The sequence below is a fragment of the Rhipicephalus microplus genome, chromosome X, assembly GCF_043290135.1.
Source record: "Rhipicephalus microplus isolate Deutch F79 chromosome X, USDA_Rmic, whole genome shotgun sequence".
NCBI lineage: Eukaryota > Metazoa > Arthropoda > Arachnida > Ixodida > Ixodidae > Rhipicephalus > Rhipicephalus microplus.
Genome location: NC_134710.1, coordinates 398,861,074 through 398,933,162, shown reverse-complemented (window position 1 = coordinate 398,933,162; position 72,089 = coordinate 398,861,074). Strand labels below are relative to the sequence as shown.

General features: G+C 46.4%; 1 protein-coding gene across 2 annotated transcripts; it reads right to left on the bottom strand.

Annotated features, from left to right (window-relative positions):
- Positions 1–22,331: 22,331 nt before the first annotated feature.
- Positions 22,332–60,867, bottom strand: LOC142777359 (aurora kinase A-B-like). Of its 2 annotated transcripts, none has more exons than XM_075881684.1 (7): positions 60,623–60,867; positions 49,268–49,385; positions 41,195–41,274; positions 35,395–35,533; positions 34,939–35,087; positions 34,333–34,564; positions 22,332–22,982 (listed from the first exon to the last, which is right to left on the bottom strand). In XM_075881684.1, exons 1-7 carry the CDS (start codon positions 60,697–60,699, stop codon positions 22,878–22,880), a joined length of 900 nt encoding a protein of 299 aa, XP_075737799.1. In that variant the 5' UTR covers positions 60,700–60,867; the 3' UTR covers positions 22,332–22,877. The 2 variants fall into 2 exon arrangements, with proteins under 2 accessions (XP_075737799.1, XP_075737800.1); XM_075881685.1 differs by lacking the exon at positions 60,623–60,867 and adding an exon at positions 50,181–50,358.
- Positions 60,868–72,089: the final 11,222 nt, after the last annotated feature.

Sequence of the window (72,089 nt, the reverse complement as noted above, 5' to 3'; positions counted from 1 at the left end):
ACCCTACTGGCCGTCTCGCTCATTGGGCTTTATGCCATCAGGAATACGAGATCCATGTTCTTTATCGCTCAGGACGCAGACATTCAGACGCCGATGCCCTATCCCGTTCTCCGCTGCCTCCTGATGCCTGCTTACCATCTGCCATCTGCAACTCTTCATCGCTGAGCATCACCGACATGCCAGCCGAGCAGCGCAGGGATCCCTGTATCAATTCTCTGCTCAAATTCCTCTCTCACAGTTCGATAGAATCGACTTCATGGTCCCCCTCTCGTCAAGCAAGACACCTTGCTGTCCGTGAAGGCTTGTTGTATTGTCGCAATTACGAGACTGATGGCCGTAGGTGGCTCCTTGTCATCCCCGTCATTTGCGCTCGGGCATCGCTGCCTTTCACGATCACCCCCAGTATGGCCACGCTGAAGTATTCAAGACCTACTCTAGCCTTCGTCTAAGATACTACTGGCGCGGCATGTATCGGCACGTTCGCCAGTAAGTTCGGTCATGTGCCACGTGTCAACGCCGCAACACGCCTTCTCGCAGCACTAATGCCCTTTGCAACCCTTAACCTGTCCAGCGAGACCATTCGACCGCGTCGGAATTGATATTTATGGTCCTCTACCCAACACTCCTCGAGACAACCGGTGTATTATCGTCGCCGTCGATCATTTGACACGCTACGCTGAAACATCTGCGCTCCCTGCTACCACTACGAAATACGTTGCGTCCTTTATTCTTCACCATCTGATTTCGCGGCTCGGTGCACCTCGTGAATTACTGAGTGACCGTGGATGCGTGTTTCTCTCGAACGCCATCGACGAGCTGCTCAAGGAATGTCGCACTGTCCATCGGAAAACCTCGGCATACCATCCTCAAACCAATGGCATGACAGAACGCTTTAATTGCACCCTTGGAGATATGCTTGCCATGTACGCGTCTGACGACCACACTAATTGGGACTAAGTGCTCCCTTTTGTAACGTACGCGTACACCTCTGCGCCACAAACAACCACCGGCTTCTCTCCTTTTTTCTTCCTGTACGGACGTGAACCATCATGCTCCATGGACACCCTTCTCCCGTACAGACCTAACGTTTCCAAAGCGACGCCTGTTTCCAAAGCAGCTGCTTAAGCCGAAGAGTGTCGTCAACTCGCTCGCTCGTTTCCCGCGCAAGACCAGTGGCGCCCGAAAACTGACCACGATGCATCTGCTTTTAGTGCCCACTATAACCCAGGAATGTTGGTTTGGCTCTGGGTCTCGTCTACCCCTCCCGGTCTTTCCCCAAAGCTTTCGTCGAAATACCATAGCCCCTACCGTGTGGTGTGACAAACATCTCCCGTCAACTATGAAGTTGAGCCCATTGATCCACCTTCGGACCAACGCTGCCGTGGGCGTGAAACGGTTCACGTATCACGCCTCAAACCATGCTATGACCCCCCTGTCGTGTCATTTCCTTAGATCGCCAGGTTGGCTCTTTTCTGCGCGGGGAGTAATTGTACCACCGGAGCATAGTGGCGCCAGCTCTGTGCCAGCGTGAAAGAAGACGTTGACGTCCGTGTGTGGCTCGTGCTTGCCGGGTTCTTGCCTTTACCAGCTTCTTGCGGCTAACGCTTCTTGTTTAAAAACAAGTGTTTATTTGCGTGAACTCGCTTGTTGCAATATATATATATATATATATATATATATATATATATATATATATATATATATATATATATATATATATATATATATATATATATATATATATTGTCACGCAGCAAAGGACGACGTGGTTGTCTATAAGGAAAACAAGTTTATTGGAGCGAACTTGTGCTCTCCTAACAACTGAACGAATACACAGGCGGCGAAGCAGTGGTCGGCAAAACGATGTGCACGCTAGTAGTGAGCGTCGGCGATCGAATGTCGTGGCATCGGCTGTGCGGGAATTCATATCCCTCGGCGCGAGGGTTTCTCGAATAGTCGAATTGTATCGAGAACGCTGTGATAGCGTTTGTTCAAAACGCTGTTTGTTCGGAACGCTCGAAACGCTGTTCGATAGCGTTTGTTCGAAACGCTGTGATAGCGTTTGTTCGAAACGCTGTGAAAACAGTGATAGCACAGGCCGGCGCATCCAGGCCAAAAAACAAAACACAAATAAACAAACCCAATGCATGGTTCGCGGCATTAACCCCCCTCTAAGAGTGCAGCGGCCCGATGCTAACATAAGAGACAGTCCAAACAAATTAAAATAAAAGTTCGTCATCGTCCGTAGAAAGGTTTTAAGCGAACCACATGGACGACTTCGGGCTGCGTGCGTCGTCGTGATGTACGGGAGTCACCATCGGGGATCACTTCATACCTTAGTTCGCCAACACGTCGTAGAATCCGGTAGGGTCCGAAATAGCGTCGTAGAAGTTTCTCACTGAGTCCACGTCGTCGAATGGGAGTCCAAACCCACACACGATCTCCAGGATGGTACTCGGCGTCTCGGCGTCGGAGATTGTAGCGTCCGGCATCCACCAGTTGCTGGTCCATTATACGAACTCGAGCGAGCTGGCGGGCCTCCTCCGCACGTTGGAGGTATCCTTGGACGTCGGCGTTAAGGTCGTCGTCTTCTACGTGCGGAAGCATGGCGTCGAGCATCGTAGTCGGCCGTCTTCCGTAGACGAGCTCGAACGGTGTCATCTGCGTGGTTTCTTGGATAGCCGTGTTGTACGCAAACGTGACGTACGGGAGGACTTCGTCCCACGTCTTATGTTCAACGTCGACGTACATAGACAGCATATCCGCGATTGTCTTATTCAGCCGTTCCGTCAGTCCATTCGTTTGGGGGTGGTACGCCGTCGTTCTTCGGTGATCCGTGTTGCTGTAGCGTAAGATTCCTTGCATGAGCTCCGCAGTGAAGGTCGTTCCGCGGTCCGTGATTAGGACCTCAGGGGCTCCATGTCGCAGCAGAACTTGGTTAATAAAGAACTTTGCAACTTCTTGTGCAGTTCCCCTCGGAAGAGCGGTGGTCTCTGCGTAGCGCGTCATGTAGTCTGTCGCTACGACAATTCATTTGTTCGCTGATCGGGATGTAGGAAACGGGCCCAGAAAGTCCATTCCGATCTGTTGGAAGGGCCTCGTTTGGACGGCGATCGGCTGCATAAGTCCGGCGGGTCTCGTCGGTGATGTTTTTCGTCGCTAGCAGTCACGGCAGCTCCGGACGTAGTGGGTGACATCGGATGTAAGGCGGGGCCAGAAGTATTTCGCCTTGATTTTTGTAATCGTGCGAGCTGTTTCGAGATGTCCAGAAGACGGGTCATCGTGGCACGCTTCCAAAATTTCGTCACGAACGTCTGCGGGGATGACAAGTACATAATTCGTTCTCGTTTCGGGGTTGAAATTCTTCTTCACTAGGATGGAGTTTTTGAGGCTGAATGCTGGAAAGTTGCACTTGAACGCCCTAGGCACGGCGACGTTGCGTCCTTCGAGGTAGTCGATCATGGCGCGGAGGTAAGGGTCGGCACGCTGCTGGGAGCTAGGTCGCTCTCTGTCACGACTCCGAAGAACGCGCTGTCTTCATCGGAGTCCTGTGGTGGTGGGTTGATGGGGCGCGGGACAGGCAGTCCACGTGGGAGTGTTTCCTGCCGGATTTGTAGAATATTGTGACGTCGAACTCTTGCAGGCGCAAGCTTCACCGCCCAAGACGGCCAGAGGGGTCCTTCAAATTGGCAAGCCAACACAGCGCATGATGGTCTGTCACAACCTTAAACGGTCTACCATAGACGTATGGGCGAAATTTTGAAATGGCCCATATGATACCCAGGCACTCTTTCTCGGAGGCAGAGTAGTTACTCTCCTCCTTCGACAGACCATGGCTTGCATAGGCAATTACCTTTTCGTAACCGCTTTGCTTTTGGACGAGGACGGCACCCAAACCGATATCACTGGCGTCCGTGTGCATTTCCGTTTCGGCGTTTTTGTCGAAATGAGCGAGCACGGGCGGGTTTTGCAGGCGTTGTTGCAGCTCGCAGAATGCCTTTTCTTGGTCGTTTTCCCAGCTGAAAGGGGTGCTTTCTTTCGTCAGGCGCATGAGTGGCTCTGAAATGCGTGCGAAGTTTGCGACGAAGCGCCGATAGCATGCGCACAGTCCGAGAAACCTTCGCACACCCTTCTTTTCTTTCGGCCTTGGGAGGTTCCCAAGGACTGATGTTTTGCCGGGTCAGCTAGGACTCCCGTGGCGTTTGCGACGTGACCCAAGAGCTTGAGTTCCTCGTACGCGAAACGGCACTTCTCAGGCTTCAGCGTTAACCCCGCCGTACGAATGGCCTCGAGTACAGATTCCAACCTTGTGAGGTGTTCGTCGAAAGTCCGGGCGAATACGACAACGTCGTCGAGGCATACGAGGCAAGTGTGCCACTTCAGCCTTGCTAGCACAGTGTCCATGACTCTCTGAAACGTTGCGGGCGCCGTGCACAGCCCAAACGGCATCATCTTGAACTCGTATAGACCGTCCGGGGTTATAAATGCAGTCTTCTCTCGGTCTCTCTCGTCCACTTCAATTTGCCAGTAGCCGGCCTTCAGATCCATGCATGAGAAGTACTTGGCGTGGCAGAGGTGGTCGAGGGCGTCGTCGATTCGCGGCAGAGGTACACGTCCTTTTTGGTGATTTTGTTTAGTCTCCGGTAGTCAACGCAGAATCTTAAAGTGCCATATTTTTTCTTCACGAGTAGAACCGGCGCAGCCCACAGACTTTTCGATGGCTGTATTATGTCGTCGCTGAGCATGTCATCTACTTGAGTCCGGATGGCTTCGCGCTCGTGTGAAGAAACGTGGTACGGTGACTGTCTGGTAGGTCGGGCTCCATCTTCGGTTATTATCCGGTGCTTTGCCAAAGGTGTCTGACATAACTTCGAGTTCGAGGAAAAACACTCGCTGTAGCGACGGAGCAACTCCAGTAATCTATCCCGATTTTCTTGCGACAGCGCCGGGTTCACGTCGGAAGGATGTGGCAGCCTGGAAGCATCTGCGCGTGCGCGATCAAAGGTGGCGACCGCGATCACTTGACTCGCTTCTTGCGTTTCTTCGAGGAACGCAATTGCAGCGCCCTTGTTTAGATGCTGGTACTCCTCGGTGAAACTGGTTACCAAAACGTGGGATCTGCGTTGCTTAAACCGCGCAATGCCTCTTGCGACAGACACAACGCGGTCTAGAAGCAATCTTTGGTCAGTCTCCACAATAGCGTCGACGTCAGGAGCAGCACCTTCACAATAGACGGTGATCATCAAGCTTGCACGGGGTGGCAGGGTGACGTGATCGTCGGCGCTCCTTACAGCAGCACGGTGTCCGAGGTTCGGCTGCGGCGTCGTGGAGTGATCGGATGTAAACGTTATTGACCTGGTCTGCAGATGAATTATTGCGCCATTGTCCGTCAAAAAGTCCATTCCGAGAATTACGTCGTGGGAGCAGTTAGGCAAAATGACGAACTCCGCAGGGTATGAGTGCCGTCTATGGTGACGCGTGATGTGCACATTCCACTTGGGGTCACGAGGTGGCTTCCTGCTGTGCGTATGTGCGGACCGTCCCATCTAGTCGTAACTTTCTTTAGCTTGGACGCGAATGACCCGCTCATGACCGAGTAGTCGGCTCCCGTGTCGATAAGGGTGACTACGTCAAGGCCGTCGATGGACAACTGGACGTCGGAGGCCGCTTTCCTCGAATTTCGGGTGTGTCGGAGCGTCGCATCGCGGCTTGCGCGTGTTGATGGTCGGGCACTATGCGTCGTCATCGTCATCTTCTCAGCGGCAGGCTTCGTCATTTCGGGTATGCGTCGCGCAGCGTAGCTGTTGTCGTTTTCGGGGGTCTCGTCAGGGTGTCGTCGGGTCGTCGGGATGAGGGCATGTCTTGAATCACGGTCTTGCGTCGTTGGAGGGTTTTCACTTTTTCGTGGTTGTGCAACTTCACCTCCAGAAGTTGCTGCTTTTAGTTTCCCCCTCGTGGGCTGGGGGACCTTCCACGGGCGAAGTCAGCATTGCTGCGATGGTTGGGGAATTGGTACGGGTAGGGCGATGGCGTACGGTTGAAACGGGATGGTCCACGGCTGGCGTTTGACAGGTATTCTTCGATCTCAAATGGGCGCTGTCCGGCTCGCGGGCGGGGTGCGTCGACGGAGAACCCACGCAAACGCAGCCTCTTGTACGGGCAGCGGCGGTAGACGTGGTCGGCCTCTCCGCAGTGGTAGCACAGCGGACGATTATCTGGCGTTCGCCACACATCGGTCTTCCTGGGCGCCTGGTTACGGGTTACAGGGGGTCGGGCGGGCGACATTGGGCGGCGGCGGTACGGCGGGACCTCTTGATAACGGGTTGGGACGGGTCGGGGTCGACGAGCAGCAGTGGAGTAGGTCATCGCTTGTGGTTCGTAAGATGCTTCCGACGGCGTAGAATTCCCCAGTGCTTGCTGAACCTCCTCGCGGACGACGTCAGTGAGGGAGGCGACTTGGGGCTGCGGCGTTGCTGGGAACACTTTTCTCAGTTCCTCGCGAACGACGGTGCGGATGGTCTCCCGCAAGTCTTCCGTCGCCAATCCAGGGGCGTTTACCGGGTTCACCGAAAGGGTGTTGAGTGGTCTATCGTATTGCCGCGAACGCATATCCAAGGTCTTCTCGATCATCGAAGCCTCGGTGACGAACTCAGCGATGGTCTTAGGGTGGTTGCGGATGAGTCCAGTGAAGAGCTCTTGTTTAACTCCCCGCATCAGAAAGCGCACCTTCTTCTCTTCTGCCATTTCGGGGTCAGCTCTCCGGAACAGCATCTTCATCTCCTCAGCGAACAGTACAACACCTTCGTTAGGGTGTTGCATTCGCGTCTCCAACATAAGGGCGGCTCGTTTTTTCCGCACAACCGTAGCGAATGTTTTGAGGAATTCGCTCTTAAAGACAGTCCAGTCGGTTAGGGAGCCTTCATGGTTCTCAAACCACGTTCGAGCTGCATCCTCCAAATAGAAGAAGACATATGACGAAACGTTTCTTTGTCATCCCACCTGTTAAAGATGCGGATGCGCTCCAACTTCTTTAGCCACTCTTCCGGGTCTTCACCAGGAGATCCTCGGAATGATGGGGGCTCACGAGGTTGTTTCAGAACGACGGGAGGGTTGGTAGCGCTGGTCATGGTGCCTGGGTTGATCATCCTGGTTTTTACGTCATCTTTCCTCCTTTTATCCGGGATCAGTACAAACTCTGGCTGAAGGCCTTGCTGTCGGCGGCTGACACGAGTTGGGCGTGCTTGTCGTGTTGGGATTGCTTGTCGGCTTGCAAATGGCTTAGGGTTCATGTACCCAGCACCTCCACCAGATGTCACGCAGCAAAGGACGACGCAGTTGTCTATAAGGAAAACAAGTTTATTGGAGTGAACTTGTGCTCCCCTAACAACTGAAAGAATACACAGGCGGCGAAACAGTGGGCGGCAAAACGATGTGCACGCTAGTGAGCGTCGGCGATCAATTGTCGCGGCATCGGCTGTGCGGGAATTTATATCCCTCGGCGCGAGGGTTTCTTGAATAGTCGAATTGTATCGAGAACGCTGTGATAGCATTTGTTCGAAACGCTGTTTGTTCGGAACGCTCAAAACGCTGTTCGATAGCGTTTGCTCTAAACGCTGTGATAGCGTTTGTTCAAAACGCTGTGATAACAGTGATAGCACAGGCCGGCGCAGCCAGGACGAAAAACAAAACACAAATAAACAAACCCAATGCATGGTTCGCGGCAATATATATATATATATATATATATATATATATATATATATATATATATATATATATATATATATATATATATATATGTGTGTGTGTGTGTTTGTGTGTATGTGTGTGTGTAAGTATACATTTATCGTACCTAGCGTGCGCGGTTAAAAACTACTATGAAGTTGGTTGGATGACGGATGAAAACTTTTATTGGTGTCCTGAAGGATTCCACCCCCATTTTATAGGGGCAGGATCGTGGGCCGCTCCCACGCAGGGACGGGGAGGCCCAGCCTCATCGTCGCATTGTGGGCATTCTGGACAGCCTAGAAATGTTGTATGAGAACTGGACTCGTGAGAATTAAAGGAAAGGAGTTTTGGGGAAATTCTTCATTTTCTCTTTGTAATGAGGGGCACCTCTAGAGCATGTGGTTAAAATCACTGCGATTGCGGCAGTCCTGACAAAGTTCTGAAATATCGGAGTAATGGCTCTAGGTTACGAGGCTAGGGTATGTTCCCGTCTGAAGCATGCGAAGAGAGATTGCCTGTGGCCTAGACAATTTTCCGACTGGCAACGGAAAGGACCTACGGCCTCATTGATAGTGCTTCGTGATCTCGTTGAAGGTAGTCAAAATGTCCCTATAATGAAGGTTGGGGGCTGATTACTCTGTCTGAGAAGCAAAAGTCCCGGCGCGGTAAGTGAAGCCTCGTGCCTTAGAGTGGGCTAGCTCGTTGACATTGGGAAAGCGCCCGACCTTCAAGCGAAGGTGAGAAGGGTCTAAATAATAGTGTGGTAGGTGAGTTCCTTGTGACAGAAAGTTCTAAAAACTTCTTTGCACACGGAACCAGGAGCGAAGGCCCTAGCAGCACTATGAAGTGAACGAAACAAACACAAACAGCGTTCTCGGCTCGACGTTGCCGTTTCACAGCACCGTCTCGGGCACACATTTCCGAATGCTCTTGAGAGGCGGCCAGCCAGCGAACGGTGAGGCGCGAGTGGACGAGAAAGTGGGGCACAGGGAGGAGAAAGAGCGAATGGCGAGAGAAGGAGCAGCGAAGACTGCACCTGTCATTCTTGACGGCCATGCTGTCAGTGTGTTAACAAAACAAACGCTACACAAACGCTGGCAGCACGAACGCTACAAACGCGTTTTAAAAGCACTGCATTGAGGCTGTGGCAAGTAACGTTCAAGTCAAAGAGGTGGGGACTCCGATTGGGCGAGGACAAGCGAGCGCGGCCGCAGCTGCTGCTGAAAGCTGTCGACGCCGAAGCGTGACATGGTGGTGGCTCGGGTTTCTTGGGGCGGGCGCGCCCAGAGCTATTGCTATGCGAGAGGGCGGAGGACGGATCCAGACAGATCCAGACGGATCCAGATGGGCATAGCCCCACTAAGAAATGCATTCCCATTTAGTGCGAGGAGCCCCTTTAAGGCGTGCAGTATCGCGTGGCAGAAGCGTGGAATCACACGAGGCGTCAAAACGTGCAATGCGCAACGAGTTGTTGGTCCACCCGTACAAAGCGCACAGGCACAATTAATCAAGATTATCAGCAGCAACATCTACACAGTGTGCAGCCGCACATGGGCGCGTATAGCCTTACGGATGGCTAGTGGGTACTCTGGCACTTGACAAAAGGAAAAGCTGCGTCCTAATGGGCACATGGTGAAGTACTTGTGTTAGGCAATGTAGGATTGTTTTAAAAAGCCCATGTTGCGCACACGGACGTTCTTTTTTTAGCAGTCCGTTTAAACTGTCCGCCGAGAAGCGAAAGCTGGCTAGTGTATACCTCGATGCGAACGTAGCCCGATAGTACACTGTAACGTTCTACTGTTGAAAGATAAGTTGAAGCATCCTCCGTGTGTGTGTGTGTGTGTGTGTGTGTGTGTGTGTGTGTGTGTGTGTGTGTGTGTGTATGTGTGTGTGTGTGTGTGTGTGTGTGTGTGTGTGTGTGTGTGTTTAGCTGAGTCCTCCAGAGTGGGTTTTTGGGTATGAGTGGGTTTTTAACTTAGCCCTCCAGAGCGGGTATTTGCCATTTTTTAGTAAGAAAACATTCAAACGACAAACGCGCATTCTCTTGATCCCCAAGCCACTGTACCGCGATATTCAAGGTGAATTGTTTTTCTTTTCATCATAAACTTCCATTTTCTGTTGCGGGTATAAGCGCCATGACGCAGCAGATATTGCCATCATCAGGCTCGACTATTGGTCAATGCCCTTGACATTCCAGGAGCAGAGGCACTGCAGAGGCATCATCGTCATCAGATGCAAGCCGATCCCCCAAAGTGGGCTGTGCCAGGTGCCCACCTTGGAGCAGGGCAAATCGATCAGGACAGTGCCAATGCACAAACCTTTATCCACCTAAGTGCGGACGCTTGTCGAACGCGACCTCACCCAGCAGCACTTGCGTGTTTGGGATGCACCTCGGGTGGACGATTCGGAAGACCCGCCGCCAGCCCTGCTAGACTCCGGGTGCAAGCAGGGCCTAGAGCAAGCCGACGCATCCTACGCTCCAACGGGGACTGCAAACATCCCAACGCTGGTGCCATACACGGTAAGCTATATCGCTTGCCATGTTTTGCCCGAATGCACGCTGCGCAAACAATGCCGCTGGTGATCCTTCAATCACTAATATTTCACCTCGCTGTCCGCATCCTCTACATGCCAGGCGTTCCTGGCAGACCTATTCGACTGTTTCTGGAACTTTTCCGGTACTCTGGCAATAGATGTCGTTAAGTACATTTCTCTGCATTCGTAAAATGCCACTCTTTTGGTCATTGCCTTAAATATTCAGCTGCGTAGACTGCGTCAACTCAGAGATGTCACCAAGCGGTGTATCTCGGACGCTGAAAATGCCACATTTACCCGATTACGCCTGTTCTATTGGACAGCTGGTCTCTCCTCCATCGTTTTCTTCTGTCCTTACGCTCATGCGTGCGAGCTTCCGAAACCCAGTGCCCCTCTTTTTCCTCCGCTCGGCCATACTTCTTGAGTAATAAGGATTTGCTGACAGATGTCCCGCGGTAGTCGAACTACTCACTGACAGTTGTTCCGTTCTAGCCTTAAAATTGACGCAAGAGGTATTTCATGTTGGAAAGCTATTTGAAGCACCCAAATTGCTACGGTACCCTACTGAAACGTTCCGTATGCGAGTCTAATAATTCCATATGTTTCCATAAAGAATGCATATGTTTCCTATATATTTTCCATATATTTCCGTAAGATTCTTACGCAACCATACGGAATTATTGGACATCGCATACGGAACGTTTCAGTAGGGTAGGCGGCGAGACTGTGTCGTGATGGTCGTCGTGGGCCATGCATAAAAGCAGCGTAGGCAGAAAGTTTTTTTGGAGTGGGGGGAGGGGCCCCTCCTTGGTCTGAAGTGGGGCTCAGCAGGAAAATGGTAATTTTGCAATCTGTATGCCAGGGCGAAACCAATTTGGGGGGAGAGGCAACGGGCCTGGTGTGCCACGTCCTATAGCTACGTCACTGATACGCGCGACTTGATATGGTGAGCTGCCAGAAATGCCTTTGGCAGACAGTGACAAATGTATTGTCACGGAAGCAATTTCGGCAGCTGGTAATACCAGTCGCAGTTTGGTGATCCTGCTTGAATTACTCTTACTCGCACAGCCTTGCTGAGTAGGCCTAAGTAGGCCCGGTCTAAGTAGTCTAAGTAGACTGTCGTGCTGAGTAGACCTTTTCTTTCCGAGTCGGACTAAGAATGCGTGGGAACTCGACAGGCTGTGATACGCAGTCAGCGTGACGTGACACATTAGCTACGATCAACTTTCTCGCGTATGCTGTTTATTCTGAGTTTCGTTGGGTGAACGGTGTTCTGTGGTGCATCAGTAGCGCATCGCTACCTGTCTCACCGTTATGAGTTACACGCCTAACAGGGGAACTCTCAACAGTGGAAATCAGGCAGCGAGCCATGGAGGGGAAAATGGTACGCACAGCGTTGAGGGAAAAGACGAGAACCACGTGGGTGAAAGAACAAATGCTTGTAAGGAATGAAGTAAAATGGGCACATACACAGGCTTGCAGCGGAAAACAAAGCACACTGCTGGTTAATAAAAAGTCACAGTTTCGCCGCAGGGGCGAAGCAATGAATGCGATAGCAGCTTAGAATTTAATGCTAAGAACGGCTAGCAGATTGAAACGTTCAACGCGCTGCTCACGCACAAATGAAGCACAAAAAGAACACACACAGGACTAGAGCTAACTAACAACGCTTACAGCTCAACGCTTAACGCGCTATTTAAACAAAAACGACGCACGAAACGTAATCACAGGTACTGATCTGAGTGCGAACTAACGAGTGCCCCACTTGTTACTTCACTGTGTTTGAAAGCGCGCTCTTTTCGCAAACCGGGCCTGCCCAGCGAGCGAAGTGACCTTTGTGGCTCAGACAACTAACGCAATCGTTCCGGTGAAAGGCCAAGGTACATGATTCTGCCCACCGAAGGATAAGCGCACGCACACAAGTGCCTACCCCCCCCCCCGACATCTGTGGGCAAAGTACGCGTTGGGAGATAAGCGCGCGTTGGCGCATTGCGACGAGCTGGGTGCCGAGTGCGGGCGGCTTTTTTTCTTTCTTAAGTTTTCATATATATAGATACGTATACACATACGGTTCAGGACGGTGGCGGCGACAGTTCATATCATTGCTATCGCATTAATACTGAGATTGTATTCCAAAAGAAGGCAAGCAAGACAGGAGAACCTGATTGTTAAGTGGGTATGTACAATTAGAAAGTTTGTGGGCATAACGTAGCCATAGCAAGGGTAGGTTTCGGGTTAATTGAGAAACAGTGGAAACGCCTTCGCATTGCGTTGGGCCCAGTCAGGCTAATGATGATGACGAAAACTATGAAAAGCGGCTCAATCACGTATACACCCCCTTTGACTATCTTAATGAGAATCAGTAAGCGTAACAAACCATACTCTCTTGGTGTGCTTCAAATCGGCTGCACCTTGAGTAAGAGTAAACAGAACACAGAACATGCCACGAGAGAAGCAAGTTTCGCTGAGTGTAGGTTTCTCAGACCGTAAGCCTTAGAAATGAGAGCTTGTACATTTTCAGAGCTTGTACAATTTTTATGGGTATGCAACAGCTACAGCATCATTTCGCATGAAATGATGCTGTAGCTGTTGATACAGACAGACAGACAGACAGACAGACCAAAGTTTTTGCGCCAATGGTCCCCAAGAAAGACTATAGTCTTTAAAAACAAATCGATATCTGCTACGTCCGCATTTCTGATATGGCGTGTTAACAGCGCATGGCTGTGATGCGAGCAAAGGGCGGATAAAATAGCGACGCTCCTACGCACATTCATGGAATTTACGCCCGGCAGTGTCGCAATCTATCCGTCTGAGTACACGAAAACGAGCCCTCTTTACACCGGAACGCGCCGGACTGCGCTTGCTTGCTTGCTTTATAATTCTTTCTGCGGTAATGGCCGCTCCCGTGACCAAATCATTTCAAAATTGGGGTCCTCAGTGGAGTCGACAGCCATTACAGTGCTGCTTTCCTTTTGAGAAACTGAAGTATAGTTCTGCATTCTACGATTTCCTATCTTTGCATAAAGGCATCATTTGACGTGGCGTAACTGCATGTGAAACCATGTATTATGCAGCATGTGTTTATTGATTGTGAAAGCTGACGTGTTATATAATAAGGGGGGAACGTTTTAAAAATATCAATGTTTTTTATCATCATTGGAAATTTATTTTGCATGATGTTTTCTTGAAGTTGGCGTAATTGTATCTGTTTATTGAAAAGTCTTATAATATAAACTTTCGCCGTTTCACAAATAAGCATCTCAGAAAAGAAAAAGAAACTTTAACCACTCTGTCAAAGCCCCTTTTTGAAATAAAGGTCTGCAAAGTAGGCAAAGGAATGTTTGCTGGCTCAATTTTGATATTTTTAATAAAGATATCTACACTGTATACCCATAGAAGCGAAATATAATTGAACATAAGCGCAAATCTACCGAAATTCAGCTAAACGAATTTAAGGTATGTCGCTTTATATATTTTGTGTAATTATTCGCCACGGTCGAAAAACAGCAGAGCAGGTAAGCGTGGCACCCCACATCTTTGAAATCATTGATTGCTTGTGCCTCAACATTTTTTTCGGTAAAACCAATTGCGGATCTCTTCTTTCCACTCATCAAGCAACAATGCTTTGTTGGACCCTACGTGGAATCACACTTATGACAAAACGTTGAATCCTGCAACTACCCGTTTTAAAGAGTTCTGAGATTTCCATCTGTTGTGTTTGCGCTTCTTTTACTATGCTATATCAATTCCGTAATGTCCCATTTTTATATATGTATATATATATATATATATATATATATATATATATATATATATCATGAACAAAATATTTCAAAATAAGAATTTGGGAAGCGCGCCTAGAAACTCTTGCTCCGCAGACAGAGCCCCGCGTTAGACAATTCGACCACGCAGCGTACAGCCTTTAGCGTACTAACGACGAGCTAATCATATGTACGATTTACCGCAGGTGATACGAAAAGCCTGGAAGGGCCTCAGTATCGCCTTCGAGATAACTATAAGGGCATGTTTTAAAGGTCGTCACTCCGCGCTTAGAGGGTTCTGGAATTAGGAGCTCAGAACACTGGTCTCTCAAGCCACTTTGAGTATGCGTGTTCGAAAGACCAACAGCATTTCGCAGTAGTCAAAAATTCACAATACGTCACACGTGGCAAAATTAGGATTGGGCTACACGCAGGCCAGGTTAATAGCCACGCTGCGTATGTGCTGTGGGGCTAACGACCCACGGTAGATTGCTACTTTTGGTTATTTGGTCGAAAAATTTCTTGAAACATTGGCTTCAGCCTCAGGGTTCCCTTGTTATTTTAATGCGAGCAACTTACCCAACGCCTTCCGAAAATCAGCTTTATTTATTCATTTCAATCCTCCAAAGGACCTGCCGACTTGACATTGCAAACGGGTGATATAAGTAAATAGATGCATAGCTCGGGTTATTCGCTATATACACGCTCTGATGGCACTTCACGCTTTTGCTGTGGAATTTATCTATGCCCAGGTTTTGGGGTCTAATCTACCATTTCTTTATGGGTCAGCAACCTGGTCCCGAGTACGAGATTGTCATCAAAGAAAGCGCCGAATCCCAAGGCGACGCGGTCGCCATACTCATACCGATGGCCATGCTGAGGTCTTACACGAATGCCTCACTGATCCGCAAAACCAACGCGTCCTCCCACGGAAGCGTCGACATGTGGTTAGATGCGCTCAGAGAAAATGACCAGTCGGTGGCCTCCGGCGACGACGTGCTAGTCGCCAATTCGGCGGCCCTGTTCGTCCCCTAAGGCTACGTCGAGCGCCTCGGTGACGTCGCAGCCCTCATGCTCTTGTCCTGGGAATCCGTTCAGATGTACGTGCTTGCCCTCGACAAGAAGCTGCTCAAAGACGTCCTGAGAAACGGCACGTACGCGGCGAGCTACTTCGCTCTGCTGTGCGCGGCGCAGGTCGAGGCCGTCTACAACCCGGTATAAGCAAAGCTCTACATGTCTTCTCGGATCACGCAGAAGGGAGAGGCGCAAGCGGCCTCCCTGTTAGGGACTCTCAAACAGAAGGCCATCGACGGTGTGAGCAGGATGTCTTGGCTGGACGACGCCGCCAGGCAGTTCTTCAAGCGGCAGCTCGCGTCAACCGTCGTCCGCCTCTGGCCGCCAATGACTGTCAATAACTCGCTCGATTTCAAGGGACTCTACCCCGGCTGCCCTCAGAGCGAGCGGTCCTTCGTGAGTTTTTGGATAAGCGCTCGTCGATGCCTTAGCGATCTTCTGCACGGAAATCGCCGGAAAGACGCGTTCTCGATGCAGCCCAACTTCATCCCTTACCTCGCCAGCTACGACTCGTTCGAAGACACCGTCGGAATCGCCATGGCGGCCCTCACCAGACCCTTTTACTGGATGAGTGGCACTCCCAGCATGCTCTACGGCGGTCTCGACTGGTTCTTCATGGCGTTCCTGCTGAATTCGCTGGACGAACATAAGCAATACGTGCATCCCAACGGAAGCTTCGACGTAGCCGGATCTTGGCTGTCTGAGCAGTCGGCAGAGGCCCTCAAACAAAAGAAATACTGCGCCGCCCCTAGTCACGTGTCAGCCGTGGTGGGTCTACACATCATCCACTTGGTCTTCGTGGAGCACTTCCGAAACACTTTCCAATGTAATCTGACTAGCGAACTCACCGAAAAGAAGGTATTCATCACGCTTTGTCGCGTGCTGTGCGCAAAAAAGGCAGTCTTTGGTCTTTGGAAAGTTGCAACAGACTCCTGCAACACTCCCGAGAGTTTTCACGAGCCTTCAAGTGTGATAGAAGTTGACTTTTAATAGTGCACAAGGAATGCCACTTCTTGCCGCTTTACTCGTAGTTGCCTCTTACACGAGGCATAAATGGCGACTGTTCTTGTTATGGTTAATACGTTTTTGGTAAGTCTACGTGTGTTAATCGTATTCCTGTGCAATGAGTTTGGTGCATTTTAGGCGCAAGACGTCTTTCTTTGTTAGCGCAAGCATAGTTTTTTTTCTGATCGACGTAGAAGCAAAGGTTGTACTCTGTAAATGTAATTCTTTTCTTGTACCGAAGCCTTATAAAGCGATATCTGATATGAGTTATCCACAGGAGCAGATTATGATGGCTTAGATGCAGCCACTGCTAGCATCTATCGCAGCTCTCACGCACAATGATGAAAAACAAAAAATCAAAAGCCATTCCGCGCTTGTGCAATTTGCGTAAGCCACGGAGCTGGCACGCAAGCGACATTGCCAGGCGAAAGCAGATTCAGTTCACCTTTCTCCAGTTTCTTTACTTCTGTTCTGCCCTCTCTCCACCTTTTTCGTTTTACTTTTCTTACCACCACTTTTTATGTCCACTCGATGAAAACTCGTGGTGAGGCTTTCTGCATGAAATGGACATGGCGTAACGAGCATAGTGCACCAGGAGGCCGCCGCGCCGCCACCGGTAGGGGTGACCCAGAGCCATGGCTATTCTTCGGTAGAGTTTGGCGACTCTTTCATCACGCCGCTCTCCACACGCCGCCCCAGCGCCACCCTCTTTTCGTAAGGTAAAACCTCTCTCCTTGCCGGCCTGCTTGCTGGCGTGCTGGTAACCATGGTCAAAAATACTCCAGGTCTCAGCGGAATGCACAACATTGTCACAGCGAAATCTCGAAGAGCAGCTTTTCAGAGCCTTTTCTCAACTTTCTGAGTAACTGCTACAAGCACACTTGCTGGGTACCCAATATGTCATAAATAATTGTGTAGTATTCTGGCAATCACTATGCCAGAGAAGCGTGGTATCCACAACACACCTTCTAGGAATATTGTGCAAAAATTTTCTTCAGTGGCTGACGACGAATTATGCCTGAAGTGGGTATGCGCCGAAGTTAATAGGTGAACAAGCTTTTGTAATGGGTTGGATCACTGGATGACCCACTCTTTACGCAATTCGCATTCTGTGACACCTGGTTGTACCTCTGATGTTCTAAAACATTAGGCGTGTCTACGGCTTGTTTTAAAATCAGATCCCAGCGCCGGCATGTCTCAGTGGTAGGATACTTGACTGGCACGCAGTGAACTCGGGTTCGAGTCCTATTGTGTACCTAAACATTTTTTCTACCGAGTTTTTTTAGGGACGAAGCTCCTAATGGCGTCGGTCTGTCCATCCCTTGTAGGTATGCACGTGACCACCTATAGTTCCACCTTTTCCGACTGCCCACTACTTCGTCCTTTAAAACATCCCATATGCCTCATTACCGATCCACCACTTCACAGACCATAAAGCAAATACTATTGAGAAGTTGCCAATATGGAATGCATTATGGTCATTTACTTGTATCCAGGTGCGCGTTAAAGAACCATCGTTTGTTCCACAGAGTGTCTATCCCTTGTTAGCACGTGACCATCTATAGTTCCACCTTTGAAAACTGCCCACTACTTCATTCTTGCAAACATCCCACTATGCCTCATGACTGATCCACCGCTTCGCTAACCATAAAGCTGTTATAATTAAAGGGAAACGGAAGCAACATATAGCTACCACTTACGAAAAATAAAATTTATTGAATAAATATATACAGTGTTTGTGACGTCTTTCATGATTTAGTGGGCGATATTGGTGAATTGTTCACGGTTTAGCGATGAAACCCTCCAGCGCTTTGCCCCACTCATCATCATCATTCAGTCTGTAGATATTTTGAGACTTTTTCTCTTGTTTCCGGCGATATAGGTTACAGACACTGGCGGTGGTGTCTGAACACGGCACCGCACGTGACCTGTGTTCTGATGTAATAACAGCTTTCGCTGCAAAAACAAGATGGCCGCGCTTAACAGGGAAACGTGACACTTTCGCTTGGCGCTGTGCTGAAGTTTCTTCATTTAACCTCCCCCGTCCCAATTCTTCGCACCGCCCCCGTGTGTCGGCTTCATGCAGCTCGGCCTTCTATTTTAAACGGTTGGCAACTACCAAATCTAGGCTATTTTATGTGCTGGAATTTCGTAGATAATACGTGTGCACATACAAGTATATCCCATAAGTTATCTCATGATGATGATGAAAATGACGTTTGGTGTTTTGTGGCGCAAGGGCCATTTCATTGGGGCAAAGAGCACCAGTTCATGGGACTAGAAATGTGCACAATGATTGTGATAAGCGGCTGCATAAGGGCCTTAAAGTTCCTCACACTAAGGCCGGTAAAAACATAAAAGTAATAAAATCAAGACTATGTTTGAAATATCTGTGGTGTCAATGGATGGCGAAAGTTTATGTTAATGAAAACCATGGTGGGCATGTATGGCATTAGCACAAGTGCCTTGATCGTTGATAAGACAGATGCTTGGGCTGGTTGGTGATTGGGAACCAACATATTTGCACAGCGCAAGAATACGAGTAGTTACGACGTAACTACAGACGAAGAGACAAGGACAGAAAGAGCGAAGAGACAAGGACAGAAAGAGCGCTCTTTTTGTCCTTGTCTCTTCTTCTGCAGTTACGTTTTAACTACTCGTAGTCTTGCGCTGTGCAAATACCTTGATCATTCACACCCTTGCGTCCAAGGGCCGCGAGGCAAGTGCGTTGTTCAGTGTAGTCATCGCAGCGGAAACCTCTCTGTAGAGGTCGTTCTACGGAATGCCCGGGTATATGACGTGAAAGGTACGTACGTCTCTCAAAAAAGGTAACGTTTTATGTGTGAAAAATGCTTCCCTACCGTTGAACATTGCAAGGTGAAATAGTATCTGTTGTCAGTAGGGTTATGGAAAGTGTTGTCTTCTCATCTTGTCTAATTCTTTACACTGGATTATGTGAAGTACGGTGAGTACGTCTCCACATCTGTCACACAAAGGTGGATCACCACCATACCAAAGAAATGAATGTGTAGTGTATGTATGTCCTGTTTTTAACCTTGCAAGTATTACTTCTGTGTGGCGTGATTTTGATACTGGTGGCCTGTGTCCAAGTTGCGGCTCGATAACATGCAGTTTATTACCTGTGTGTGTGTCCCATGTGCTCTGCCAATAACCCCTCAGCTTTCGTTTTAGAAAAAGTTTCAAGTCAAGTGCAGGAATTGGTATCGATGTATTGGTAGCGGCTTCGTTGGCAGATCCAGCTAGCTGGTATACCAAAACGTTACCTTGTATTTTGTGGTACCCTGGCACCCAGCAGACTGCAACATGCTGTTTGGATGAGTAGACTTGGCATAAAAGTGAGTAAAGTGAGACAAGGACGGGATTTCGGTGCTTTTTAAGAGTTTCCAGAGTTTTTACTACGCTTAGGGAATCTGTATATATAATTGCCTTCTGTAGTTTTATTTGTTTAATGTGTTTAACAGCCGCAAGTATCGCATAAGCTTCCCCGGTGAAAATGCTTGTATCAGGGTGCAGAACGCCGGCTCTCGAAAAGGATGAGCCAACGGCTGCATACGAGAGAAAAGTGTTGGTCTTTGAGGCATCCGTAAAGAACTAAGAACATGAGTATTTCTGTTGTAGTTCTTGGAAGTATGTCTGAATATGTGCAATTGTTGTGTGCTTCGTACCCTTCAAGAAAGACACGTCGCAATCTATCGCCTGCCTCTGCCACGATGGTAGGCATGCTGTGGGAGCCATCAAACGGTGTTGAAGTGGCACAATGGTTTCCTTCGCTAGGCCCCTTGCAAGGAGTGAATAGGGCTGTCTCATTGAAGACCGTTTTTCAGACAACAAAACTTCACGTGTCATTAATTGTCGAATGTGATGTGCGATCCTTGTCTGCATTCACAAGATAATATTTAAAAGACATGTAACATCTCTGTAGGTGAAGCGACCATTCGTTCAATTCCACGTACAGGCTTTCCACAGGGCTAGTGGGAAAAGCACCCGTCGGGAGGTGGATGTCTATATGATGAACAGCATCAAGCATTTTAAGGGCAGTAGGTGTCACAGACTGATATGCTCTTGCGCCATAGTGTAGGTGGGTACGGAGGCTTTTATATAAATTTATTAGACACTTCTTGTCAATTCCCCACGTAGTGCTTGACAACACCTTTAGAATGTTCATGGCTTTAATGCACTTGTTTTTTAAATACTGGATGTGTAGTATGAAGGTTAGCTTGATTTAGTTAGCGTATTCAGTCAGAACGCGTTTTCTTCTGCTGATACGGAGACTTTGTTCAAACCAAGCTGATCCTGCCACTCACACATGGCCAGATTGCAAGATCTAAAGCCAAGCTGGACGCCGTCGACATATGTACAATAAAACATAATGCAAGAGATATACAAGCGCAAATTGTTCATTTTGATAAGAAATTGTGTGCAAATCAGTACACCACCTGGTGGCACGCCTGTTTCTTGGACAAATGTTTGGGCAAAAGCGCTGCCCACTCGAGCACGGGATGTCTGGTTTGACAAGTAACTTTCGATTATAGTAAACGATCTGCCAAGCGTGTCAAGATAGGGCAGGTCTCCTAATATTCCAAAGCGTCATGTTCTATCATATGCCTTTTCGATATCAAGGAACACGGTGAGAAAGTATGATTTATGAGCGAAAGTGTTTCTGATCTGTGCCTCAATACGAACAAGGTGGTCGGTGGTGGATCTACTCTCTTGAAACCCGCTTTGGAATCGGTCGAGCAAATGGTTTGTTTCAAGGAAATGTACAAGTTGGCATTTTATTATTTCTGTCTAAAAGTTTGCTCAGGCAGCTTGCAAATGCAAAAGGCCTATAACTCGAAGCTGAAGAAGGGTACTTGCCCTGTTTCAAAATTGGAACAACAATAGCCTCTTTCCAGGAAGTAGGGATAGCACCAGAGAACCAGATAGCATAGTACAAACCAAGTAAGGTTTTTGTGTTTCTATTGGTAGGTTTTTTAACATTTTATGCACTACATGATCAGAACCGGAGCAAAATTACTGCAGAAGTTTAGTGATGTTTGGAGCTCAGCTAAGCTGAAAGCTTGATTGATTGATTGATATTTGGCGTTTAACGTCCCAAAACCACCATATGATTACGAGAGACGCCGTAGTGGAGGGCTTTGGAAATTTTGACCACCTGGGGTTCTTTAACGTAGACCCAAATCTGAGCTCACGGGCCTACAGCATTTTCACCTCCATCGAAAATGCAGCCGCCGAGCGAGTACCTTAGCCACTAGATAACCTCGGCGGGGCATCACTAAACGTGTAGTTTCAACTCTTCCATGTTAGTGATTTCCGATTTACCTCATAAACAAATATGTGCCACAGAAGTTGGCTAAGTCCCACAACTCGCCAGTGGTTTACTAAAATTGAACTATCGTCATCAAACGATTATGTCCTATTGTGTAGTCTAACAGAAAACCATCATCTTAATGGGGTATATGCCATAGAAATTAAATTATTTCTGCACCTGACCGATGGTCCACAAAGAATGAACTATAGTCATCAAACGTGGATGTGCCAGACAGTGACCCATCAAAAAAGTATATTCACCACTAACAGGTATGAGTCACAGGTATCTTGCAAGTTCTAACACTCTCAACTGAAGGGAATAATTATTCTCACAAATGGCTGCGAAGCAGTGAGATTGAGCTAAAGACCCCCAGTACATACAATAGAATTCTGGGAGGCTGAGAAAGGCAACGGTGGCTGCGACGAGACCCCGACGCAATAGACGGTCTACAGCAATGATGATGTGCCCATAAAATGCAAGAGATTTGCTAATCCTTGGTTTCATCGCAAGCTTCTATTTCTGCAGTTCGACATCAGTGTTGAATTCAACTGTCTGCTCTTTCACTCAAACCTCTTTGTGCTGAAAATCAACACAAAAACAACCTAACATCACCTAGCTGAAGGCTAGCAACAATCTAATAACAACCTAAAGAAAACTTTCGCCACTAATAATTGATGTGCATCACTTAGTTTGCCAAAGCCTTGCACCGTGCCTCTTCCCCATGTCACTCTGAATACAAAGAGGATGCCTCGTTCGGCTCTTGAGGGCGCACCCACGACATTGTTGACATCGCGCAGCCAAAAAAAGAGTTGTCACAACAACAGCCTAAACCTACCTTCTTTCGCAAATTAGAAAGGTGAGAAGGCAGAGTGAGAAATCTAAATCAGCCGATATAGGTTCTATAGCCTGCAACTTCCTTGCCGCAGCATTTATTTGTAAAATTCAAGCGGCAGCTTTCTTACATTACACAATATGCAATTATTTCGACACAAATATTCTACCCTTGGTTGTTTACTGCAGCTACGTTCGTAATATTACTTCCACTACCGAAGTGTGACTCAATATCAGTGTATTAGTTATATTTCACATTCATACCTGTTGTATCATGCACGTGTCAATGAAGAAACAAAGTTAAAAACTTTCAAAACATTTATACATGCAGAACCATTGTATATCAAATAAAAGCTTGCAAAGTTTGAATGGTCAAATTGTGTAGAATAAATGTGGCTAAAAAAGTGAGACACACACTTGAATGTGCAGTGCATCTAGTTCTTGAAGTGTTACTATGCCTTGAAGTTAGCTCCACATTGATGAGGTGCAAGTCAGACATGGTGAAATGTACCTGATGTCTGAAGCACTTTTACAAAAGTAGAGTGACAAGAGGCCCCGGGTGTGCCCGTACATGTTTATATAGATGCATTTGCCACAGTCGTCTGTTTCTACAAGGTCTTGCACACGACTGTAGTGTCTGCGTTGTTCACAACCCACGGGTGGACCTTTACTTCGTCCAGGGATATGCGCTCAGACGGGCATCTTCTCAGAAGCTGTTGTGATCAAAAACAAGCACAGTTCACAGACAGTTCAATGATAGAGCTAAGATTATACTTATATATTACTGGCACATGTAAGAAATCAAAGATTCTTAAATATTGAGTGATCTCTACATCTACAGAGAGGGCGCATCAACTTTTTTTTCAGAAGGCGTACCTACTAATGATACCCTTTTTCTCTCCGTTTACTGAGTTACATGGTAGTTTAGCACATCTAAAATCATAGAGCACCCTAAACATTATGTTAAAACCTTGCCACAGTCACTTTTTTATTTTATTTCTGAGGCATGCTCTAACTGCTCTACCAGTTTTGCTGCAACATCACTTGTTACAACAAAGAGCATCATAAGGGACAATCGAAAAAACAAGGGCATGGTGGTACAACTTCATATCGTGCTCCCACATAACAGTACTTTTTTAGGCACTGCCCAACTGCCGCAACTGCCCAATTTCGAACACCATAGGTTCTTTATCATGCACCTAAATTTAAGTACATGGACCTCACACATTTTAGACTCCATCGAAAATGCAACCGCTAGGGCACTTTGAGACTTAGCAGTATGTTTCTAGAGTTTAGAGGGGAAGTGTTTTCACTTTACCCACACAAAAAAAAGCTTGAACCATCTCCTCGAAGGAAACTCTGATGGTATACAAAGCAGCAGCGTTGCACACGGGTGACGTAACGGCTTAAACTGCGCGAATGCGCGTGCTCCGGTGGGCACTGGAAGATTCGTTTGAAGCGATGGCTAGCGTACGTCTTGTAGGTGACACGTACAGAAATGTTTCAACGCGTACGGTAGGCGTATGTCAGCTTTATTGAGCTTGAACCGATGAGTTCGCGGCGTATCAAGCGGCAGTCACAAACAAACGAACGAGATGGCAGCTCCGGGCGCGGGGTGAGCGCACAGCAGGCGAGAAAGAAAGAGTGTTCAGTGCACACTGTGAGGGGAGCGTGACATCAACGCGCAGCAGCGGCGGGACCTACTTGGCACCGTGCCAGCACCTGGGACGTGCAGCGCGTTCGTACGGAGGGACAGCGTTACACAGGCTAGTCGAAGAGCTGCTTCGACTCTAGAAAATAATACGTACATAAAAAGGTATCCAGCCATTATGTCCGGCTAAAGTGCATTTTGCGGTATCTACATACACTAACAAACTAATGTGATAGCGTTAGAGAGCTCGTTTCGCAGAAATTCCAGTGTCGGCGTTATTGGTTGTGAGCGAAAAACCATCATCTTATGCATGACCAGAAAATAAAAAACGACAGAAATAAAGTAAATATAATAAATATGCCTGGAGCCGAGTGGGGCCCAAACCAGAGCCATTTGGGTCCGAGTTGGAATTGAACTCGGGTCGTTTGTGTGGCAAGCAGATTTTCTACCACACAGCCAAACTTCTGCTTCTGAAAACAGTGAGAACTTCCTCTGCTTGGAAATGAAGTGAAAGTAGTTTACATGCTCCACAAACACACGCGTCCTCGTTACATGCTTCACAATACAACATGAAAGATTGCAGTAATAAGGCGTGGTATAAGCCACGAGCATCAGGGCATCAGAATATGCGGTTACCAAAATGGCTCCGTGGTTGAAAGACGGTACCCCACTACAAAAGGCACACATGCTACTGCACCTATTCCCTTAAGGCCATGTATAGTGGGTGCATAGCAAATTCAAAAAAGGTTTCATGAACTAAGTGTTTGAAATGCACACTAGGAACAGGTTGTTACTATCGTCCAACTACTAAAGGTGAAGCTTTAGGGTCCGCTAATTTTATTTATCCTCAAACAAGGAAACAATCGGGAAAACATGTAGTGCTAACAACAAAGACTGATAAGTGATGTGTTTTTAGCTTGGCGCAACTTTTAAGACTGCTTGCCATTGCCTAGGTGCATTGCTAAGCACTATCTTGCCAACTATATGCTCCTTCTGATATGCTCAAGCACATCAGAATGCAGCTGCAACACCCGGTATTGAACCCACAAGTGAGCTCCGTAGCGCAGTGCCATAGCCAAAGAGCTACGGCGGCTGGTAGTCCAATTGTCAAGTTTATTGTACCCTGGCGAGTTCACCCCTTAAGACAGCCATTAAAATTGTACTATACTACTCTTGAACTCTACAGCCTGCCTTCCCCCATCTCCAGCATCTGGTAAGACAAAGCAACGAGGTTCCTTAAAAGGCCATTACATGGTCATCCAAGAATTTGTGTTTTTCAGAAAAACTATTGGTAGAGAGCCTATTATACATACACAGGTCTAAAAAGTGGGCTGTAAAAGAATATTTCAGGGCAAAACAAGCCCGAGAGGAGGCAAGCCCTAAACCCCGCCCACCGCCAGTGACTGCTGTTTTGCTATGGCACCTGTGACGTCACAAGTTGGAAGGATCAGAGCCATCGCCTTCTATCAAAGTTTCAGCCGTTACGAATTGTTCAATTTCAGCACCAAACTGAAGAAAGCTAGAATATTGCCACGTTCCATTTCCCAAGTTTTTGTTATCGTCCGAAAACACCGCACGATTCTGAGCGCAAACCGCGCCTGCAGTTTTCTAGAAGGTTCCGGACTGTAGTATATCATTTCGATAAGATCACGCCCACTGTGCGAACGGTACAGATTGTTCTGGAAGCTGCGCCACCGCCAGTGATAACGCTAAAACATTCGACGGCAAGAGTATAAATGACCACGCGCTTCGCCGCTTGTCAGTTGTTGATCGAAGGCCGACGCTCCGTTCACCGCTATCAGTCCGAGACTGCTATCTGTGCGAGACTGCTGCTGTAATTGGACTTTCAGTTTACCGGGCACAGGTTCGCCCAAATAAACAGTTAAATCCTAACACGAAGTCTCCTGTCTTCGGCCACGTCACGACCCCGTGACATCTGGTGGAGGTGCTGCTTCGTTCATGTACCGGACGCCCCCGTCAAGCCGTGAACCCAGCCCACGTCGCGGAGAAGACACCGACACCAACCAGGAGCAGCGAACAAGCCGCCGACAGCAAGGGCTACCACCGGAGTACGGGCTTCTACCAGACAAGGCGCGAAAGACGAAGGCCATGACCGCGACTGCAGCGACAATGACAACCGCAGCGTCCCAGCCCACGATGGTCATGCATCAACCCAGGGAACCACCAATTTTCCATGGGTCATCGTTCGAAGACCCGGAGTCCTGGCTGGAGACATACGACCGTGTGGCCGCCCTCAACCACTGGGACCATGACGAAAAGCTGCGTCGTGTGTTCTTCTATTTGGAAGACACCGCAAGGACTTGGCTTGAAAATCGGGAGTCCACGCTCCGAACGTGGGATGTTTTCTGCGGCGCATTCCTTCAAACGTTCGCGAGCGTCGCTCGCAAAGAGAGGGCCGCTGCTTTATTAGAGACTCGGGTTCAGCTACCAAATGAAAATGTCGCCATTTTCACAGAAGAAATGACCCGACTATTCCGTCACGCTGATCCAGACATGCCAGAGGAGAAAAAAGTTCGTTTCCTCATGCGAGGGGTCAAACAGGAGCTCTTCGCGGGACTGATGAGAAACCCACCGATAACCGTCCAAGAATTTGTAGCAGAAGCGACCACTATCGAAAAGACCCTGGACATGCGCACCAGACAGTATAATCGTCGCCTGACTGCAGACTGCGCTGCTGCTCAAGCCAGTAACTCCGGAGACCGGCGTGAAACGATCCGAGCGATCGTGCGGGAAGAGCTACGCAAGCTGTTGCCTTCGGCCCAGCCTCAAGTGGATTCAATTGCCGACATTGTGCGAGAAGAAGTTCGGCAATCGCTTCAAATTCCCCACGCACCACTGCCCGAGCCGGAAGCTATGAGCTACGCCGCTGCACTGCGCCACAACGCTCCTCCCCGTCCACGCCAAAACGCCGCCCCATCGCACTTCCGTCGACAGACGCCACCGCCGCCACCACCCCCACCGACGTCATACCGTTCGCCAGCGGCCCAGCGCAGTGCACCGAGGAAGACTGACGTCTGGCGCACCCCTGACCATCGCCCGCTCTGCTACCACTGCGGCGAGGCCGGACACACATACCGCCGTTGCCAGTACCGACAGATGGGACTGCGTGGCTTCGCCGTCAATGCACCGCGTCCACAGCCAGGAGAACGACCACGTGACATCGCCGACTACCTGACAGGAACTCGGTGGACACAACGAAGCCCTTCGCGTTCGCCGTCGCCCAGCCTCCGCACGTCACCGCACCACCGGCAGTACTCTGGCCCAACGCGGAGCCGGTCTCCTAGCCCGTATCCGGGAAACTAAGGGCAGCAACCGGTGGAGGTGCGGTTGCTGTGCGACGAACTACCGAAGATCCTCCGACGACGACGACGCCGCGACGGAGCTTTCCGAACACAACGCCAGCCAGGCAAAGCCCTGACGGCGAAAGCTCATTTACCGAAGGTGGCCTGACGACGCAGCATGGAAGCAGCGGAACAAGCCGACGCAGCCGTGACCCGACGCCACGCCCTAACTGTAATGCGAGACGGCGAACTAGCGAGCTCGACGTTCTTATCGACGGCCACAGTGTGACTGCTCTCGTCGATACTGGAGCCGACTATTCTGTCATCAGTGGGTCGTTCGCCGCGAAGTTAAAGAAAGTTAGGACAGCTTGGAAAGGCCCTGAAATCCGCACAGCCGGAGGTCATCTCGTAACGCCTGCAGGAATCTGCACAGCGAGAGTCACCATTAATGGCCGTATTTATCCTACAGACTTCGTAGTCCTACAGCGTTGCTCGAGAGATGTCATCCTTGGCATGGACTTCTTATGCCTCCATGGTGCTGTCATCAACCTAAAAACAAAGTCGATAACGTTATCCACAGAAGAAGCACTACCGCCGCGCACGCCGTCAGGACACCATGCCTTGAATGTGCTGGAAGAACAAGTCACCATTCCGCCTCGCTCAAGCGTCATTATTTCAGTCGGCGCTCCCAAATCACCTGACTTGGAAGGCGTCGTTGAAGGCAGTCAGCATCTGTTGGTCACCCGAAATATTTGCGTCGCAAGAGGAATGGCAGAGCTGCGGGGAAGCAAAGCAACGGTTTTGCTCACGAATTTCAGCAATGAGTACAAACATGTGAACAAAGGAACAACGGTCGCATACATCGAAGAAATTGTCGAAGCCACCAGTGCTTTCGCCCTCGCCGATTCTGCGGAACCTGCTCAGAGGAACCAAGCCCCTCCCATAGCTTTCGACGTCAATCCCAGACTTCCGAACGATAAGCAAGAACAGCTCAAGGCCCTGCTCCTGCAATACGAAGATTGCTTTTCGTCGTCATCGAAAATTCGGCAGACCCCAATCACGAAACATCGCATCATAACCGAAGAAAATGCCAGACCACTCCGTCAGAGTCCGTACAGGGTTTCGACGCGAGAACGTGAGGCCATGAAGAGACAAGTTGATGAAATGCTGCGGGATGACATTATCCAGCCGTCCAAGAGTCCATGGGCATCCCCCGTGGTGTTAGTGAAGAAAAAGGATGGGACCCTACGTTTCTGCGTCGATTATCGCCGCCTGAACAAAATCACAATAAAGGACGTGTATCCCCTCCCACGAATAGACGACGCCCTTGATCGGCTCCATAACGCCAAGTACTTTTCGTCAATGGACCTTAAGACTGGCTATTGGCAAATCGAAGTCGACGAAAGAGACCGAGAGAAGACGGCGTTCATAACACCGGACGGCCTCTTCGAGTTTAAGGTGATGCCCTTCGGCCTTTGCTCAGCGCCTGCAACGTTTCAACGCGTTATGGATACAGTACTGGCAGGATTGAAGTGGCAGACTTGCCTTGTGTACTTGGACGACGTCGTCGTGTTTTCCTCGAGTTTCGACGAGCATCTTCGGCGCCTTGAAGCTGTACTTCAAGCCATCAAGACTTCCGGACTCACACTGAAGCCAGAAAAGTGCAGATTTGCGTATGAGGAGCTCTTGTTTCTGGGTCACGTTATCAGCAAGTCTGGAGTTCGTCCCGATCCACGGAAAACAGCCGCCATCGCCGACTTCCCGCCGCCCACTGACAAGAAAGCCGTGCGCCGATTTCTGGGCCTGTGTGCCTATTATAGGCGGTTCGTGAAAAACTTCGCCCGCATCGCCGATCCTCTCACTAACCTTACCAAGGCCGACGTGGAGTTTAAGTGGGAAACGCCGCAGGAACACGCTTTCCAGGAGCTTAAACATCGCCTCCAGACGCCTCCGTTACTTGCCCATTTCGACGAATTCGCCGAGACAGAAATACATACTGACGCAAGCAGCGTAGGTCTTGGCGCCGTTCTTGTGCAGAGGGCTGACGGACTTGAAAGGGTTATTAGTTACGCCAGCCGATCGCTATCCAAAGCAGAAGCAAATTATTCCACAACAGAAAAGGAGTGCCTCGCCATCATCTGGGCTACGTCGAAATTTCGCCCCTACCTCTACGGCAGGCCCTTCAAAGTTGTGAGCGACCACCACGCATTGTGTTGGCTAGCCACCTTGAAGGACCCCTCAGGTCGCCTCGCACGATGGAGCCTGAGACTTCAAGAATATGACATTACTGTCATTTACAAGTCCGGCAAAAAACACTCCGACGCCGACTGTCTCTCTCGTGCGCCTGTCGACCAACCGCTACCCGACGACCCGGATGACGACTACTTCTTAGGAACGATAACTACCGACGACTTCGCTGAACGACAGAGGGCCGACCCGGAACTTAAGGCCCTAATAGAATACCTCGAAGGCAGGATCGCCGAAGTCCCGAAGATATTCAAGCGCGCACTTGCGTCGTTCTTTCTACGAAACGGTCTTCTACAAAAGAAAAACTTTTCACCGCTTCGAGCTAAGTACCTTCTTGTGGTGCCTTCAGCTCTGCAACCAGAACTCCTGCAGGCCCTTCACGACGATCCGACAGCAGGGCACCTCGGTGTTTCTCGCACGCTCGCGAGGATACAAGAAAGGTACTACTGGCCACGTCTTACCACCGACGTCACTCGTTATGTGAGAACATGCCGGGACTGTCAGCGACGCAAGACACCGCCGACAAGGCCAGCGGGACTTCTGCAGCCAATTGATCCACCTTGCCGACCTTTCCAGCAGATTGGTATGGACCTACTGGGGCCGTTCCCGACGTCGGCTTTCGGAAACAAGTGGATCGTGGTAGCTACCGACTACCTCACCCGCTACGCCGAGACAACAGCCCTGCCAAAAGACAGTGCATCCGAAGTAGCTAAATTCTTTGTCGAAAATATCGTCCTACGTCATGGCGCCCCAGAGGTCCTTATCACCGACAGAGGAACGGCATTCACTGCCGACTTAACTCAAGCAATCTTGGCATACAGCCAAACAAACCACCGCCGGACGACAGCGTACCACCCACAGACCAACGGCCTCACCGAGCGGCTTAACAAGACGATCGCCGACATGCTGTCAATGTACGTCGATGTCGAACACAAGACGTGGGACGCCATTCTTCCGTATGTGACCTTCGCATACAACACGGCGGTGCAGGAGACGACGCAGATATCGCCATACAAATTGGTCTACGGAAGGAGCCCGGCAACGACGCTCGATGCCATGTTACCCAACGTCAACGACGAAGAAAACCTCGATGTGAGCGAGTACCTTCAACGCGCCGAAGAAGCCCGACAACTTGCGCGTCTCCGTATCAAGAATCAACAGACGACCGACAGCCACCGTTACAACCTTCGACGACGCTTCGTGGAATACCAGCCCGGTGAACGTAGTGAAAAAACAGCGCGTAACACAGGACACAGGACAGAGAAGAGACGGACGAGGCGCTGTCCTGTGTCCTCTCTGTCCTGTGTCTTCTCTGTCCTGTGTCCTGTGTTACGCGCTGTTTTTTCACTTCGTTGACCATGTACCAACCGGCCCAAATAAGCACTTTAGTACCGGTGAACGTGTTTGGGTGTGGACGCCGATACGCCGACGTGGACTAAGTGAAAAGCTTCTGCGACGGTACTTCGGACCGTACAGGGTGGTTCGACGGCTCGGCCCACTTGATTACGAGGTTGTCCCCGACGGCATCACGAACTCTCAACGACGCCGATCGCGACCTGAAATAGTTCATGTCGCGCGCCTCAAGCCGTTTCATGCGCGTTAACAAACTGAACTAGTGTTTTTTTGTATTATTGTTGTATCGTAATTTATTCATTGTACTTTTTTGCATTATTATTGTACTTTCATCTTTAGTTAAAGCATCGGGACGATGCCTTTTTTCAGAGGGGGGCAATGCCACGTTCCATTTCCCAAGTTTTTGTTATCGTCCGAAAACACCGCACGATTCTCAGCGCAAACCGCGCCTGCAGTTTTCTAGAAGGTTCCGGACTGTAGTATATCATTTCGATAAGATCACGCCCACTGTGCGAACGGTACAGATTGTTCTGGAAGCTGCGCCACCGCCAGCGATAACGCTAGAACATTCGACGGCAAGAGTATAAATGACGACGCGCTTCGCCGCTTGTCAGTTGTTGATCGAAGGCCGACGCTCCGTTCGCCGCTATCAGTCCGAGACTGCTATCTGTGCGAGACTGCTGCTGTAATTGGACTTTCAGTTTACCGGGCACAGGTTCGCCCAAATAAACAGTTAAATCCTAACACGAAGTCTCCTGTCTTCGGCCACGTCACGACCCCGTGACAATATCTTGATTTGACGCGCAGCTTACCATGGAACAACATCAGCTGCCGAATGCAGGCACTCGCTTAGCCAACTGCTCCTTACATCAAAGCTGGCGTGTGCCCCAGTGTAGCCCGACTCACAGGCAGCTCGCGTGCTTATAATATTAAATTTTAATTTGAGTACCTGAAGAAATGCACTAAAGCTAAACCAGCTTATAAGGAAATACCTAGGGACTTACCCACATGACACAGATTATGATTGAAAATTGGGTGTCATGGCAACTTTAAGCTAACTCTAAGCAAATCACAAGCAAAGGTTATTGCTCTGCAAAGCACTAACTTCCCTTCATCATATTCAGCGGTGGTGACTATGTTTGTGTACGCAACTCGTTTATGCTAGTTGTGTCAACTTTTAGGGAAAAGAGAGCTACATGCACGTCTCATTGAATGAACTGAACCTTATCCATATCCAGTATGTCTTGACTTAATGATATAATTTTGGTTGGAGTTTTCTCTTCAACATTCTATGCCAACCTAGTGCACTTCTGCCAAATGTTTACCATTGATTCAGGATGTCATACTCCAGTGGGCTGCGTATGACTGATCGATCATTTTGGTGAAGGTGCTGCGACTAGTCGTTCAGCACACCACACTTCAGGACCCAAGCCAAACTACTACTTTCCTTTTCTCAAAATGCGTGTGCACAACCAAAAACAACTTACACACACAATTGGAACATGATAATTCATTATTTTTATGTAACGACAGAAAGCAAGTTGCTGCAGAAAAATGAATTAAATATTTAGTTACACACTAATAAAAGTAAAAGACAAACTCACGCAAAACAACACATTGCTTCATTCGCTTTCTTGGAATGTAAAATTGAGTGCTTACAATTATGCTATGATAATTTGACACATACGTAGACAGGGCATCTTACCGTATTTACTCGCGTAATAAACGCACTTTTTTTTCGAGAAATCGAAGCAACGTTGGGGGTGAGTTTATTATGCGGGGCTACTTTTATTAAAACTTTTTTGGGATAAGCAAAGAATCTAGTCATGCAAAAAAAATTAGGCCACTGAGTCTCCGGAAATTGATGTACACATACACTGTTTTGAAACAGCCTCTTTGTTGCATTTTACTCATCTTCGGTGGTTGACGACGCCATCTTGTGCAAGCTGTCCCCGCATCGCCCACGCATGCCATTAAAGCGTTTTGCGACCATCTTCTTTTGCAATCATTTAACCGCAACAGTGGTATCTGCTTTGATCTCACCCAGAAGCGTGTGCTACGACGCGCACTTGGACAACATTATGGCAGCCTCGCACGACAACCACAATGATGCCGTTCACATTGTAGCAAGTAACTAACATTGCAAGAGGCTACCCCAAAGCATCAAAACAAACAGTTCATAACAAGATTATTGGCAATATCTCGCTTCTACTTGAGAAGTTCCTGTACGAGCAGAGAACAAGCGAAGTGACAATTGAGGGTGCTACCATGTTGTGGAAATTGTCAAGATCTTATTTGAGCGACAAACGATTTTTTCAGGTTTTCCGAAAACCTGCGACGCGATAGCGACAATAAATCCTGTTGCCGTTGCTATAAAATCGCGTGCACGTCGTTGGGCCTTAAAGTTTCATACTTGCACGAAGCGACGGTCGGTTGGCGTAGGAAGTTTCATGACCTTCGCTCGCTGTCTGCTTATCAGCTGCGACGTCTCTACACTCATACAGTTCAGGAACCCCGCAGTGGTGCACAGATAAAAAAAGACAGGGGACGTGCCGCACACAGATAGAAAGAAAAAACAATACGGCACGCAGCAACGGGCGAAGGGGAGGAGGCAGCGAGCCGAGGTGGCCGAGGGAGATTGGCATAATAATAAAAAGCGGAAAGAAGCAACAGGTAAGGAGGCGCCAGGTGTGGTTAGTGAAACTGCGGCGGATGACTTTAGGCGGTGCGTTTATTACGTGGGGAAAAATTCTAAATTTTGATGACTGAAGATGCGGGTGGGTTTATTGTGCGAGTGCGTTCATTAAGTGAGTAAATACAGTAATTCATGCCTGAAGGCATTATTCACTTCAACGTACATTGATTTAAATTTATGCATTTGATTCGTTTCGACCTACGTCAATTCAAAGTCAGTGTCTCAATTCATTTTAGCACACATCGGCTCAGTTTCCATTCACTGAATTCACATTAATTATTCCTCAAGGTACTACAGCATCTCTATGGTGCCACTCATTAAGAGGGGAAACAATGCTCAATAGAACTGATTCATGAACAGATGTGAACAATATTTTAACAGCGTGTGTATTCTCACCGGTTGATTCCAAAAAGGGACTACTTTTATGGCAGAAAAAATAATTTATAGAATGCTCTAACGTCACTGTCTAAGTTTGCTTTCTGGTTCAAAGGGAAAGCAACATCCGAACAGAAATCCTCAAGATAGTGGTTAGAGCATTAAAACTACTATAATGTTCAAGAACACGTAGTTGCCATTCTGATCAGTTATAGTGTATAAAATGGACAAAGCAAGAATTCGCAGTTCGTTCTGAGGCACAAGTTTGAAAACAGTTTTTGGGTAGATTTCTGGCTTTCACAGGCTGCATCCTTTGTTAATGTCCCTAGACATTCGTGTTCATAACGCCAAACATTATTTCTTCTCAACTGACTCGCCATGCAATGCTCTTACTTGAATATGAGGATGGCCACTGTTTATTCACACTTAATGGTGCTCACCTTGTCAATTAGGTCCCGTGCCTCGGCGCTTACGTATGGAGGGCACTGCACCCTGCACTCACGTATGCGCCGGCACGTCTCCTGCATCGTGGGCGACTCAAAGGGGGGCTTGCCCACCAAGAACTCGTAGATGAGAATGCCGAGGGCCCAGTGGTCCACCTTCTCGTTGTAGGGGCCACCTTCAATCATCTCAGGTGGCAGGTAATCCAGCGTGCCGCAAATTGTGGCCCGCCTGCGACATAAACGCATGCTTTCACATTTATGCTAACGCAGCCGCACATTTGTTCTCTCCTTCGTCTTTTCTCTAACGTTTCCACTCAATGAGTCGATACCAATATGAGGAACATGGCTAAACACACTCCCATCACACTGGGTACCTGTGGTTACGGCATAGTGGTTGGAGTGCCTGGCGTCTGTCTCCACAGACCAACGCACTATAGCTTTGATTCCCTGGTCAAGCGCCTAAGCGCAGTTTTCCTTTTTTGACCAGTTTGTGCACATTTTTACTCACGCCATTTCTATGATAAAGTGCCACCAAGCAATTCTCGATAGACTGCTGTACAGCCGATCTCAGTGTAAAAGAATTTAACAGTCAGACGAACGCACCTGGACGAAGGTGCATGCACGGAGCAGCCGAAGTCTGCAATCTTAATCTCGCCATTAATGCCGACGAGAAGATTTTCCGGCTTGATGTCGCGGTGGATGACATTTTGTGCATGGCAGACCTTGAGCGCATCGCAGAGCTGGTAGATGTACTGCACACAAGAATAGTGAGAAAAGAGAAACCACATCACAAGGTGCACACTTTAGATCGGAATTTCTTATGTCACTTTTTAATTGACAATAAATAAGCTGAACCAGGACCCATGTACAAACTTGTTTTTTCCAGAGGCTGTTTGAAGTCTTTACTATTTTACTTTATTATCCTCCAGTAACTATCAGACCAGTGATAAGAGACTCTGGCATATCACGCTCCCAAAAGTTCTGCCTACCACATCATGAAATGACACGTGACACACCCGCCTGCAACTTCACAACCGAAAGGCTCGGCTATGTTCTTACAGTGGCAGCTCTCTTGTCAGTGAAACGCCTGGCCGAAGTAAGCTGCTTGTAGAGTTCGCCCTGAGGCGCATATTCCAGGATCAGATAGACCCTCGTCTCATCGTGGAACCAGTTGAACAGGCACAGGATGTTTGGGTGCCTGAAAAACATTTTGCAACAACAGACAAGACATGCTGCTGAAATGACGAGTGCCCACGGATCTGTCAGCTCAAGCTTTTTAACTCTGCTATCACTCCAAGTTTACGCAGACGTGACATTTCGCGGCATAATTCTTTACAGACTGTAAAACCCTTCTATTGCATTTCATAAAATAAACTACAGAAAAATTATTACACCGTCTCCCACTAAAGGGAATCATGTGGGTATGCCAAGCAGCACTGGTGTTCACTTGCGTTTCCATTTTTATGTGTCCGTGTAGGTTTCATTTGTGTGTGGAGTTGTGTACATGTTGTGTACCGCTTGTGTTGCCCCCCCCCCGTGTTGCCCCCCCCCCCCATTTGTGTGAATCACTGTGTGTGTGTGTGAGTCCCGCAAAGTGAACACCCAGCGCCTCTAGGAGAGGGCAACGGTGCGAGCATGTGCAGCAGTATATGAGCGCACAGCTGTGGCAGAGAGATAAACGGGAGAAGAGAAACAAAACGGAAGCAGCACTGAGCCACCTTCTCCTACGTTGCACTCACATGAAGAGGGGGCCCTTGGTGACTGCTCTCCCCCACTACTTATGCGCCAACTTTCCCCCTTTCCTCGCACTCGCGTAAGGAGATAGTTAGCGCATGCGCACTAATGATGGTCATGCTGCATGCTAAGTATGTTGGTATTCTTCCATTGCACCTCCACTGAAACCTAACCAGTGTCCAGAAATCACATTGCCGTTCATGAGTGCAGCAGCAAGAGGCCTCAGCCTGTTAAGCTACCATGGCAAGAAAACTAAGGAACATGGGGCCACAGGTTAAAATGCATACTATTACAATAATTTTGATTATTATTCGAATACAGGAGCAGGAGCATATGGCAGCAAAAATTAGGAGCAAATGTCAATAAACCAGCAGATCAAAACCTTTTGAGAGATACAAAAAAAGCACACGTTCAGCAAGCTTCAAATCGATAAGCCACCAGGCTAAGTTCCACTAAGGCACGAAGAGTAATTTCGCAGGTCTTTGTAAAAATGCCAGTTGCCTTTGAAAGATAAGACACTATGGACAGTCTTCAGCAAAATGTTCCCAACAACACAGGCACGGTCACAGGCTTTAGATAAAATTAGGGGTTTTACATGTCGAAACCAAAATATGCCGTAACAGGGGAGAGCAAATCAATTTCGTGAGATTATCCAAAAAAACTCCTAAATATAAGTTCACATACATGTCTATTACATATCCATGGCCCTCACCCCTTTCAAATTCCATCCTTCCTGAAACTAGACAACCATGGCCGAAAGTCACATCTGTGTTCAAAATATCACCAACATGCCCCAGAGACCTACACAGGGGGTGGCCCACCAGACCACTGCCCCCCCCCCCCAAAAAATTTTTTTCCCACCAAGGCACAGAAAGTGAAAAATAACCCTGGTAAGAGGGTGCCCCTCCCGAAATCAAGTTGGTGCCCCCCTTTCACCCCCTGAAAAAAATTTCTGGCTATGCGCCCGACTGTTAAGCTACCACAGTGGGTGTAACAGCTGGGGAAGGAAACAAAAATTGCAGCGTATTTGCTCTCAACGTTAGCTAGAATTCGTTCCCTTCTTTTTCTACAAATTATGCCACATACCCACATTTATGTTCACTGGCTGATTGGAGAACTGCTGGCTGCACAGTTGCAGCACGTGCCTCAGTGGGAATTAAAAGAGGACCTGCAACAACTGGATAGCATTGTTATAGAAAATCACTGGATAGCAGATTACTGGATAGCAGTGTTAGAAAACACTGCTATCCAGTAATCAAGACTATGATGAACACGTGAGGCAAACAATATCGCACGGCATGCAGCCAGAAATTTAAAATTAACTCACAACGTAGGCTATAAATCGTTTCCTTTTCTTTCTACAAATGATGCTGTATGCCCAAATTTATGGTCACTGCCGATTTGAGCATTGTTAGCTGCACAGTTACGGAGGTCACCGTAGAAGACAGACACGCGGCCGTGTGCGTGATCACATTGAAGGTAAGTTGCGTGTTCGAAGAGAAAAAAGAAAATGTGCTCAAGGTCGTGACATGCGTGACGTAACTTGTTTCTACCGTGCCATTCCTGCCTGCTTTGCTTCCACCGTCCTTGTCGAGACAAGAGAAGAGAGAAAGCAATTTAGTGAGCAAGAAATCTTCGACTTTGCTCATACTTCACAGATTCCAAAAAATCTAACGGCGGTCGATTCATAAGGCAATGTTTTGTGAAATGTTTTTGTAAATGCATAATACGTCAAGTGAAAAGGTGCACTTTTTCGCCCAACATTTTGCTGCAGAAAGCTCCTGCCTAGTTTTTTTGTTTTTTTATGAAGAGTTACAGGCAAAAATGTTAGACCACCGATCACCCACGAAACTCAAACTGCGAGTTTTGTCTGCGTCATAGGATTAGCTTAATATGTAGTATTTTCTTTGTTATTTAGCTCTAATATCAAGTGCTAGCGTAACAGTGCTCTAAAAGCATTGTCAACCCCTCATTTTTTATCATAAAAATCATAAACGTCTAACTAAATAAACACATAACATGGTACATGTGTTGTTCGTGCTCAAGCACTGATATGTGAGCTTGTCAACAATCAAATTTGCTCTGGTTGACGCTGCCTGTCATTTCAACAATGACAGGAGAACATTTGATATTAGAAGCAAATTTGAATCAAGCCTGGCCACTGCACTGCAAAAGCTTGCCTCAATAATTATTAGCACCTCAGCCTGAAATTACCGTGGTCCTGGTACTGACCCTGCAATGTCAGCTACAAAACAAAAACGTAGAGTTGCCACTCGAGCAAGGGCGCACAGCAGTAAAGTCCGCGACAGAAGTGGCTGCAAATATTGAAAATTTCAGGACTCCTGATCATCTTGGAAGAATGCTAACATCATCTTAATACATAAGAAAGGAGATAACAAGGACTTGAAGAATACAGGCCGATTAGCTTGCTCTCCAGAGTATACAAGCTATTTACAAAGGTAATTTCTAACAGAATTAAGAAAACATTCGGATTCAATTAAGCAAAGGAACAAGCAGGATTTCGAACAGGCTACTCAACAATCGACGACATTCATGCTATCAATCTGCTAAGAGAGAAATGCTCAGAATACAGCAAGCCACTATACATAGCTTTCAGAGATTACGAGAGGGCGTTTGATTTAGTAGAAATATCAGCAGTTATGCAGACACTGAAGAATCAGGGCATCGACGAAGCATATATAAACATCCTGGAAGAAATTCAGAGGATTAACTGCTACCATAGTGCTTCATAAAGAAAGCAACAAAATAACAATTAAGAAGGGTGTAAGGCAGGGGGACACAATCTCCCCAATGATGTTTAACACGGGCTTAAGGGAGGTTTTCAGAGGCCTAGAATGGGAACAGTTAGGCATAAGAGTTAATGGAGAGTACCTTAGTAACCTGCCTTTTGCCGATGACATTGCATTGCTCAGTAACTCAGGGGACGAATCCCAATTCATGATTACGGAGTGAGACACGGAGAGCAGAACAGTAGGTCTTAAATTTATCTGCAGAAAATGAAAGTATTGTACAACAATCTCGCAAGAGTGCAGCTCTTCGAGATAGGTAATAGTGCACTTGAACTTGTAAAAGACTATGTCTACTTAGAACAGGTAATAACAGTGGAGCCGAACCACGAGATTGAAGTAACCAGAAGAATAAAAATGGGGTGGAGCCAGTTTGGCAAGCACTCTAAATCATGACAGGTAGATTGCCACTATACCTCAAGAGGAAAGTATATAACATCTGCATCTTGCCGGCACTTAGCTACAGAGCAGATACCTCGAGCCTTACAAAAAGGGTTAAGCTTAATTCGAGGATAACGCAGCGAGCAATGGAAAGGAAAATGGTAGGTGTAACCTTAAGAGACAAGAAGAGAGCAGAGTGGATCAGGGAACAAACTGGCGTTAAGGATATTATAGTTGAAATCAAGAAGAGAAAATGGTCATGCGCCGGGCATATAGCACGTAGACAGGATAACCGCTGGTCATTAAGGGTAACTAACTAGATTCCCAGAAAAGGCAAGTGGGTTAGGGGGGGACAGAAGATTAGGTGAGCAGATGTGATTAAGAAATTTGCGGGTATAGATTGGCAGCAGCAAGCAGAAGACCGAGTTGAGTGGCGGAACATTGGAGAGGCCTTTGTCTTGCAGTGGACGTAGTCAGGCTGATTATGATGATAATGATTATTATCTGGTGCAAGCGATCTGCTTGTTCCCGTCTATTTTGTCGACTTTCTCAGAACTTACATTCCTGCTATTTTTCCGTACGGGAACAGTCATAACTGTTTTGCTAATAAATAGTTTTCAGTAAAACTTGACACAATTTCTTATTAAACTAGTATGCATGCTTTAGCGCCCCATCGCTTGATTGCACGTTGGGCGCCCGTGTAGTGTACACGTATCCCAAAAGAGTACGGCCACTAGCGGGGGTTCGGTCTTAGCAAGCCCCAGGGCACGCGATAACCGTCGCCGTGGCGAAAACGCGGTACTGCTGAAGGTCGTAACACTTTATTGTCTGCAGCAACATCAAAACACAGTACAGAGCCTGTTGCAAAGGTGCAGCGGGAAAGCAAATGGACTTATCCATGCCTGGGGCGAGAAGTACTACACAGGGGTGCCACGAGCACGTCTCCGTGGGCAAATGTGATTCACGGTGACACCAGGACAAAGGGCCCGTTTGCTCAAACGAGGGCAACAACTCCGTGCACATTAGCTTCAGATAAAGGTGAGCATCCTCTGCAGGTGCAAGGCGCTGTTGGCGAAGACCGAATGAGCCCCAAACAAAAGCAGCCGATGGACGAAAAAGAAATGCGTGCCTACCTTATGTCGTCCCGGAGAGGTTCTCTCTCACTCCCGACGCGCATGCGCGAAACGTCCCGAAAGACTCCGCGCACGGTGCCACAGTCAACATCCGCAACCGGGTTAGAGGGGTTAAACGTCCCTCCCCACTCTCCCAACGCGGCAGACCGCGGAGAAGAGCAGAGTCATGTCGGGACATGACAACGCAGAAAGAGGCGGCGGGCTAGCCTCGATTTCCGCAACGCAATGAACCTCAATGAGCAAACATCGTGCTACAATATTAAATATGGCTGCCTGTTATACTTATGTGCCGTTAGTAATAGTGGATAATTTCTGGGTATTCATTTAGTATGAATTTTTTCAAACTATTCACGAGATGTCATTTGCTTTGGTTCACTGCACAGGCTAAAGCTTTTTTATGTCCCTACAAAAAATAATATTCTGAGATACAAGTAAAACTTGAGTTACAAGTATTGGTGAAAGGCCCACCTTTAACAAATCTTTTTAATTATGAAAGTTAACAAAAAAATGGGATTGTTTATAATGCTCACATGTCCCTTAAATGGTGTGCTTTATATTGCAGACTAAGGTTCTGTATTGATTATTGCCTTAAAAAAATGTTTTGACACTTGGCCTCGTACCTTAACAACGCAGGCGAGGAAAACAGATATCTGCCGTAAGCTGTCATATTTATAGATAAAAAGAAAAACAGTGGCGCGGTCATCGCTGTTATGGAAGAAGGTACATTGAATGGCGTAGCAAGCCTGCCAATGTCTCATTGTGTATGATAGCCGCACTACATTCAGCGTCAATAATTAAGCTCACCTGAGATGAGACTGGATCTCAATCTCCCGTCGAAGTGTATGTTCCATGCCGTTCTTTTGTAGCTGAGACTTGAACATGACCTGTGCAAAGAGCATCACGGTCAGTTTGGTTCTCATTCGATGGACTTTACGAAACAACAGTGGTCATATGCACACAACAGTGCAGTACAATTTGACAATACTGTACGTCTTGAGATGTGCCGATCTGTCATTACCACAAGTGTCGCCATGTGATAGCGATTGCCACCACTCATGCACCTTTGAGAATACCGAAGCACCAGATATCATTTCTATGTTCGCAGGTTTTACAACACCATTTTGTGTTGTTCATCTTATGAGATCAAATGTGCTTCTTTCACTATATATAGAATAGGGGAAAACATCAAAGAAGCTTTATTCTACTAAGTCAGTAGTTACTGCTTGACGTTATAATTATATTATTACAAGGTAGTAGATAACGATGCCAAAGAAAGCAACTGAGATAGGCTTGTGTGAATAACAGTAGTGTATTCAAATTCAAATTATTGAAAATTTCAAAGTATTCGTAATGAACCAATAAATGTATAGTATATTAATCCGCACGCAACCGCTTGTAAAAACAACTTCACTGTAGTGTTTGAGTACTAAGCCGTAAAAGCACCTGTCCAGGAGAAATCCGCTCTGCCACGAAGCCCCCCTCCCCCTCAAATTTAAAGTGGCCCGCAACACTTCTTGAGCATGGTCAGAAAATGCTGCCAATCAGTACCCGAGGCTAACGAGAACACGCAAGCCAAACATTATAGCGCAGTACATGGCCTTGAATTCACAATAAATTCTCAAAGTCGGCTAAAAACTGCTCTCTTCTCTCAGCAAATGATACCACAAGCTCAACAATCACTCGTCACAACCATTGTATGAGCCACTGGATGGTTTGAGCATGGCACGCTCAGTCATTACCAGGCGCTGCTGCAAGCAGCCGCCACTTGTCTACATGAACGTGCGCGATAACATTGAAAAGTTGCGTATTCGAAGAAAAGAAAAAAAGAGCGTGATGTTCTTTCCCAGTGCCATCCCTCCTTGCTTAGCTTCCTCCTCTTTTGTCAGGACGAGAAAAGAGAATGCAACTGCAGTGGGAAACAAATCTTTGCAACTCCGCTTGTACTGGACAAATTCTAGAAATTTTTGCGGTGGTGAATTCACGAGGCAATAAGCTTCGTTACTGAATCCATTCCATAGCTACTTGAACAAGTGTTGCAAGGCACTTTTCAATAAGCATATTACCCTAAAATCAATTTATCATTTTATTAAGCCTAAAAGCTTGTTGTTACTGCTTATATGCTCGTAAGTAAATAAATTTTGAAATCTTACGTATTTTACAGGTCATCACTCACACCCTACTGAAAGTTAAATCCTGCTACTATTCAAAGTTATTTTGACTTTCTTTGAACAAAGGAAATATTGCATTTGCATAGAGGTCCTATTTCAATTTTGAAAAAATATTGTACAGGTTAGTTAGGTGAGAATAAATATGTACATTTTTCTTTGTATATCATATATACTATTCGAATTCTCTTCAAAATTATTCTACTAAGATCACTATTCACTTTGAACCTAGAATTTACTACTCGCCCGAGCCTAACATGAGATGTTATCAGAAATAATTGAAATGTAGATGTTGAGAAAGAAAAGCAGATGAAGCAATAACTCGCCACGAGCAGGGACCAAACCTGTGACTTTAGAATAATGCATCTGATGCTCTACCTAATGAGCTACGTCAGCGTTCATCCCTCCGTCCACTTGATGGGGTGTGTGCGTGCATTTAAACGCGAGAGTGTCAGTCAGCGCAGTCCGCAGGTATTACAGCAAGCGTGGAATATTTTTTGCCTGTTGGCATCACATAGCATGTTATCTTACTACATTATGTTAGTACATCATATTGTTCATTGCAAAAGCTGTCACGGTCACTTGATCGTTATAATATAAGCAAATGAGTTTTTATGCAGCTTGCACTGTACTTTTACACAAAATAATCATACGTTACCACTGCTCATTTAAACGTGGTAGTATAGCCATAATGAAAGCCTGTCAAGGCCACTGTCATCCATTTTTAGCATTCTTTAGCAACCTAGCTGATACTGCAGTGTAAATTAGCAGTTTTCAAAATATCCATGAAATATCAAATGTAGGCACATCACACAGAGACTAGTTTTACTCTTTACAGACTTCTCAACGATCAGTGCCCTGAAGCGCTGGTCATTCTCTGCATTCTCCCATGTGCCAGAGCCTAGCATTCATGTCACATTCCCGCACCGAACCACACCACTTGCTTTTAAAGGGGCCCTGAAACACTTTTTAAAGTAACCATGCAACGAATTCACAGGAAAAGTTTATTGCCTCAAAAATTCAACGCCACAAAATTTTTAAGAATCCGTCCTGTGCGAGTGGAGTTACAAAAATTTTCTGTATGCTACAATTGCATTATCTCTTTTCTCGTCCCGACGAAAGCGCTATAAGCTAAGCAGAGAGGGATGGCCAAGGCAAACAAAATAAGTCACGCGACGCCTCGTGACCTTGAGGACTTTTTTAATTCCTTTTTTCGAAATTGCGGCTTTTTCAGTGTGGTCGCGCAGCATATCGCGACGATCTCTGTAACAACCGAGTGTGCCATGTTCAAATCAGCTAATGGCTGATAGGTGGGCTTACTACGAGTGATTTTTGAGCATCTTCCGTCAATTGACGGTAGAAAAGAAAGCAATTTTTAGCTGAACTTGATAATTTACTGTGAATTCCAGGCCACATGTTGCGCCATAATATTTGGCTCACGCGTTGTCAGGAGCCTCTACTACTGATCGGCAGTGTTTTCTGAACATGCTCAAAAAGTGTTGCAGGGCCCCTTTAATAATAAATCATTTGTACGGTTTTGCACCAAAACCACAATATTGTTGTGTGACATTAGGAACGAATGAGGAACCATCAGAGGGACGATGAAGACAACGAAGGTGATCTCACTTGTGTTGTTGTCCCGCCATCTTGCCTACAGCTTCCCGAGATTCTACCTTTATATTTTGTGAATATATATATATATATATATATATATATATATATATATTTGATTGATTGATATGTGGGGTTTAACGTCCCGAAACCACCATATGATTATGAGAGACGCCGTAGTGGAGGGCTCCGGAAATTTCGACCACCTGGGGTTCTTTAACGTGCACTCAAATCTGAGCACACGGGCCTACAACATTTCCGCCTCCATCGGAAATGCAGCCGCCGCAGCCGGGATAGATATATATATATATATATATATATATATATATATATATATATATATATATATATATATATATATATATATATATATATATATATATATATATATATATATATATATATATATATATATATATCATTCATACTCTCAACCCCGCGACATTTGGCGAAGATGTGGGCAACAACATGACATCAGTAAACTCCGGAGCGGCCAAGGTTTGGTTTTTTTCACCATGGCAAGCCCGGGGCCCGCTCCTGCCGAAGCGACCACAACACAAGCGTGATTGCCTTCGTCGTCTGTGGTGGTTTCTCATTCATTCACGATGTGTAGCATATACCCCCCCCCCCGCCCCATTATGAGTGACTCCACAGACGAGGGCCCCACAAATTTAGACCATCTAATGTTCCTCTTAACATGGAGCGAGACTTAGACAGTTTTAATATTTGACTGTACAGCCGTTTTTAAAAAGCTATGGCTATAATTCTTGCAAAAATTTATTAAAGTAGACGTGCGTTGCATTACAACCCAAAATACTTTTTTAATTGTAGATGGTGTTCTTTCCATTTATTCAGTTTTTCTTGTTCTTCTTGTTAATATACACTACCTGCAGATCACTGCAATTTCGCACAAGGGCAGCTATCGAAGGTTTATTGAGGTGGAGCTAAAATTGCGAGTGGACAACAAAAACTGCTTTTCTAAACTTGTCACTGTATCACAGTTGCCACATATGAAGGTTATCTTTTATACTAAAAAATATATAAATGCAGTGCCTAGGCTTCAGTTTTAGTTATGTAAGTACCGCTAAGAAACATGTGTGAGAATCTTTATGTCAGAAAGCTCCCCAGAAAAACGTACTCAAACTCGGAGACAACGTAGAGGTACACCCACATTTTCCGTCATATTCTCAAAGAAGAAGGACCAAAAATTATTTTTGGAACCGCGAGCACCCGAGGGTGACAAATTTTCTGACAGATAAAAAAATTCTGCGTCAGACGATTGCAAAATCTCAAAATCAAGTTTTCCGACAAAACGAAGTCTCGCTCAACCTTAATGTGCATAGATGTCGCACGTTGCACGGGTCTTTAGCATTTCGCCTACGTAGAAATGCAACCACTGCAGCCACCGACTTTCGAGTCGGCAGCTGATCAGTGCAACCACTATACCACCCCAGCGGACCGCCACTTTCATTTAAAGCGGAAGCTGTTTTGAGATCACAACTCGGGTCACGCGTGGTGCCGTAGTTCTTTGTTCGCCGCGGCCGACGGTGTCCGTAACCACTTTGCAGAAAATAAGACAAAAAAATCAGGGCATATCCACGGGGTGAATGATGACGAGTGGGCAAAGCTCCGGAGAGAATCATCAGTAAAGCCGTGAATTTTCCGTGTGTATTTCGCCCAGTCGATCATGATATAAGTACATCATGAGAAACAGTGTGTGTGTATATATAGAAATCAACTTTTATTTCTTCTTAGAGACGATGAATGGCTTGCGATGTCCCTTCATTATGATTGCTTTATGGTCCTTGAAATGAAGAGTGACCAGTTCCTGTATAGGAACTGCTCACCTGCCTCGCGAGTTCACACATTAGAATTCTACCTGCGAGCAAGCGCCGCAGCAGCCTTGAGCGATTTACGCTCCGCAGCCTTGTCTATCCAATGACTCTGAGCGTGTAGGCACTGCGCCGTGTGGCTCATGATGCAGACAGAAACTAGGTGCCTTCTTCCTCCTTCTAGAATCACTCAACAACTCCGAGCGCGCGCCAACAGCGAGGGATGGATGGATGGATGGATGCTATGAGCGTCCCCTTTATAACGGGGTGGTGACAAGTATGCCACCAGGCTCGACAAAAAAAAAACCTTTTTTTCTTTTTTTATGTTGGCCTAATGCCTCTACTTCGATAAATTCTATCTTAATGGAAAAAAAGGTATATTTTCAGCTTAAGTTCTCTGCCATTTACGGCACACTGTCCAGGGAATTTCATTAAAAAGCTCCCCCTAGCGTACGTCGCCAAACAAATGCATTCCACCAATGATGCGTGCCATATGTGACATAATTCATATTACAACATCTCACACCTTTCATCATCAACTATAAGTACCGCCATGTAGTTTTAAATTTATCATGTTTTAAGTTTATCAACTACAAGCATCGCGATCTAGTTTAAATTTAATCAAATACAAGCATAATCAACTACAAGTACCGCCATCGGTGGCCATGTACTTCAACAACAACAAACCCCATGGGATGTACAGACCCACGCCCTAAGGAGCTTCGCCCCTAAAAAATCTAGCACCAATGACACAGTGGGGCTCGAACCACGGTCCGTTGCGTAGCCGCCCATAGTTCTACCATTCATTCGTGCCGGTGCTTGAGACTTGTTCACTAACTTTCCTTTGGCAGTCTTGACGCCGGGAAAGGAATCGCATTAAAATGAGTAAAGAAGTGTTTCATAACAGCAAAAGAACAACCACGACTCCGACAATGCGAATAGTGTAACGAGTGGGTCCTCCAATGCTCTAACCCACTACAATATCTTTTTCTTGACCACCTATTCACTGTGGCGCATACCCACTTCAGCCATGATTCCTTGTCATCGTCAGCCACTGCATGAACAATAGGCACAAATTTCCTTGCAAGTGTGTAGCAGATACCAAACTTCTAAGAAGAATGACGAAGGATAGCAAAGCGAATGCCAGCCTACTGCCCAGAAATTATTATCACTAATGCTGTAGTGGGTACCAGCAAGAGTGCTTGCAGCAGTTATCCAATGAGTGTTTAGAAAAGGCTCTGAAAGGTCGCTTTCTAGCTTTCGCTGTAACTGTGCTGCACTTTCCGCGCAGGCCTGGCGTTTTTTTTTGATTGAGGTACCTTTGCAGGGACAGCAGTTGTGTGTCCCAGATGAGATGAAGCCATGTCAAGGTCAGAGTTTGTTTTGTTGTATGGAAGCAGTGAGCGTTGCTTAGGGAAATTGAGCATACCATCTCGGCTCTCATTCAAACTGCAACTTTCTCTGGAAGGGTGCACCCTATTCAATTTGACATTTCAACAGTTTCTATACAACACAGCTCTTTGCATGAAGCCACACAGATGCGATTTCGAGACATTGCAAAAGGGACGTTTTTCGTTTCCTCACTAAGCAGAATTATTGCTCTCCACACCGAAGTCAGTCAACACACATGAAATATTTTACTTTGACCTTCAAGTTTTTGTCGCTGAGCTTCTGCAAGCCAGTCCCACCACAATGAACATTACCTCAACGAATCAATTCAATTCAGTTTATTCATTTGAAGAGTCTCCCGACGCAGATATTATATGAGGGGTGGGTTAACAATCTTTCACATGATTTGCAAACTAAATAGTTTCACAATGGTTATTTACACATTGCTGAAACAAGGATGGGCAGGTAATGGTGGCAACATCAGCAGGATAAAAATGATCATGTGAAAAATTGTCAGATGTTCTTGTTTGACATTATAGCATTGCTATTTTCTTAAATATTGTTTGAGATTACCCTACACATTGAGTACAGGCAACCCGATCCTAACGATATGGCTATATCACCATCAACGCATTCTCACTTACTTTGGGAACTTATACCCGTGCCACACGGGCAGAGAAAAGGGCATTTACCTCCTAATGACTTGAAATTGAATGTCATTCGCGCGGTGCCACACGGATGAATGAAATGGCATTCGCCCAAATGCCATTCGTCACCTAATGCTTTTGCCAAAACTCATTCAACTGAGAAATGCGTACTCTCATCGGCACAGCTGATGAACTAATTGTATCAAACTACATTATATTTGACTGGAAGGAAACTTTTTGCATATTTTATTTACACTAATCACTTAAACAAATACTTAAAGGTTATCTTCAGGTGGAAGATACTGTAAAATAAATGCGACAGGCACCATTTTTCTTTAAGCTGTGAATCTGACAAGCTTTGGCCTAGGTTGCTACACGGTCAGTTGCAATGTAGTGAAACAAAGTAACAAACGAAATCTAATAACGGCATAATATACTTACTTATACATTAAATTATTATGTAATGTGTATGAAGCTAGCCAAAGCTTGTTTATTTTTTATTGCTACTTACCCAATGCTCACGAGGAAGGTGCTGCGATCGACATCATCAAGTCAAATGTCATTCGCTTTGGACGTGTAGCAGCGCCGCCGAAAAAAAATTTCATTCAGGAAATGAATGCCTTCGCTACCGAATGCCATTTTCTATGCCCGAGTGTCTTGCATGCTGTTGGTGTTGCTGCATGACAATTCATTTATCTCTGTTTTCATGCACCTCCAGCACATGAAAGATCTGCCACTGCTAGCCTCGCGAAGTATTGTCTCCTTGTGACGACACACTGCAATGACATGTTACTGGGAAGTCACCCCCACGATTCCACAACCAGCAGCGGTATTGATATATTCAATGCCTATTTAAACACCACAATACTACTTTAAGGCACTCGACACCAGTGTTATTACTTACAACAAGAATCCGAAAATTTATAAAATTTGTGTCAGCACTCCTTTGATGCTGTTACAAACACTCTAGCTATGGTGTTATTTATGCACCATGCTACTTTGCTCGCGATGCATTGACCTTGCAAGGTGCTATTTAAGAATAAACACATGCACAGTAAACAAATAAATTTGTTAATGAGCAATTTTATCAGTTACATTACCAGCAGTGCGCAAATAAACTGGGACGACCATGTTCGTTAGCAGCTACATGTTTAAAATGCAGGAAGTATTACTTGCCTGAGCTGGCATGTTTGTCAGTGCCAAAACACGGCTGCCGACAAGCTTCAAACTTACCTTGAGTGCGACGACGTACTTGGTTGTCTTCTCGCGTGCGAGGTACACTTTCCCAAACTTGCCTTTGCCAAGTGGCCGACCAATCTCAAAGTCCTGGAGACACCACTTCTTGGCCGACCTGCAATGATAAAAGAATGGTGAGCACAGTTGATGGGGGTAGGACATTTATGAACGAAGTCCAATGAGAGCGATGATCAGATTTCATATGCCAAAAGCAACATGATGAATTATGTGCACGTACCGAATCCCCAGATTCGTCACCTTGCGCGTAGCCTCACCTTGCGATTATACGCGTGTAGCCATTAATCTCCCGGCAAACTGCCTCAACATCAGCGAAGAAATCTGAGCAAACTCAGGTCGTACAGAACAGCCGCATATCAATAGTTATTGTGACCTAAGCAGCTAGCAGACGTTTTCGGCCACTGAACCACGCAGAGGCGTCCGTTGAACAAGTGAAGTTTCGGGGTGCGACAGCTACACCCGGCAAATTGATCGAATGGGAAACACATGCCACCAGACTGCGCCACTTGCTGCGAGAGAGAGAGCTTCGGCATAGTCAAAGCACATAAGACTTCAGAATACCGTGGACATTGAAAAAAGCAATATCTCGTCTGGGCTCGCAGCCGCATTCAGATGCAATTCAAGCAATTCACGTAGCTCGCAAAAAAGTGGCACCAATCTAAAGCCAAAGATCGCGAACGAGGCGTAAGGACGCGCTGTTCTTAAAACGCCGTTAAATTTCTTCTATGTAAGACACTGCTCTTGTCAATTCCTTGACGACGCAATGTCGTGGCTCTCTCTGTAAGGCAGCTGAGTTTCGGAAAGCTTTTCAAACGAAGACGTCACGACGGAACTCGTGATGACATCGGGCAAGAAAGCGCGAGCTCACCGAGTGCTTCGAAATGATACTCACATGACGGTGAGAACGCTTTCTGGCACAAATACGACGTGCAGAGAGACTACGAGACGCAACAGCAGGCGTCACGAGTGAAACAAGACTGCTATGCGCCGCAGAGCCACTGCAGGACACCGAGCAACCAATTCGTTAGAATTTTCCGGCTGCCGCTGTCCGTTGCACCCGCGCCCATGCACCCGCGCTGCACCCGCGCCCAAAGTCGACGCTTGGGGACGCGCCAGTCGGTACCAACGAGTTTGTATCATCAATTAGGCGTAACGCTTTGGACATAATTTATTAATAACTAAAATCAATACAAACAACATGTAACAGTTTTAATAAACTGCATAAGTAAAAACAAAATAAGTTCTGGCTTGATGCAGTTTTGTTTTCGGTACTTGTACGAGTGTGATTGGACGGATTGGCTCTCTTTCCCATCTCTTATGTCTTCTCACCGATGACGCAATCGCGACTAAGAAATGTAATCACAATTGTGCTCGATCGCGATAGAACATGCGCCGTGCCTGTTGTGTCACTCTAACTGTTTAGTATCGTGTGATGGGCAGCACATCGTCAAACGGGAAGCTTTGATTATTATCAGGACCGATCCGGATCTCGTGCGGCTACGCGGTCACTCTTGATCGCGATCAGGTCCGATCGAGATCAAGAATATTGTTGTATGTGCATCATAATCTGGCCGAGAGATCGCACTTTGATCGACGTCTGCGCATAACTACATCCCGTTCAGGTTAGGCAGCGTAGCAGCGACGAAAATCAAATTAGTCGCACCCATTGCATATCTTTTTCTTGAATAGAGCCAATTGTGATCGAGAATGTGTTCCTTCTAGCATGCCCTCCTCTGGTCATTTCAATTGTACTGATTGATTTGTCATCACCTTCAGATTTCATCCTTAAAGGGGTACTGACACAAAATCTTTGGCCTCGCATTTTTTGCTAAAATGCATTGCTGGGGCCTGTTAGTCATGACACGACACATCGTTTGCTTAAGCACGCGACAAATAATTAATTACAGGCCCCTCATTATTAATCAGTTTCAGTTTCGGTTTGAGAGAGTTTAAAAAGAGTGCATCTGTCGCCACTTAGCGTGTGCAGTTCTTGACCACGTCAACACACAAAACTGTGACGCACTTTCACATGGTTTGCATTAAAAATAATTTTTGAATAGGAAACGAGACTGGAATGTCACCAATCACATAACTTTTTAAGCATACGCCATGGCCACGCACTCGCAACCAGCCGCCGAGAAATATAGACTGCGGGAAGCACGGAGGAAAGAAAGGTAGGAGAGTCCTTGACGTCACTTGTTGTGAAGCCGCGATGAAGCCGGAAGTCGGCCATATTGACTGGGCAAATTCTCTTCTTTTGTTTACACCTGAAATTAAAGCAGACCGCCTCCGTCCGGATTTGTAATTTGTATATAATTGCACCACAGAAGGCACAACTGCCTCTCCGGCTCGGAAAGCACGTGAGCTGCCCAGCGCGCATGTCATGACGATTCGAAACTAATGGAACAGGGCTCAACACTGGCCCAGCACATCACCTTTGGCGAAATCATTTCGTCCGAGTATTAACGCCGAGTAACAGCTCAATGACAACAAAGCAAGTACAAGAGAACGCGCGCTAGATACACTGACAACAGTGAGTGTTTTCACGTCATTAATGCAGCAACTCTACAGACAACACCATCGGTCGTGCGCCTTCTACGGTTGCATTCCGCCACGCGGCCAACGCAGCGTCTGGCCACTATGTCCGTGTTCCGCGTGAAACTCACCGGCGTCAGCATTCTGTGACCGTGGTGACTTTGAGCACGGTGCAAGTGAGACTTGAACGCGGTTGCGGTTACGTTGAGAATACCCTTCATCCCCCCTCAATGACCTTTCCAGCCTCCAGTTTCCCCGCAATAACTTTCTTGCGAAGTACGCACTTGTGTCTTAACCGCTAAAACGGCCTTAATACAAAGGTTGTACTCACATATGAGTAAATCTGTAACCATACAAAAAATTATGGCGTTGTGAAGTAATCAGTAGAAAGTCCACAACTGTCCTGAAACTTTTCAACCTTTATTCAAAAAATAATAGGAAACAGATCTTCAGCTTTTTACACCTCAACGGCAGAATAAATCGCGCGAAAAAACCACCAGTAACCGGGGTGCCCCACCGCAGTGCTTCTGCAAATAGCACGCAACTCACTTGGGCATAAAGAATAATAATGAGGACAAACATCAAACATGGGTAAAAGAAAAGCACTAAATGCAAGGAACTAATAGAGTTCCGACAAATGTTTACAACAGGGGCATGAAAAGCAATATCAATACCATCTCAAGAGAGTGCTGCAGTGCAGAATTTCAGATATGATATACGTGAGCGACTTATTTTTAGGGGTAGAGGCGAGTCTGTGACACTACTGGTAATATTACAACATCAACTTCGCACCAGAATTTAATAATCTTTTGTAGCACGGCAGATTGCGTGCAGAAAATTGTAAAATGCTGTTTTCTAAAGGTCCTATGGCGATGCTACCCATCGTCACCAAGCAACACAACTACCACAATTTAGAGCATGTTACATGTGTCATTTACACAGGCATTAGGTGTTCTGTCGCGATATTATCACATGAGGTTGATGTCGTTTTTTTTTTCAGCGAAAACCGAGGAGAAAGCATTTTCTAGTACTAATGCATGCCGGCATGGTGACACTGAACGCTTGATGGCTACACAAACACAGAATTAAACAATGTGCAAAAAATAACAAGAGTGGCGATTATAACACCGAGCTGTGGAAACGGGAGGTGAAGTTACTGTAAAAATGCATGACGTGTAAACCTGAATGGCGAAGACCATTCATAACATCGCTAGAAAGAAATGTGAATGTGCATTCTCCGCGTTTTGAAGCGTGCCGTACTTCTCTCCTTTTCACTTATTAGGTTAGGTGTAACCTTAAAAGACAAGAAGAGAGCAGAGTGGATCAGGGAACAAACGAAGGTCAAGGATATCATAGTTGAAATCAAAAAGAGGAAATGGGCATGGGCTGGGCATGTAGTGCGTAGACAGGATAACCGCTGGTCATTAAGAATAACTAACTAGATTTCCAGAGAAGGCAAGCGGGTTAGGGGGACACAGAAGGTTAGATGGGCAGATGAGATAAAGAAGTTTGCGGGTATCACTTGGCAGCAACAAGCACAGGACCGGGTTAAGCGGCGGAACATGGGAGAGGCCTTTGTCCTGTAGTGTACGTAGTAAGGCTGATGATGATGATGATGATGATGATAATGATGATGATGATGAAATGTGAACGAAACAGCATTCTTCTTCACACGAAGGCACACGTACGGATTGGCGTCGTTTGACCTTACTGAATGTGAAACATAAGTCAAGTCCGTGTGGATTTAAACAATTACTTTGCTTCGTTCTTCGCAAGTGGCTGAAGAAAAAGCTTCATAACCAGACAATCTAGAAAACATTGATACGTTTGGTTCACATATCACAAGTATATGGAATTGATTGGTTCAAAAGAATCGGCGGAAATCCGAGATGTGGGACTTCATGCCTCTGGCATTTCATTGCAAAAACGACGCAGTTTTTACTTCAGTGTGGAAGAAGAGATTTTCTTGAGCCATTGTGCTTATATGGTGTTAGCAAGTACTGTAATCAGTGCAACCAGTATTTGCAGTGCAGTATTAGCAGACGGTGATTGTATGCTGCTCAGTAGCGTGCGAATCGTGGCAATTAATGGTTGCACGATTGCAGTCACTTGCCTATCTTTGTTGGGAAGATTACCAAGTGAGATCCCGCGCTGGTCGTCATGAAATCCTTTCGTTCTTTTGGTGCTTCTTCCCTTTTAATTGCAGGCCAGTCTGTCACAGTTAGTGTATGCTCATTGGCCTTGTCCTTTATAGTCTTTCCTGGAGCATGTGGTCTGGGAGGTAAAGGAGGGGGTAAAGATCAGGGAGCTGGAAAACGCATCGAAGAGGTAGCGGGCGTCTTTAACCACCGACGTCGACGTGAACGACGACTCCTGGCTTTAGCTGCGGCTTATCGATGAAATGAATAATCGCGCACTATCTCCTTCAAGATGGCGATTTCCTTTTGAATATGCGGGCAATCCTTCAATGTGGCTTAACGGGATTCATTGTAATTTGAGCGTTTCTTGACAGTAGCGACGCACTTATCCGCATCATGGGGCTCAGAGCAGTGGTGGCATACCGTCTGATTCTCGCAGACGCTGCTCACATGTCCAAGTTTCATAGAGTTACGGCACTGGAGAGGTTTTGGAATGAAATGCCGCACAGCCAGTCTGAAGTACCCCACCTTAACATGAGAGGGGAGGATGCGCTCCTAAACGCAACTTCACACAATGAGACTTGCCCAGCCAGGTGACATCAACAATGGGAGCATAAGTTGTTGACTTGACAAGAACTAGTAAGTGGTTATTTGAAATAGCCACATCTATGTCGTAGATCACGCCAGTTATTAAATCAGACCCCAAGGGAACATGAGAGCGCACCTGCTTGCCGTCTAAGTCCGTTACACTGCGCAGAACGCCCAAAGCACTTGCGTGCAGAACGTCAACAGCCAGTATATTCTTTCTGGCGTTCACTCTTATATCCGTGATCTCATTTGGCACGAATGCTTCCAGAGACCTCGACAGAGACTGTCTCTTAAGGCGTTTCCTGCTGATGGTAGGAAGTGCATGCAGAAACATGATGATATGGGTGTTCGACTTTGGTGTTTCACTTACAGTTGGAATACTTGAGGATGAGGATGTCTTTATATTCCTTCTCTTCGATTTGCGGCTGCGCACAGGCTGAAAACCGTCATCTGAAGAGTCATCACTGCTGAGAGTGTACACATGGGTACCTTCACTGTCACTGTCGCTCGCTTGTCCGATCCGCTTTCTGAAAGCGGCCGCCGCTGACGCCGTTGGTGTTGACAGGCGCCCGGGGTAGTCTACATCTATCCCCTCTAAGAAAGTAGCTAAAACCTATCGACTTAAGTTGCCGCAGAAATACGCCGGAGGGTCCTTTAACGAGCACCCAAATCTGAGCACACAAGCCTACAGCATTTTCGCCTCTATCAATGATAGATAAGTGCGCGCGTTTTTTTTTAGTTTTCTTTTTCATTCCTCCCAGCAGACGCGGTTTTTCGTTGTTGTTATTGTTCTGCACCACCCCGACTAACGCGGTTCAGACTGTGTCTACGTACGGATGGTTTATAAGATTGGATATCCGGCACTGCAACCACAACTGACGTTTCACGAACATTAGGTCTACTTTAAAAGCAGTTCCGAGACCTGGCGTGGTTCTGTGATAAAATTCTTGATTGTCCCGCAGAATGTGCGATTCCATTCCTGTTGTAACCATCATGCTTATTCTGTACGTTGGTTGGGTCAACTTTGCCTATGCCAGCTTTTAGAGGCGAAGCTGCTTAGGGCCGACCTAGTTGGCGTCCGTCACACCCCAAAAAGCCGAAACTGAACAACTGTTCAACAAAATACCAAAACATATGCGTAAAGTAGCTACTTTATGTGTAATCAGCCATACGATAGCACAACACATGATCCCCCACTTCGATCTCCCATCCTTTCGTCCTCAATTCCATCCATCTGTTTATACGCCCATCGGTTCATTCGTCCATCCGTGTATCCTACCATTCGGACATCCGTGCATACATCCACTTACACATCCGTTCGCGCATGTATCCGTTAATTTGTTCGGCTGTTACATCGTAGGGTCTCGCCCAGGGTCAGCTCCGATACCCGAATGAGACGAGTCAAGCGCAAGCATAAAAGCTGTCATTGGTCGTAGAATAGAACCTTTACACCCAGAAGGGGAGAGGAGGAAGTGTGCACTGTCTGTGCCCATGTGCGGCTAGCTTTGTCGTGATAAGTGGCGAGGCCAGCCACAGAGGTTCCCTTGCTACATTTCTCTAACCTTAAGATTCCAGAGAGGTTGTGGTGGTTTCTACTGACGCATTGAACAACGTAACGGCGCTTCGCCAGCATCTTCAGGTGGGGTGTCTTGCGTTGGCTCCTGCAATGGTGGTCGGACTGGGGACACTACCGGCTTCGTGGATCGTTCTGTCTCTTCTTTGTTTTCGGAAACAGGTTCACACTGCAGGGGGCTGACTAGGCAAAGCATACCTGATCAACGTGACGGGTACATATCAACGGCGACCATTCGGGAGCCAGGTACAGATGCGGTTCTTTCCGGAGTCAACTTATCTCCCTGCCCGTAATTGCGGATATGCAATTACGGGCAGGGAGATAGCCAGGGAGATAGCCTAAAAGAAGTTCAGAAAGACATTTTCCAAAGCTGAGAGTTTTCCGTCGGTAAGTTAAAAAAAGATTATCCAGGTTTCTTCTATTCAGGCGTCGCCCATTTTTCTGCGGCCTTCTTTATTGGGGCAAACAGCCCTTTTCGATATCCTGTTTTATGGGGGTTGTACACAGACGTGCGTACGTAGGTTATATTATTACGCTTAATCCATGTCATGAACTCTTTGCTGGTGCATTGTGTGCCATTATCTCTTACGATGTTACTGGAAATACTCAATCGACACAACATACCCCTGAAGCAGCTCACAGTACCAAAGGTACTTGCTCCCTTCATGTAAATAGCCTCTATCCACTTACTGAGGGCGTCTAAAACCACAAGGATCATCTTAACCATGACAGTTCCCGCGAAGTCATTGTGTACTCTTTCCGAGCTCTCCTCTGTGTTAGGCCAGTTTCTTGATGGTGTGCCTGCTGGCACAGGGGGGTTTTCAATGCATCTTTTACAGGAAGCGAATAACCGTTCGCAATCGCTATGAAGACTCGGCCGCCAAAACGAGGACCTGGTGGCAGAGGTGTGTTTCAAGCAAGTGTTGCAACACTCGTGCACGCAGTTTTTCTGGAATCGAAACTCTCCGACTTCAGTACAATACATCATGTACAACAGACAGCTCCAGTCGGCGGTCAAAAACTTTCTCATGTCTGCTAACAGATCCTTACTTGCTGACCGGCCATGCAGAACATATCTTAAGACTTCGCATAAGACTTAGTGGGTTGCCGTGTGTCGTTTTAACCCAATCATTGAAATAGTTGCATCGGAGAAGGCTTCCAACGCTAGCAGATGATCAGTAGGCTCACCTCCAGCCTCTGACTTGGTAGTCTCTTGGGGTCAGCGGCTCAGGGCATTGGAATTCGCGGGAGAGTATTGTAGCCTGCAGCTGAATTCTCAGAAACACAACGCCTACCATTGGATATGGGCAGCAGCCAGTGGTGGTGTAGGCCTGTCAGACTACAGGAGGCCCAGGAGTGGCTGGTGGTCGGTGAACAAAGTGAAGTCGAGGCCTGCAAGATAGTCCCGAAATTTAGATACACCAAGCACGAGAGCAAGGGCACTTCGCTATAGCTGCGAATGATTTCACTCGGCTTTGGTCAGCGTTCGGGAATGAACCCCGATGATCCTGTTGATGCTCCCATCAGTGTAAAATAGTATGGCTCTAATGCCATGCGGTGAAGCATCACTTTCTAGTTTCAGTGGTTTTTTGGATCGAAGTGCACGAGCACTCTCGCCTCCTACAGATGGCGCTTTGCAGTTAAAAACACAGCTTTCTGCACGTTTCCCCACTTCCGTCGTGGGTGTTTCTGGAGCAACTGGTACAGTGGTGTGAAGACATGGCATGTTAGGCATAAACATGGAATATTATGTCAGCATGCCCAAAACGAACTGAACTCGCCGATATTCTGTGGTTCTGCAGCCTTTGAGATAGCTTCCGCATTTTTTTTCATCGTGTGAAGACCTTGATTGATTATTTTTCTTAGATACGTGACTGACTGTTCACGAAACTTGCATTCGTCAAGCCGCCATTTTACTCCATGCTCTCTGAATTGTTGCAGCACGAACAGTGAATGCTGGCCACCTTCTTCTTTTTCCGATACCAAAACATTATCCAGGTAAGCCTGAACACATGATAAGCTCTGGAAAACAGTAAATTTTCTGGTAGAAGATAGCTGGTGCCGAAGCAATACCAAACGGCAATCTGTTGTGAGCAAATAGCCCGCGATGAGCGTTGATAAAGCAAAGCTACCATAAGTCTTTGCCCAAGAGAATTCGATTATATGCATCGCGTAGGTCGAGGGCACTGAAATACTTGCCTCCGTTCAGGCTAGCGAGCATTTCATTGATCAGAGGCAAGGGGTATTCAAAGCGCTGGTTTAGAGTGAACTTCATATCACTGTGAATTCTCACACTGCCACACTTATTTCAAAATCGGCACAATGGACGTAGCCCACTTCGAGTGTTTGACGGTTGACAGCGCTTCCTATGACACGAGTCTGTCCAATTCTTGCGTTACCGTATCGCGAAAAACAAAAGGAAAAGAACGAGCATTACAAAATTTTGGTGTGGCGCCCTCTATCAGCACCATATAGGCGCACCGGGGGCCCGTCGTTCACTCCCACTTCTAGCTGTAACATGTCTTAAAATTCGGCAAGGATGTCTTCTACGGCAGACGTGATTGTTCCAGAATGGGTGGCTGGCAGAATCCTTAAGTTGAAGATTGGCATTCCTGAATTTGAAATCTGGGCGATCAAGTTACGTCTGCATTGACTGGGAACTGCACAATCTAGGATAATCAAGGGACATCCAAATGATACGCCATTATACGGTACCGGCACACGCACTTTCGCCATCACTAGAATGTTTCCTGAAGTAGCATGATAACGTGATCTTTGTAGGCTTCACAACAGGCCATTGTTGTCGGTGCTTCTCGAGAACGTGCCTTGGTACGACACGCACTGGCCAGCCAGTATCTACGCGCATTGACACGTCCACACCAACCCAAGGTAAAGATTGTTTATTAGGCGGTTCCGATTGAGCAATTCGTGCCAAGCTTAGTGTCCACACATGCAGGCATCATCAAAGTCTTCGTCCTTTGAGTCACCATTTACTGCAATAGCTTGACCGCGTACGTCCCCAGGCACTCGCCTGCTTGACCTAGGCCTTAGACCATGGGCGTCACTCAAGCGCTTCTTAGCAATATTCCCTTGCTTACCGCAGCGATATCACCGTGCCTTAAACCAACCAATATCATTGATGCTATGCTTTCTACTGCCACACCAGCTGCATTACGACCAAGCGTCGTTTGTTGTTCTCTGTCGTGCATCAATCTGAAAGCTCTGATCTTATTTTCTCTGCCCCTTTTTCCGCGACTTCGGCTGCGAGCGCCATGGCTTCCGCCCCATGCAGTGTTATATTTTCTTTTGCCAGCAAATGCTTCTGCGACATGCTGGGCCGTACACCGCAAGCAATACGATCTCGAAGCATTCGATCTAGCATCGTGCCAAAATTGCCGTTGTCTGCAATGCGTCTTAGTCCCAAAATAAATTTACGAACAGGCTCACGTTCCTTTTTGCGAGCGGTTGAACAACCAGCATTCCGTAGTTCTTTGGTGTTATGGGTAGAAGTAATCATCCAGTGCGTGTTTTGACTAATTGGTCATATAGGTGAGCGCGTTGGGCTTTCTTGGTGCCACCCTCCCTGCGAGCACTTGAACGGTTCTTGTGTTCAGCCCCACAATAACCAATGCCCTCTTGGCCTAGTCAATGGTGCCCGTTGCTTCGAAGTAAGCCTCTGCTTACTTCGAAGCGAAGGTATAACTGGTAAAACTTCGAAGATAAAACTGGTAGCGAAGGCTTCATAGAAGCCTATACGTTCAGAAAATGGTGGCTGATCAGCAGCTAATTAGTCTTAGCGCCATCTGTGTAAGAAGGGAACACTTTTGGTGGGACAAAAAATAAAGTGGATGTGACGCAATACCTGGTAAAGAAGTGACGTGATTTTGTGTGGACTAGCGGATAATTTTATCTCAAATTACTTTTCATAAGCTCCTGATCGCTAATTACTAGCGCTAAGGCAGTCGCTGTTGAGCCCTCCACGAGTGCACTTCAAGTCAACTCCAGCTAATCCAATTACAACTGATGACTAGATAATGATGTTTAGGTGTACTACCATTCACTTTGCCTCGATTTTACAAGGAAACGTAATCTCTGAGCTTTTATGAAACGTTAGTCGCATCTTCTGCAGATATATTAAAGCAACCAACACGTATATGCCTGTCACATATGCTGCTTTTCTCATTTGCATCACACAAAAGCAGGTTCTTTAGCAGGCACAATTCTTGTGTTCTTCAGTTTTAACAGGAAAATGATGCCTAGTCACGCCAAAGTTATGTCCTGTCAGTTTTATTCAATAGTCACAGTAACTCAAAATTATGAAACTGCATTCAATATAAATAAGCACAAAAAGTCTGTGGGCACTACTTGCACTCTGTTTTTTTTTTACATTATGCTCGGATAAATTACCGCTACGTATGCGAAAACAGACATCCAAATATTAGCGTGTTAGATAGCTTGCCAATCTGCTGAAAAAGAAAACCGGGCTGCAGGAATACTCACAAATGAAAGTCCAGCGAGCCCTGTATCACGAACCCTTGCCCTTGTTTTTTATCGAGAAGACAAGGGTCACCAGGCATACGCTTTTCGCAACTGCACTCTTGTACAGCACTTCGTTTCCGCAGTTACCGACGAAAGCAGTAAGCGTTAAATGCAATCCGCGTAGTCCCGCTGCCCTTTGGACACTTCACTGAAGACGTTCACTAGCGATAAAACATACCACACAATTTCGTGCACAGCACAGAATGCAAGCAAGTCCGGAACACTAAAACACGTGAGTAGGTGTGTCATCGCGCACAAATTTTGCAAGCATGCCTTTACATACAGTACAATGGTTGCACTGAGTAATAATAGCATGGCCAGGGGGCATTAAAAAACGAACTTTCGTAATAATAAAAACTCATAAATTTTTATCATTGTACCTACATAATATTCTTGCGGAAAAGAAATGTTATTCGTAAAACAGAGATTTTTTCAACTTTGATTCACACTTGGTTTTTCACTTCGCGCACTTCAATCGCAACTCCCTTAACTCGCCATGATGATGTCACTGACAATGGCTTCTGAATCGCTTTTCGCTCGAACGTTCATGACTTATTCGAATAGCTCTTGTATATGCTTTCCAGTTGTCCCTTTTCTCGCCATAATCCGGTCGCTCCTGATGCGCTATTAGAACGATTCTTTCCGCTGCCGCTGCTCGGTATCCACTGGCTGGCTTGTTCTTGATTCCGAGGGTTTTTTTTTTTTTTGTCTTCGTCACCACTGTTACGTTGTAGGGTCTCGCCCAGTGCAAGCTCCGATCCCCGAGTAGGATGAGTCAGGGGCAGAGCATAAGAAGGGCTTTTATTTGATTGATTGATTGATTGATTGATTGATTGATTGATTGATTGATTGATTGATTGATTGATTGATTGATTGATTGATTGATTGATATGTGGGGTGTAACGTCCCGAAACCCCCATATGATTATGAGAGACGCCGTAGAAGAGGGCTCCGGAAATTTCAATCAGCTGGGGTTCTTTAACGTGCACCGAAATCTAAGCACACGGGCCTACAACATTTCCGCCTCCATCGGAAATGCAGCCGCCGCATCCGGGATTCGATCCCGCGACCTGCGGGTCAGCAGCTGAGTACCTTAGCCACTCGACCATCGTGGCGGGGTGGCTTTTATTTATTGTGAAATAGGACATTTATAACCAGGAGGGTAGAGAAGGAAGTACGCACTACTTATGCCTACGTGTGACTAGCTTTGTTGTGATAAGTGGCGATGCCAGGCAGATAGGTCCCGTTGCTACACCATCCACTATAATAGTCGGCGAATTCAACGCAGACATAATATACCTTAGGACGTATAGCTTCTCCCATTCGTCGTCATTTTCTTCGTGGAAATGCACTGATTTTTTAACGCTCTCGAATGAAAAAAACCAATGTCTGTACACACCATTCTTTTGTTGATATATTTTGTCAGTCACATTCAGTGCGTCACCTCAACTACAGTTATCTCCTGTATTATAGGAGTACATTTGTAATGGTTATAAAATTGGATAGTCATCTCTGCATCTCCAAAGGACGCTTCACGAACATTACGGTCTATTTGAGGAGTAGTTGCGAGACCTGGCGTGGCTGTGTGGTAGAATACTTGGTTATGGTGGGGTTTCATTCCTGCATGGACTCGCATCTTTTTACATTAGCCGCGTAAACGCAGCTGATGTCAGATTTATCTTAACGCTCACACGTTAACATTACACATGTGTGTTCTCACCGTTCCTCGGTATATATGAAGTGTCAATTACCTGTGGCATATACCCACCCGTAGGTATGTGCCGCTACCCAGCGGAAAGACTTTGACAACGAACACGACGGGACTGCGACATTATTCATGTCATGACTAGCGAGTCGCATTCGTCCAACTATCTTAGCTTGCCATGATAATTTTGGCTTACCCCTAGTTAAGGGGCTGATCACGAGAGCTCTCAGGCGTAGCGGCGGCTAAATAGATAGATACGTAGATATACGCTAAATGTGCTTGCAGTACGCTCAGAAGTGCTTCGCATTTAAAGGAGCAGACATTGATTCATTTTCCTTATTCCATTCAAACTCTGAACCGGCCATACGAGTAACGTATTGGCAGGGCCCCGCCGCAGTGGTATAGTGGCTAAGGTACTCGGCTACTGACCCGCAGGTCGCGGGGTTGAATCCCGGCTGTGGCGGCTGCATTTTCGATGGAGGCGAAAGTGCTGAGGCCCGTGTGCTCAGATTTGGGTGTACGTTAAAGAACCCCAGGTAGTGGAAATTTCCGCAGTCCTCCACTATGGTGCCTCTCATATACATATGGTGATTTTGGGACGTCGAACTCCACGTATCAATCAACGAATTGACAGGGAAACAAAAAGATGGCAGATCCCACGTACAGTGATAATGAATAATATGCGAAGCACAAATGATGTTTTATATGTCCCTTTAAAATCATCACAACGTTAAGAGGCGCATGAATGTAGTACACAGTCAACACAAGTAAAAATCTTATGCGCACTCGCGTATTTAAATAAGATGCATGTATGTTGTTTATAGCCACATAGCGACGGCACCAATAAATTTTGCAATACCAACCCCAGCAGTGGTAGGAATGTAAATTATAGCGTACATGACTTCTCTGTCATTATTATCATGTTTGCGCCTGGTATTTGTGTTCGTCATCCATTCATGTCACGCAATACCAAATTCGGCCTATGTGAAGCTAGTGAAACGGCCACGAGCACATCATGAGGATAGCATGTATTCATTTTTACATGACACCCATGTCATGATTATCATGTTTGGACGTGTCATTTACCTTCGTAGTCCACTCGTGCCGTGTAACACCAAATTTGATATACGTGAAGCTAGTGAAACGGCCGCGAGCGGATCATCAGCAAGGCATATAGTCATGTTCATACATGAGACGCATGGTCTGAGTATTGTATTTGTACCAGTCATATACCTTCGTCATTCATTCACGACACGTAATACTAAATTCGTTATAGGTCAAGCTAGCGAAACGACCGCGAGCGAACCATGAGCGTATAGCGTGTAGTCATGACTTACATGGCAAGCATGTCAAGATTTCCAAGTTAGGGACTCTCACTTATGCCCGCTATGCAGTCATGTCATACAATAGCAGTTTTGAAATATGTCATGCAAACCAAACCGCCGCAAGTGCAGCAAGACCATGACATGTAAGTCATGACATTCATTACAAACATGTCATGATTTCCATGTTCTCACTAGTCACTTATGTTTGTCATACAGTCATGTTATGGCATACTAATTTTGGTACAGATCCTATCATCAAAATGGCCATTAGAGCTAAAAGTAATAGGTGGCTATAAAGATAGATAGATAGATAGATAGATAGATAGATAGATAGATAGATAGATAGATAGATAGATAGATAGATAGATAGATAGATAGATAGATAGATAGATAGATAGATAGATAGATAGATAGATAGATAGATAGATAGATAGATAGATAGTCAATGATTGATTAATTGATATGTGGGGTTCAACGTCCCAAAACCACCATATGATTATGAGAGACGCCGTAGTGGAGGGCTCCGGAAATTTCGACCACCTGGGGTTCTTTAACGCGCACCCACATCTGAGCACACGGCCCTACAACATTTCCGCCTCCATCGGAAATGCAGCCGCCGCAAGATAGATAGATAGATAGATAGATAGATAGATAGATAGATAGATAGATAGATAGATAGATAGATAGATAGATAGATAGATAGATAGATAGATAGATAGATAGATAGATAGATAGATAGATAGATAGATAGATAGATAGATAGATAGATAGATAGATAGATAGATAGATAGATAGATAGATAGATAGATAGATAGATAGATAGATATATAGATAGATAGATAGATAGATAGATAGATAGATAGATAGATAGATAGATAGATAGATAGATAGATAGATAGATAGATAGATAGATAGATAGATAGATAGATAGATAGATAGATGCTAAGAAATGCATCGCATTTCAAGCAATGCACATCCCGGGCAACTGGAAAGCACTTTCGACTGCAGCATGACTTACCCGGCGTTGACCCCTGGTAATCTTGTTTCTTCTGTCCTTGAGAGTTTACCTGCCCCGACCATTTGAAACAGGTGAAGGAGCAACGGCAAACACTATCAACCAATATGCTATGGCTAGCGTCTAGGCTGAGCTGTTGCCATCGCGGAACATTCAAAATTCATATCACGAGACAACAGCCACGTACTCCATAATATTGGGTGTGTAGAGTCGCAGAGCTGTGCTGTGAGGCAGCCGTTCTTCGTAGGTCTGTCTACCATACCAGTATATCGTGAGTCTTTTTGAGTAGCACCAATGGTTCAAACAATATATATATATATATATATATATATATATATATATATATATATATATATATATATATATATATATATATATATATATATATATATATATATATATATAATGAGATCTAACAGACGATAATGCCCAGGAAAGTATAGGGGAAGATATTAGACCAAATTGTAATGTAAATATGAAGAAAAGTGGGTGAAAGGATAACTTGCCGTGGGCAGGGTCCGAACCTGCGACCTTCGAATGACGCGTTCGATGCTCTACCACTGAGCTACCACGACAGCTATCCCCCCAGCCACTTTATAGGGTTTAATTTACATATAAACCCTATAAAGTGGCTGGGGGATAGCTGTCATTGTAGCTCAGTGGTAGAGCATCGAACGCGTCATTCGAAGGTCGCAGGCTCGAAGTTATCTTTTCACCCACTTTTCTTCATATTTACATTACAATTTGGTCTAATATCTTCCCCTATACTTTCTTGGCATTATTGTCTGTTAGATCTCATTATTATTGTGGAAAAATACAGAAAAACGAGCCCTTAAATGTACACTTCTTTCCTTATATATATATATATATATATATATATATATATATAAGGGAAAGAAGTGTATACCTAAGGGCTCGTTTTTCCGTGTTCTAACACAATTTTATATATATATATATATATATATATATATATATATATATATATATATATATATATACTTCCCTCCTTTAAAATTAATATTTTACTTCAAAGTATATGGGTATATGGTATTTCATACCTTGCTAGACACCACTTATATACGACTTCCACAATGAACATAGTGGCACAACTTACAAGAAAAGGCCGCGAGATGAAGTAAAAGGGAAAATCAGTACACTATGCGCGGTAAGAAACGCGTTAAAAGAAATAAGACGCGCTATATAGTCCCTGCTGAAGCGATCCCAAAGGATCCATACAAAGTACGCTCGCGTGTATAACACAACTGGCACACAACTGAGCATTTTCCACGGACGCCCAAATGCCGACTGATGTGGCCCGACCTGGAATACAGGCCGCTTTGACAAGAAGTGAGCACCGAGGCGTGCATGGAGTAGAAGAAGCTGACGGTCGTGTTTTAAAATGGACAGGATTTCGCTCATATCTGAAGTGTCAAATACAGGCTTCAGAAGTAGGCGGGAGTTTCTGTGCTGCGTGCAGCATTTGCCGGCAGAGCGATTGAATTAAGATCCTGTCTCACGCAGACGCGAAGCTCGAACGTTCTCGGCGCGTCGATAAATTTTTCTTGTGCTCCGTGAGGGGAAAATTGGGAAAGCAAAAAAAAAAAGAAATTGTCGGCGAATGCGTAGCAGCATATACCTCCGTTTGCCAGGCACTGCTTCAGTGCACGCAGCAGAGGATTATTGAGCTGCATGACCTCGCCAAAGACGTGTGCACTATATGTGAACGACACGCCTTTCATCGTCCTTAACCAAAAGCCTTTCACGTGTGAGATACCGGCAAAGTCTATGGAAAACAAAATGGCTCGTTTCTCGTGTGAGATAAAAATACCACGTGGCTGTTGCCTGCCACAGTAGAACTATTTTGCGCTACACTTTTGACTAGCTTCGACAAAAGAAAAGAAACATAATCGTGTGTGCGTTGATTGATTGATTGATTTGTGGGGTTTAACGTCCCAAAACCACCATATGATTATGAGAGACGCCGTTGTGGAGGGCTCCGGACATTTTGACCACCTGGGGTTCTTTAACGTGCACCCAAATCTGAGTACACGGGCCTACAACATTTCCGCCTCCATCGGAAATAATCGTGTGTGCGTATGGGTGCGTGTATGTGTGTGTAAGTGTATGTAAGTGTAAGTGTAAGTGTATGTGTCTGTGTGCGTTTGCGTGCGTACATGTGCATGTGTGTGTGGGTGGATGCGTTTGTGTGTGTGTGGGCGTGCCTGTGTGTATATGTGTGCATATGTATAGTATGTATGTATGCATATATGTATGTATGTATGTATGTATGTATGTATGTATGTATGTATGTATGTATGTATGTATGTATGTATGTATGTATTTATGTATGTATGTATGTATGTATGTATGTATGTATGTATGTATGTGTTTATGTATGTGTGAGATAGAGATCACTGTGATCGCAACAGTTTTGCTTTTTTGTTGTCGGTTATAACACAAAAATAGATCGAGGCTCCACTCGCGAAACCGTTTCGTGCTTGTCAATTATTTGTGCAGAATGTCGTGCTAACTGGTTTCTTGTTACACTGGTTAGTACTTTTGCTAAGCTAATGTAAATAAAAATCATAATGAAAAGTAAATATCTGTCGTTCCTGCCTAAATTATTACCTTTCGCAATGCGGTGATGACCTAATCTGTGAAAGAATCTGCCAAGACACTCAAATTATAGACTTGGGACTAGTGACGGGATCTTCTTTCTGTATATGTAGATCAACTATCTGAAACACTCTAGAAGTCCCTGACGCCACCACAAGCCAACCAGAAATTTACAGCTCACTCAGGCTCACTCATGAAACATACGTTTCTTAGGGTTCACTCGGACTCGAACTCACTAATGTTTTCCTCAACCATACTAACTAGAATTCACACCCACTAAATTTTTTTCTCAATCATACTCACCAAGACTCGTGGCTCTATCTTAGTTAGAGTTAGTCTACTCATGAGACCGTTTGCGGACTATGAGCTGTTTTGTCCAAGGTGTCAGCGCTTTCTAACACAGATATCTCGCACAATTGGCACTCTTCTTGGAGCATTTGATCTCGCATCTTCAAATACGAGCTACGAGTGGTTGAAATTCTGTAAGGACATTTTTATAGAGAAGGATGACTCACATGAGATGTGTTAAGAAGGCCTTAGTTTGAAAAATTGGGGGCGAGTCAAGAAACTCCCCCCCCCCTCCCATGATGCATGAGGTGACCCATGCATCTGTTCAATTGATGTTGAGCTGGCGTGTGAAGAACACTCCGTTCTTGTGTGAGTACAATTAAATATTATTAACTTGAGCCGACATAAAGGTGATAGTAATGCTCCGGTTGAGTGGATGGGATGAGAGGTCGGCAAAACATTGGGCAGTTAGACTCACTCAATAAGTATACGTTAACCTTAATGCTCACTCGGACTAACGCGCATCACTTTTCCTTCGGACTCCGTCATTGATCAGACTCGTCAATATATTACTAACCCAAACGCACTCAGACTCAGACTCGTGGCTCGACCTGGGTCTGAGTGAGCCTGAGTGAATCGACTCATGACTTGTGGAGCTGTGCGCCGCCGTACCACCACCACCCGTCTTTGGCGGCGTGGCGCTGCCATACCTCCGCTACGCCGCCGCCACCACGCAATAATTGTGGCGTGCCGCCATCAGTCTTATTTTTAGCCTAGTGGGGAACCTGATCATGAAATATATCGCTTGTTCTTTTCCAAAGCTTTAGTGTTCCCCGCAGGGGTATCTGCACAAGCACGCATTTGGTGAGGGGCGTTGCCACCGAATCGAACCGATGGGGTGGTTTAGACCTTCTCATATGCCTAGCCGTGCATGGCTTAGCCGTGCCAGGAGAAAAGTATATCCTGGGGTCGAGCCTATGCCGGGCGACTGGCACTTCAAGGCTTCCAGGCAAAGCCAACGCACCCCTTCGGCCATGGCTACGTGAGGACGGCATCCCTGGGCTGCCCCACACGGGGGATTTTGGCAATCGCCTTTTGCTATCTCTTCCTCTCCCCACATCTTCGTCTTTCTCAATTATTTTCAACCATTCCAATCTTATAATCTTTACACTTCCACTTTTCCTGGCGTTGAGGGTTAACCTATTGTCAGTTAACCTAGTGTAGGTGCCCAACCTTTGGTAGTTATACTTGGTTATGGCACGACTGGCAACATCAACTGATCTACCTTGCAGCGTCCCCTTCTTGGGCTCGGTGGTGCGTGGCCACCATCATCATCGAATTCTAATCCATATTATGGCAAACCCCTTTTTTCTGTTCCCTGGTCACTGCCTGAAAATGTGGCGCATCGATGAAAACTCTACTTTCGCTTTAAATATTATGTCATACACAGTCAACACCAAACAAAACTGTTTGAAAAATCTCAACATTTCTAGTGTCAAAATATCTAACGAATTAAATGGGCCCATGTTACAATGAAACAAATATGGGAGCGCCAATCTTCTTTTGGGTGTTCGTGACAAGCACCAATACGAGGGAAAAACTTGCAGCCTTTGGGGGCATCCCGGTGTCAGTGGGCCCACATAGATTCATGAACACAGTGCGTGCCGCTATCTTTTATGATGAGCTTCTTGGACTCGGCGGAAGGGAACTCCTTGAAAGAAGGCAGCCCAGAACGTTGTTAAAGAACAGAGAATCATGAATAGACGCGATGACCAATCCCAATTAAGCACATAATTGTATTATTTGGAACCAGGAACTTCCTTGAATCTGTCGGAACCACCTATTGCCAACTTCGTGTGAAACCATGTTAACAAAATTCCCGTCGTTGCTTCAAACGACAAGGTTTTAACATGGGTCGCAAAGCTGCAGATGGCGTGCTACATGCGCTAAACGAACATCAAATGAACGTCTGTTCTACACTTGCAACTCTGCCGCCGGTTGTGCGAACTGCGAAGGGGACCACCTCATTTATTAAGGAACAGGTCTCTCGTTGAAGGAAGAGAAAGAAATGATTGATTGATATGTGGGGTTTAACGTCCCAAAACCACTTCATGATTATGAGAGACGCCGTAGTGGAGGGCTCCGGAAATTTCGACCACCTGGGGTTCTTTAACGTGCACCCAAATCTGAGCACACGGGCCCACAACATTTCCGCGAGAGAAAGAAATAATCGAACTGATTGTTAAATTCAACCTGTCCTTTCAGGGGACGCGCAAACGTTTTGCTGTACATAACCAGTCATCTTTCTCTTCTGATGTGACACGCTGGGGTGCCGCGCTACGCCTCTTCGCGCCCGCGAATGTCGCACCGAGTGCGACCGCGCTGATGCGACAGCTGGTCCTGTGTGGCAAGCGGTAGAGCAGCGTACGCTACTCCACCGCTTGCCACACAGGGCCAGCGGACACACGAGTCTTCCGGACCCTGGGCCACTGCAAGCGCAGCAAGGTCCGAAAGCGCTGTGAATGTGCCTGCTGAGCAGGCACCATTCACCACTTCAGAAGAGGTGATGGATACGCTGCTCCACCGCTTGCCCCACAGGGCCAGCAGACACACGATTCTTCCGGACCCTGGGCCACTGCAAGCGCAGCAAAGTCAGAAAGCACTGTGAATGTGCCTGCTGAGCAGGCACCGTTCACCACCTCAGAAAAGGTGATGGATACAAGTCCCACTTTTTAGGGGCCTGAGACGCCGAAGGACAGGCGAAGCTTGTTTGAGCACTCCAACAAAAGAAACTCTGCATTACAGGACCTCTAAAAGGCCGTGTAAGTTAAGGCAACACTTTTACAATGAAAGCTGCTATGAGATCACACCTCGGGTCACACGGCACCATAGTTTTCCGCCACCGCCAGTGCTGGTGTCCGTAACCACCTCGCAAGAAATTAGAAAAATACTTAGCGCCGATTACACAGTGGGGCTCAAACCGGGTCCACAGGGTGCCTGACCAGTATTCTACCACTGTGCACGCTGTTGCTTGGGACTTCTTAGCAAACTTGCCTTAGACCAGCTTGGTGTCGTGAAAGCAATCGGGTTAATATGACTTACAAAGCATTTTAAAACAGCGAAAGAACAATCAGTCACCGCACAGTGCGAATAGCGTAACGAGTGGGTTGTCGAATGATCCAACCTATTACAAAAGCTTGTTCCTGTTCACCTAATATCTGGGGTGCATACCCACTTCAGGCATAATTTTTCATCATCGTCAGCCACTGCATTGATAACTGCACGAAAGTCCTTGCCAGTATTTAGTGGATACCACACTTCTCAGGCAATGACAAAAAACAGCGTAGTGACTGCTGGACTACTACCAAAAAATTTACTAATAATGCCTTAGTGGGTATCAAGCAAGTGTGCTTGCAGTTGCAGTATTCACCCAATGAGAGCTTAGAAAAGGCTGAGTCGCACATTTTTTACTGAGTTGCACACTTCTTACAATCGAAATGAATTCCCTGCTCCTTACATAACAAGCAATATTTCAAATTGCGCGCGCGCGCGCGCGCGCGCGCGCGCGTGTGTGTGTGTGTGTGTGTGTGTGTGTGTGTGTGTGTGTGTGTGTGTGTGTGTGTGTGTGTGTGTGTGTGTGTGTGTGTGTGTGTGTGTGTGTGTGTGTGTGTGTGTGTGTGTGTGTGTGTGTGTGTGTGCGTGTGTGCGTGCGTGCGTGCGTGCGTGCACGCTCTTCGTGACGCTTGAACGGTGGCTCACGTGATATGATTACAGTAGATACTCTCGAATGGTTCACATACCAGAAGTATAAGTTGTGAAACGTCTCCAACCCTTCTTTGCCATGTATTCGCCCCCCGCGCCTCCTCATTTCGCATGAATATAGCACACGATGAACTTTTGATTGCACGACATTTTGGGAGTTGCCGACTGTGCACGCGGAAATAACAAGACTGTAGCCAACAAGCGCGAAGTTCTTTATAGGCTCAATGCTTAGCGCCCACTACGCACACGTGCTTTATGCAGACACAAGTGTCGAAGAGATTTAGCCTGTAAGAATTTTAGTGAAGATAGTGTAGGGCAGTGTAGTGGAGACCAAAGGAATAGGCACCAGATAATTTCATTCTCCCAACAGACAAATTTTTTACAGTGAAGACAATGCAGCTCTCCAGAATATAGGCCCACTTGATTTGATGGTTTTCGTATATTTTCTGATTTCGTGATGAATTGTTTGGAGACTGCACAGGCTTTCATAATCGCAGTGATGATATGTATGAAGTCCTAATCAATAACTTTTGCATGCGCATGGTATCCTGTTCCCGCGAGTAAAATCTCGCAATCGATAGCGAGGAGCACTGCTGAAGCATACATGAAACAAGCTCCTCATCTCCATCACAAGGACAGCGCATGCGATAACATTACTCCGTCTGCGATGACTGCCGTTGATAGCTCCACAAACGGAAAGGAAGCCCTGTTCGTCTT

Excerpts from the sequence above, each read along its gene's own strand:
- LOC142777359 (XM_075881684.1), bottom strand. The coding sequence starts at position 60,699 with ATGCCTGGTGACCCTTGTCTTCTCGATAAAAAACAAGGGCAAGGGTTC. Across the intron at positions 35,534-41,194 it reads GAGATCCAGTCTCATCTCAG|GCACCCAAACATCCTGTGCC; the intron begins GTGAGCTTAATT and ends AATGTTTTTCAG. Across the intron at positions 35,088-35,394 it reads CTGACAAGAGAGCTGCCACT|TACATCTACCAGCTCTGCGA; the intron begins GTAAGAACATAG and ends TCTTGTGTGCAG.